This window comes from Tetrao urogallus (assembly GCF_951394365.1).
Source record: "Tetrao urogallus genome assembly, chromosome: 5".
NCBI classification, from domain to species: Eukaryota; Metazoa; Chordata; class Aves; order Galliformes; family Phasianidae; genus Tetrao; species Tetrao urogallus.
In genome coordinates this window covers 46788496-46860028 of record NC_136818.1, presented here as the reverse complement: position 1 = coordinate 46860028, position 71533 = coordinate 46788496, and the positions used below count along the sequence as shown (strand labels likewise).

At 44.1% G+C, this 71533-nt stretch overlaps 4 protein-coding genes and 1 pseudogene across 5 annotated transcripts in view; all 5 read left to right on the top strand.

Annotated features, from left to right (window-relative positions):
* LOC306946878 (cytochrome P450 2H1-like) overlaps positions 1-2885 on the top strand; it is a gene marked incomplete at both ends in the record, with an annotated part of 5559 nt that extends 2674 nt beyond the window's left edge. Inside the window, 6 exons of the mRNA XM_079535986.1 lie at positions 1-57; positions 346-522; positions 955-1090; positions 1345-1532; positions 2059-2200; positions 2704-2885. The exon at positions 1-57 is cut by the window's left edge and continues 104 nt beyond it. Coding sequence (XP_079392112.1) covers positions 1-57; positions 346-522; positions 955-1090; positions 1345-1532; positions 2059-2200; positions 2704-2885 — 882 coding nt within the window. The remainder of the gene's footprint in view (positions 58-345; positions 523-954; positions 1091-1344; positions 1533-2058; positions 2201-2703) is intronic.
* A 5322-nt stretch (positions 2886-8207) lies between these two features.
* Positions 8208-13910, top strand: LOC306946879 (cytochrome P450 2H1-like; the record flags this gene model as incomplete). The annotated part of the gene is made up of 9 exons (XM_079535987.1): positions 8208-8384; positions 9041-9203; positions 9994-10143; positions 10933-11093; positions 11382-11558; positions 11991-12126; positions 12381-12568; positions 13087-13228; positions 13729-13910. The coding sequence occupies 9 exons, from the start codon at positions 8208-8210 to the stop codon at positions 13908-13910; spliced, it is 1476 nt and encodes a 491-aa protein (XP_079392113.1).
* Positions 13911-25952: 12042 nt separating this feature from the next.
* LOC306947048 (cytochrome P450 2H1) lies at positions 25953-31682 on the top strand (the record flags this gene model as incomplete). Its single annotated transcript, XM_079536228.1, has 9 exons — positions 25953-26129; positions 26791-26953; positions 27744-27893; positions 28703-28863; positions 29152-29328; positions 29761-29896; positions 30151-30338; positions 30857-30998; positions 31501-31682. 9 exons carry the CDS (start codon positions 25953-25955, stop codon positions 31680-31682), a joined length of 1476 nt encoding a protein of 491 aa, XP_079392354.1.
* Positions 31683-37051: 5369 nt separating this feature from the next.
* On the top strand, positions 37052-42770 carry LOC306947049 (cytochrome P450 2H1-like; annotated as a pseudogene). Its single transcript has 9 exons — positions 37052-37228; positions 37890-38052; positions 38854-39003; positions 39793-39953; positions 40240-40416; positions 40849-40984; positions 41239-41426; positions 41946-42087; positions 42589-42770. The product of its transcript is annotated as a cytochrome P450 2H1-like (transcript).
* A 5377-nt stretch (positions 42771-48147) lies between these two features.
* On the top strand, positions 48148-66608 carry LOC306946799 (cytochrome P450 2H1-like; the record flags this gene model as incomplete). The annotated part of the gene is made up of 18 exons (XM_079535900.1): positions 48148-48324; positions 49466-49628; positions 50428-50577; positions 51222-51382; positions 51798-51974; positions 52408-52543; positions 52798-52985; positions 54507-54648; positions 55142-55302; positions 60873-61055; positions 61717-61879; positions 62670-62819; positions 63629-63789; positions 64078-64254; positions 64687-64822; positions 65077-65264; positions 65783-65924; positions 66427-66608. 18 exons carry the CDS (start codon positions 48148-48150, stop codon positions 66606-66608), a joined length of 2937 nt encoding a protein of 978 aa, XP_079392026.1.
* Between the last annotated feature and the right edge of the window lie 4925 nt (positions 66609-71533).

Below are 71533 nucleotides of genomic sequence, written 5' to 3'. Positions count from 1 at the left end.
AATTTAATTGAATTGCTGGATGAAAACAACAAGTATCAGAACAAAATACAAACACAGGTTTGTGCAATTTCATTTCATTAATAAATGAATTAATCGTTTAGGTTATTAGCGTTATATTAATTTGCTTTACTCATTTATCATTGGCATGCTACTTCATTTTATGGAAATCTCATTGTACTTCCAGAGCAGAACAGAACTGCTAAAGCAGTTCAAGTGAAGTCGCTCCTTGAGTATGGTGAAACCATGATGCAGAAGAGTCTACTGCTTCTCATAGTAACAGTCAGGGGAAAAAATGACTGCAAGCACGTCAACCAAAATAGGCATTTCCTACTTTTATCATTGCAGCTCTACAACTTCTTCCCAACCATCTTGGATTCTTTACCTGGACCTCATCAAAAACTAATAATAAACTTTGATAACATTGATGACTTCATTTCTGAAATCGTAAGAGCACACCAGGAATCTTTTGATCCCAGCTGCCCTCGAGACTTTATTGATGCTTTTATCAACAAAATGCAACAGGTAATGTAAGAGTGAGTGAGTGAGAGCTCTTTGGATGATGGGAATATCAGCATTTGAATCCTTGCTTTGCCTCCCAGTTGTAGCAGCACACTGGGCTTTGGCAAATACTGAGGGAATTTTGCTTTTCTTGGCACCTTCATTCTCCCCCCTCCATTTCCCTTTGAAAGACTTGTAAGCACAGTGCTAACAGTGGCATACAGCACTAGCCAAAGCTGGGAAAGCTGTTGACCAACCTCACCGAGGGAATTCCATACACTTCCCATATTACCTCAAGTGTCATACAAGAACTGTTATCCTGATGTCCTGGGGAGGGTTGTATTTTTGAAAAGACATCAGGTGAGTCTAAAAGCATACGGCATAGGCACAAGGCGTCCTTTGTAGAAAAGCTTCTTACTGTTTTCACTCAAAGAATCCTGCCAAATTTCCCTCCAGGAGAAAGGCAACTCTATTTTCACTGTCGAGTCCTTGACCAGAACCACACTTGACTTGTTCCTTGCGGGAACAGAGACAACCAGCAACACGCTGAGATACGGACTCCTGATTCTCCAGAAATACCCAGAGATTGAGGGTAAGAGGAAAGGGAATATTTACTTGAAGATATATCATAGGCCACAGGTTCAAAGCAGACAGTTTGTGTCACTACCACTGGTGGCAACAGTCCCTAATAGCAGAGATGTCCATCAGTCTTAGCCTTACTTCCAGCAGAGAGCCATCAGTACCAAGTATGTTCCTGTGTTCTTGGGAGGGTGAAAAGCAAGCCTTGCTGCAACTGTGAGGAAAGGCTTTGGGAAACATCCATTCAATTTACTTATTCCCCAACAGAGAGAATTCACAAGGAGATTGACCGTGTGGTGGGCCGAGACCGAAGCCCCTGCATGGCAGACAGGAGCCAGATGCCATACACAGATGCTGTGATCCATGAAATCCAGAGATTCATTGATTTCCTTCCCCTCAACGTTCCACGTGCTGTGACCAAGGACACCAAGCTCAGAGACTATTTCATACCCAAGGTCTGTTGCTCTGAACATCCATAATCCCCTGCTGTGCTACATTAATTATGCTTTACTTAAATTACATACACACTGGAGAGCAGTACAGAATCAGCATTATCTGATTTCTGAGAGGGAGTGGTCCTTCTCTGGTGATGCTATGCACTGAGTTGTACAATGTTGTAGCCTTCCTTTCATGAACCAGTCTGTTCCTACTTTTTGTTTCCAATACAAACAGTTATACTGTTGTTACTCTATGAACTGCAACTATGAGGAAAGGTAGCTAGCTGGCTCCTAGATATGAATGGCTGCTGTGAAAAAAAGCTTCCTAGATATCCACCGAGACTCCCCCGCTGGCACTTTTTGCATTTACACCAGCTTTTCTCATGGGATTTCAACACTTAATTCTGGCAGACAGTGAAGCTTACTGGGATCACGCAGCAGCCACCAAAGCAGAGCTTTTCATGTATTCAGCCCTGGGAACTGATTGATGGGGCTTTACTTTGGCATGTCTCCACTTAACTTTCTCCTCTCTATGCTTATTCAGGACACCATGATATTCCCTTTGCTGACTCCCATCCTGCACGACTCCAAGGAATTTCCTAATCCAGAAAAATTCAACCCGGAACATTTCCTGAATGCAAATGGTACCTTCAGAAAGAGTGACTACTTCTTGCCATTTTCCACAGGTAAAGAGCTCTTTCTACGTCAGGACCTAGACTATCCTCTCCCAGAACCTCTTCAGAGATTTCAGTGGCTCAGTCATCACTGTCTGAACAGTGATGTCTGCAGATCTGCTGGTCACTTCTGGGCAGCTAAGCTCTCTACCCCATATACTACAGTTTCACTTTACCTCCTTTTCTTAACAAGTTCCAGAGCTCCTCTCATGCATCCTCCAAGAAAAGATGCATGAAGTGGGACTTGTAGCCATGCCACTTCTCTCTCCTAGCTAGCCAGAAAGCAGCAACACAACATGAGAAACTGAAACATTCAAATTGCATTGGCCCACCCAGTACTCTCACACTGCTCTGAACACTGAGACCTCAGTTTAATTCAATTCACTTCCCCAGAAGGATGCAGTGCTGCATGCCCACTCTGAGATGTCGGAACTCTCACGGCAGAGGGGTTAAAATAAGTTACCAGCAAAAGTACTCTACCATCATCTCCTGTTCTCCTCATTCTTTCCTTGCAGGAAAACGCATCTGTGCAGGAGAAGGTCTGGCCCGGATGGAGATATTCTTATTTTTTACATCCATCCTGCAGAACTTTACTCTGAAGCCCGTTGTAGATCGCAAGGATATTGACACTACTCCCATACTCACCATACTGACAAACATACCCCGACCTTATGAGATCTCATTTATTCCACGTTAGACAAGTGAAGACAGTTGCCATCTCCAACATCAGAACTCTTCTTGAACAACAATCATTGCCCACCCTGATGTGACTGAGACACTCAGATAACTTCCTACATTCTTTACAGACACAAGATTCATGCTTTTCTATGTGATCCAAGAAGGACACACTCCAGCAGAAAACAATCCGCCACAAAGCTTAGACTCCCACACGCTGCCCAAAATAGGGACACACCTTGACTATTTCTTTTCACTCATTTAGAAGAAATGCAGTCTGGCTTTAAGACACCATCTAGAAAACCTCCGGTCTCACTAACCATGTGGGAACTGGCTGGACTGCACTTACTGGGCCTGTCAGAATTAAAAGTGCAATTAAGCATTGCTCATTGAGAGAAAAGAGCATGAAATGATGCTGGGATCTCCATGAATGCAGCTTGAATCTTCCCATTACTTTTTTGAAGTATGTAAGAATCACTGAGGACACTTGACGAGCTTCAGGTAAAGGGTTTCTATGAGCTAACAAAGAAATGTAGGACTGGCATTTCCCAGATCGATCACGTTCTCTGCAGTGTATAGCTTACTGTAATTGCAGTGACAGAGCTGAGTCTGAGCTATGTGGAATAATACAGCACTTGAAATGTCACCACAGGGGCATTAAATAATGTGTAGGTAAGCAGGCAAATGTTCATTTCTTTCGCTGTGTTAATAGCCTTGAAATACCACGAGTTACTTGTTTGTTGTTACACAAATTTCAAAGCAAAATATATCACAGACTGACGGACAAACAAATAAAGAAAATACATGAAAAATATCATCTATCTTATTAATATTTCTAACCTGGACCAAGTGTTAGAATTCTACTCATCAAAAACAACAAAAAAAAAAAAAGGGAAAGCTCATTGTGCTTCCTTCAACTTTGCCATGGCTAAGTGGCTTGGGAGGCAACCTGCCTGTTCCAGACACTTTCCACCGTGCTGAACAGACAAGAAGGCAGCCTGTGCCAAGCAGCAAAAGGGAGGAGAAAAATAAGTAAATAAATAAAAAGAAGCTGTAGCTCCCAAACACTCCACCATCATACAGAGAAGCACCAAAGCCGTGCCCTACCAGTCTCTCCTGGCGTCTCACTGTGCCGTGGTACAAGCAGCAGTGCAAGTGCAACCAATGGCTGCTTGCATTTCCACTGAATTCACCTGATGGAACACAAAGCAGTATTAGCACTTCCTGAGAGATTAAGGGTCAGATGTTTTGTCCCCTGCTAAACTGGAAAACATTACTTAGAAAGTAACAGGCAATAAAAGTCTATCTCTCCGTGCAGCCATACTGCTCTTTCTCTGTGCCTGCTCACGCTCAGTGCTGTCAAGGCTCTTACTTCTGGTGGGACAGTACACAGAAAATTGTACCTTATTTGCAGAACTGAGGCCGGCCTACTTGACTTCCCATGGCAGATTTGACACAAAGTCTTGTCGCGTAGCAACATAAAGAGAGGCTTTAACCTTGATTAATTCATTCTTTGCCCTGTTGCTATTAATTCCCAGATACATCTCACAGAACTTAAGAACATCTGGAAGTATAAAGAGCTTCTAGGGAGCTGGAAAGCACCTTTGGAAGCGTCAGCCAGTTGGCCAAGTGGTAACAAAGGACAGAACCGGCAGGTTTCAGGCCCACTAAAGAGGTCCCTGAGTTTCTTTCGCTGTTTCTATGAAACAGCCGAGGAAACAATAAAAAAGCCACCTGAGCTGTTTCCCCTAGCAGGGCAGCAGCACTTGCCTGAGCCACCATTCTAAGTTAATATGACATTAATCAGTAAACGGCAGATGTGTTCCAGCATGACTGAGACACTCCCAAGTTGGGCACTTGAGCATAATGAATGCAGAGGCAGAAGCAAAAAACAAAACTGTAGGCTCTGCTACAACAAAAGAGGCCTTCAGGAAAACAAAGGCACTATACAGTCACTGCTGTAGACACTTCCTTCTAAGGCAAGGAAGAGGAGAGTCTGAATCTGAAAGAGACACAATTTAACTCCTCCCAGAAAAAGATAGGAACAACACCCTTGCCTTAAAGCCACCATTCCCATCCAAGTGTAAAGTGTACAATCAACAAACATACAAGTAGCAGAGCAGCATGAAGAGGCCGGTACTTCACAGGTTGTATAACTAGAGGGATCACCATGGTGGAAACAGAAAACAAAAAAAAAAAAAGGAAAAGCTCAGCCATATCCTTGGCTTACAGGAAAAAGAAACGCCAAAGGGAGCAATCTCCAGAAAGAGATCCCTCCCCAGGGGCAGTCGGCCTTAAATGGGGTCTAGGTGAGGTGCAGCCAGGCTCCAACCCTTCTGGTCACACACCTGAACTGCCTTCACCTGTGCTCCCAGGGCTGACTCAGTGCTCGCCTCAGGTGGTCAATCAGAGGTTCAGGCTGTGATTCAGCAGTTCCCATACACCAAGAAATGGATTGAGCTGGAGCTGGAGCTGGAGCTGGAGCTGGATTTGTCTCAGTGCAGGGAATACAGACAGCAGCATCCTAAGTAGTAAACACTGAGAATGGGTATCCAAGTAGCTGAAATCAAGTGGTCAAAACCTAGGCATGAAACATGAAGTCTGCATTGGACTTACCTGATTTCTTCAAACGTAACTTGTTCACTGCAGGAACCTCGGTTCCCGACTGCCGTTTGGCCTTCACTTCTCCATGACAGTGCATACTCAGATACCTGAGATTAACAAACACAAAGACCCTGCATTAGAGGGTGGAGGCTTCCACCTTTTTCAGTGTTGGGCCTATCCAATAACTTTGCATGAGACAGCTTTCCTAAATTCCCTATGGATCATCTCAAAGCTCAGGTGATTTCAGCCTTAATAAAGGCTCTGCGTATTAAGACAGAAATCACTGACTGTCAGCAAATGCTTATCACCAGATTTGGTATCCGTTGCTTTGTTTCCTGGACGTGATACCAATATCTGCACCTCCCATGTTAGTTAAGCACAGACATTCATCTTGTATTCACTATTAAAAAATAATGGCTGCATGCACAGCTTTGAGCCAAGCCGAAGTAGTTTCCATCAGAAGGCTTCTCAAGCTCTAATCTTTTGGGACTCTAATTTAAACTCACTGATTTCCTGCAAATTCTGAAAGACGAAAAGAGAGAGTTGCTTCTGAGCCTCTTCCAGCAGGCCTGAACTTCAAGGCCTGAACACAAAATCACTTACAGAAAATTTGGAACCGATTTAATGGAGGAGGTACAGTCTGAGCGGGACATCTGTGGTTGTAGCACGGGAGACATTCAGTGGCACAAATGAGTAGAACTGATGGACCTCCTGTGTGACAGAATTTGTGTCGTGCACCTGGTTCCAATCAGCTGCACAGGGCCTTTCTGAGGTTTTATATTGTCAGTTGCACATCATCATTTCTCTTGAACGTATGCACTGTTGGCAAAGCACGCACACTTGTCAACTTAGTGTCCCAGTTCCTGACTTGCTGCCTGGCTGGGGAAGGGCCTCTTCTCATTTCATGGTGATTATACTTTGAAGCTAAGCTCTATTCACGGATGATCACCAACAGGAACAACACCACAGTGGCTTACTGCAAGAGTCACTGCACAAGCCACACCAAGGCTGATACTACATTAACTGCCTTGCACTTTCCAAGATCAAGGCGGGGTGTAACAGTGTGTGGCACATTCCAATTGACTGAAGAGCAGAACTCACGTCACTGGCTTGGTCCTGAGTCAGCTGAGTTGTGTTTTGGGCCCTGTGAGTTCAAACACAAATATTTAACCAAATCTTTTGTGCTGACTGGTCAAATGGCATTTCTGCAATCACCTGAATCACAACAAGATCTTTATCTTATCTTGAGCCCTACCAGCATAGCATGTTACAAGTATGCATGTTTTGTAAATCACTGAATGCTGAATTTTTCATGGATCTTAATACACCTGGTCATAGCAAAGTCTTTGTCATGTAAGGCAGACACTGACACTGTGCATTTTGGAGTGAGACCTTGTGTTGCTCCTGGCTGTCAGTCGGCAGCAAGTTGTATTCTTGCTGTACCTTGGTCAGCAAGAGGAGAGTAATTACACTGCGCCTGTACATACAGTTATCACTGCACTTTTGTTTCCATTTTCCTCTTCTGTCTCAGGGAATAGTTTTGATCTTCCCCCCACCCGGGGGAAGAAGCAAATGTTTGTGTGGTGTTCAGCTGCCTGATGGGTTAAACCACAACAGGTTATTTTTGGTTTTTGGTACTCTTGGACCACTTAGGTGGTGTAGTGGCCCACTTAATATCCAGTTTCCTCTCCTATGTGCTTGATCTGACAGAAGGCAGAAGAATGCCTTCCAGAGGTGCTGGCGAACTTGCAGGTTTGCCTCCGGTACAGTCTCTTGCTTTTCTGTGTCCTTACATAGAGGCTGACTCAAAAGTAGTTGGAGCAGGGGCTGCTGCTGCAGCACACTCCTGGCGCACGTCTCTTTCCTCACTAAAGCATATCAAACACACAGTCTTGTCTCAGAATTTCGATCTCATATATTGGATCTGTATACCATGTTATGTGTGAGGAAGAGTAGTTGGAAGTGTAATACATCACCTATGCTTTTCTGTAATATTAAATAACTACTACTAATAAAACCACTCACTCTGTTACTCCCTGATCAGAATGCCATTAACTTTCACGGATTTTCACATCTCCTCTGGATATTCAGAAAGTTTCTTGAAACATCACACGTCGAAGGAGAGCACAGGCTGCCACAGGGCTCTGTGCTTTGTGGATAACTTTTCAAATCTTCCAGCAAATGCTATGGATACTGTGCACTGTGTAAAAGAGATTGGGAAAAATGCAGTTTTTTCCCTGGAAATCTGCATGCGTGACCTCAGACCAATGTTCTTACTCCGTTTGAGAAGTGAAGGTGAAATACCTATAAAACACTTGTGAAGATGCCCCTATTTCATCCACAGCTCCCTCTATTCTGCACACAAGTTGGAGAAGCAGCCAGAAATCACCCTAGGCATGAGGACAACAGCAAGCATACATTTGGCAGATGGGCTCTAGTATTTCTGCATTTTGAGATCATTTGGCAGCATTAGATTATTATTGGTACCACATGGATGATTAACAAAAGGAACACAAGCTCTGTGTGTTCAAAAAGTCAGAGTTAACGATGAGTTCATCCCTAGTTTGTTCATTCTAATCTTGAGCAGATTAATAAGTAATCTGCTGCCTCAGCAGGAACAGGGAGGTGATATTGGCTGACTTAATCCACGTGCTTGTCTTCTACAGCTTATAAATATCCTCAGGTTTGCAGGTCCCAGTTCAAACTCATCTGACAATTTGCATCCCTTCCTCAGCCCACCATGGAGTTCTTGGGATGGCCAACAATCCTCTTGCTGGCCTGCATCTCATGCCTTCTCATTGCTGCATGGAGAAGTTCATCACAAAGAGGGAAGGAGCCTCCTGGTCCCACACCAATCCCCATAATTGGAAATGTTTTTCAGCTGAACCCATGGAACTTGATGGAAAGCTTCAAGGAGGTAAGAATGTCTCTTTCTTTCCTGCATTGCCTCTTGGACAAAGCCCAAACAGTCTCAGCTTAATTCACAGCTTCTGTATGGTTGCTTTTGATGTATTATGCTGCCAATTGCAGTAACCATACTCATGTTGAGACTGCATTGGCCTCACACCAGTACTGCAGTATACCGTAGATTTCTAGACAAGGTCCTGATGCATTCACCATATCCACCACAACCCCTTCGTGCAAATCTCTTCACTGCTCTGGCAAAAGAGCACAGCCCTGATTTATGGAGGACCTGGCTCTATTTCCTTTCCTCAGCTCCCTGGCAGGTAGGTATAATCTCTTGGGAGGGGAATTTGTGAGTGCAAGGGCCAAACAAAGGAGTTTGAAGGCGAACGGCGCCGTCTGTTCCCTCCCATGGATACTGTCATGCATCTGTCAAAAAAAAAAGAAAAGCCTGTGCTGCAGTACCTGTAAGAAAATAGGTGGAGTGAGTTTGGCTGTGGAGCTGATCCTGAGGGTACTGTGATGGGATGGTGGTAGATGGATGGGAAAGGGCTGAGGAATGAATTGCTTTCCAGAGATCTTATTCACCAGGTGAAGACCTGCAAACTTAATTTCCCATGATTAACATGCACAAGTAGACTGTGTTCCTTGTGTTCTTCCTTCCTACAGCTCAGCAAAAAGTATGGCCCTATCTTCACAATACATCTAGGCCCCAAAAAGGTTGTGGTGCTCTACGGCTACGATGTTGTGAAAGAAGCCCTAATTGATAATGGAGACGCCTTCAGTGGGAGAGGAGCACTGCCTCTGATTCAGAAAGTCTTGAAAGGCCTAGGTACTTCCCTGGTACTATTGCCATACAGAACTGATCATGTCATTGGTACAGGAATGCACCTGTAAGGGCAGTGGAGGAGCGACTGGTGGACTTCAAGTACTACGTTTACACACAAAAATGAGGAATAAAGTATTAAAAGCCCAACTCAGTCCTTGGACCTAGCAGTAGGTGGAGAACTGTTTAAGGTCCTAGGCTGGCTCCAGGGAGTTCCTTTCAATTTTCAGCACCTTCAAATTCTGGCTAAAATTTGGTTGACAAAAGGGGCCGCTAAGATATTGCTGTTATTCTTCCATTTCTGAAAATACTGCCAAAAGCCCTACAGCACAGGTGCCATCAAATGGAAATTCCAGAGTACAACACTGACAAGCAAATAAAGGCTGTCCTGGTTAAGGGTCATACTCAATGAGGCCCTGGGCTCATTCACCACAACAGTTCCCAGTAGACTGTTTCTCCAGGTAAATGGTTATTCCATGGTATTATTTTTTATTTCCTCAATGTATTCGGTGATGATACAATGCATAAAGCATTTGGGAATTCATCTTAGCCATCTGCTTGTGGCCAAGTTGACTTTAGTACCAGTGGTCCCTTTTTATTGAGGGCTCAGTGTCATTTCTCTTATTCTGGAAATAAACAATGGTGCCTTGGTCAGATTGATCAATTTGTCACCTCCAGAACAGCAGAAGAGTTGGGCTTGGGCATACAGCAATTGCTGTAGATATTTATTCCAGAACTGGGGTGGGGGCAGAAAACTTACTTCCTCATGGAGGTTTGTTGTTTTATCTTGTAACAGGCATTGTGACCAGCAATGGGGAGACCTGGAGACAACTGCGGAGATTCGCCCTCACCACCCTGCGTGATTTTGGAATGGGGAAGAAGGGCATTGAGGAGCGAATCCAGGAGGAAGCTCACTTTCTGGTGGAGAGGATCAGGAACACACATGGTAGGACACTGATGTGCATCTGCTGGGAAACCTTGCAGACCTGCAATGAGACTGTAACAAAATTCAGTCTGGATTCACAGATAAAAATCCCTGCTGTGAATCTGAGAAAACATGCTCTTTTCATCTCACTGATTCTGCACTGTATGTGCCTCACAGTACAGCCAACAAGGAGTCATGGGCAAGGCACAGAAGGGCTGGCTCCAGAGCTGCATGGGAGAGGCTGATCCATAACATTACCATTAACTGTTCTCTCTTTTTTTCCCTTCAGGATTTCATACCTTCCCATCTTGATGATTCTTATCTTCCGTACTTGAGATATACATTACTGCAGTCTCCGAGCTCAACTTTCCTGTCTGTCATGGATCTGATCTCACTTTTCCTCACGCTTCCATCATAGTTATTTCCTTAGAATATTCTGTAGCCATGCTGTCAAAACTCTACTTTTGATCACAGGTATCTGAAGATTCTTTGGGTTTTGGTGGTATTCTTCAGGCAGTCTCTAATAAATAGTCTGTCCTGCTGCAAGATGTATGTCAGATGAAGGGGAAACAAGTCACTCAGACTTGCTGTAGAAAGAACGGGGCAAAACAGGGTCTTAAAGAATTCAGACAGGAAAATCAGTTATGTACAAGTAGAGAATATCCAATTGGATAAACCTCTCACTATCTTCTTAAAGGACCGCACAAATCTGGGTCTCAAGTGAATGCAAAACTTCCTTGGAGCTATAAGGGGAGGAGATGATGACTAAAGTACTGAAAGCAAGTTACCTTTCTGTTGTTGCTGTTGCAGAGAAACCTTTCAACCCTGGTAAATTCTTAACCCATGCTGTTTCCAACATCATCTGCTCCATTGTATTTGGGGATCGGTTTGACTATGAGGACAAGAAGTTTCTCAATTTAATTGAATTGCTGGACGAAAACAACAAGTACCAGAACAAAATACAAATGCAGGTTTGTGCAATTTCATTTCATTAATAAATGAATTAATCGTTTAGGTTATTAGCGTTATATTAATTTGCTTTACTCATTTATCATTGGCATGCTACTTCATTTTATGGAAATCTCATTGTACTTCCAGAGCAGAACAGAACTGCTAAAGCAGTTCAAGTAACGTCGCTCCTTGAGTATGGTGAAACCATGATGCAGAAGAGTCTACTGCTTCTCATAGTAACAGTCAGGGGAAAAAATGACTGCAAGCACATCAACCAAAATAGGCATTTCCTCCTTTTATCATTGCAGCTCTACAACTTCTTCCCAACCATCTTAGATTCTTTACCTGGGCCTCACCAAAAACTAATAAAAAACTTTGATAACATTGATGACTTCATTACTGAAATTGTAAAAGCACACCAGGAATCTTTTGATCCCAGCTGCCCTCGAGACTTTATTGATGCTTTTATCAACAAAATGCAACAGGTAATGTAAGAGTGAGTGAGTGAGAGCTCTTTGGATGATGGGAATATCAGCATTTGAATCCTTGCATTGCCTCCCAGTTGTAGCAGCACACTGGGCTTTGGCAAATACTGAGGGAATTTTGCTTTTCTTGGCACCTTCATTCTCCCCCCTCCATTTCCCTTTGAAAGACTTGTAAGCACAGTGCTAACAGTGGCATACAGCACTAGCCAAAGCTGGGAAAGCTGTTGACCAACCTCACCGAGGGAATTCCATACACTTCCCATATTACCTCAAGTGTCATACAAGAACTGTTATCCTGATGTCCCGGGGAGGGTTGTATTTTTGAAAAGACATCAGGTGAGTCTAAAAGCATACGGCATAGGCACAAGGCATCCTTTGCAGAAAAGCTTCTTACTGTTTTCACTCAAAGAATCCTGCCAAATTTCCCTCCAGGAGAAAGGCAACTCTATTTTCACTGTTGAGTCCTTGGCCAGATCCACACTTGACTTGTTCCTTGCGGGAACTGGGACAACCAGCACCACACTGAGATACGGACTCCTGATTCTCCAGAAATACCCAGAGATTGAAGGTAAGAGGAAAGGGAATATTTACTTGAAGATATATCATAGGCCATGGGTTCAAAGCGGACAGTTTGTGTCACTACCACTGGTGGCAACAGTCCCTAATAGCAGAGATGTCCATCAGTCTTAGCTTTACTTCCAGCAGAGAGCCATCAGTACCAAGTATGTTCCTGTGTTCTTGGGAGGGTGAAAAGCAAGCCTTGCTGCAACTGTGAGGAAAGGCTTTGGGAAACATCCATTCAATTTACTTATTCCCCAACAGAGAGAATTCACAAGGAGATTGACCGTGTGGTGGGCCGAGACCGAAGCCCCTGCATGGCAGACAGGAGCCAGATGCCATACACAGATGCTGTGATCCATGAAATCCAGAGATTCATTGATTTCCTTCCAGTTAACCTACCACATGCTGTGACCAAGGACACCAAGCTCAGAGACTATTTCATACCCAAGGTCTGTGGCTGGGAACATCCATAATCCCCTGCTGTGCTACATTAATTATGCTTTACTTAAATTACATACACACTGGAGAGCAGTACAGAATCAGCATTATCTGATTTCTGAGAGGGAGTGGTCCTTCTCTGGTGATGCTATGCACTAAGTTGTACAATGTTGTCGCCTTCCTTTTATGAACCAGCCTATCCCTACTTTTTGTTTCCAATACACACAGTTATTACTCTATGAACTGCAACTATGAGGAAAGGTAGCTAGCTGGCTCCTAGATATGAATGGCTGCTGTGAAAAAAAGCCGCCTAGATGTCCCCCGAGACTCCACCGCTGGCACTTCTTGCATTTACACCAGCTTTTCTCATGAGATTTCAACACTTAATTCTGGCAGACAGTGAAGCTTACTGGGATCACGCAGCAGCCACCAAAGCAGAGCTTTTCATGTATTCAGCCCTGGGAACTGATTGATGGGGCTTTACTTTGGCATGTCTCCACTTAACTTTCTCCTCTCTATGCTTATTCAGGACACCATGATATTCCCTTTGCTGTCTCCCATCCTGCACGACTCCAAGGAATTTCCTAATCCAGAAAAATTCAACCCGGAACATTTCCTGAATGCAAATGGTACCTTCAGAAAGAGTGACTACTTCTTGCCATTTTCCACAGGTAAAGAGCTCTTTCTACGTCAGAACCTAGACTATCCTCTCCCAGAACCTCTTCAGAGATTTCAGTGGCTCAGTCATCACTGTCTGAACAGTGATGTCTGCAGATCTGCTGGTCACTTCTGGGCAGCTAAGCTCTACCCCATATACTACAGTTTCACTTTACCTCCTTTTCTTAACAAGTTCCAGAGCTCCTCTCATGCATCCTCCAAGAAAAGATGCATGAAGTGGGACTTGTAGCCATGCCACTTCTCTCTCCTAGCTAGCCAGAAAGCAGCAACACAACACGAGAAACTGAAACATTCAAATTGCATTGGCCCACCCAGTACTCTCACACTGCTCTGAACACTGAGACCTCAGTTTAATTCAAGTCATTCCCCAGAAGGATGCAGTGCTGCATGCCCACTCTGAGACGTCGGAACTCTCACGGCAGAGGGGTTAAAATAAGTTACCAGCAAAAGTACTCTACCATCATCTCCTGTTCTCCTCATTCTTTCCTTGCAGGAAAACGCATCTGTGCAGGAGAAGGTCTGGCCCGGATGGAGATATTCTTATTTTTAACATCCATCCTGCAGAACTTTACTCTGAAGCCTGTTGTAGAACGCACGGATGTTGACATTTCTCCCATAATCACCACATTGACAAACACGCCCCGACCTTATGAGATCTCATTTATTCCACGTTAGACAAGTGAAGACAGTTGCCATCTCCAACATCAGAACTCTTCTTGGACAACAGTCATTGCCCACCCTGATGTGACTGAGACACTCAGATAACTTCCTACATTCTTTACAGACAAAGATTCATGCTTTTCTATGTGATCCAAGAAGGACACACTCCAGCAGAAAACAATCCGTCACAAAGCTTAGACTCCCACACGCTGTCCAAAATAGGGACACACCTTGACTATTTCTTTTCACTCATTTAGAAGAAATGCATTCTGGCTTTAAAACACCATCTAGAAAACCTCCGGTCTCACTAACCATGTGGGAACTGGCTGGACTGCACTTACTGGGCCTGTCAGAATTAAAAGTGCAATTAAGCACTGCTGATTGAGAGAAAAGAGCATGAAATAATGCTGGGATCTCCATGAATGCAGCTTGAACCTTCCCATTACTTTTTTGAAGAATGTAAGAATCACTGAGGACACTTGACGAGCTTCAGGTAAAGGGTTTCTATGAGCTAACAAAGAAATGTAGGACTGGCATTTCCCAGATCGATCACGTTCTCTGCAGTGTATAGTTTACTGTAATTGCAGTGACAGAGCTGAATCTGAGCTATGTGGAATAATACAGCACTTGAAATGTCACCACAGGGGCATTTATTAATTAATGTGTAGGTAAGCAGCCATATTTTCATTTCTTTCGCTGTGTTAATAGCCTTGAAATACCACAAGTTACTTGTTTGTTGTTACACAAATTTCAAAGCAAAATATATCACAGACTGACAGACAAACAAATAAAGAAAATACATGAAAAATATAATCTATTGTCATGGTTCTATGTTTTTTTTGTTTTTGTTTTTTGTTTTTGGGTTTCAGTATTCCACATCAAAACATCATGTAGTGTACGGGGCATTAAAGTGTCACTGCCCCAATTCCAAATACCTATCCCTGTACATTACAGCAGTCACGGGATCTGGCCCTTCCGGGTGGGGGGGGCGCTCTCTTGCTGCCTTGCAGTGGGTGCTGGAGGGTGCTTTCCTAGCCGTTCCAAGCTTTTCAGGTTTGACTCGGTTCCGGGAACTCTCTCTCTCTCTCTCTCATCTTGTCTGATTTATTAATCTCAATTTCAATTAAATTGTATATATTGTGTTATCTTGTATTCCAATATTATAGTAAAACACGTTTTCCTCCATAGATTGTTGCCGCTGCTCTTTTCCTCCCTTCCTTCCTGCCCATTTTTGTGGGACTGGGGTGGGGGGGGGGAGGGCAGAGGCCTGTCGCCCCTGTCACGGACATAGATTGATCTGGTCAACTCCATGACAGATTTTTGGCGCCCAACGTGGGGCACGAGCTGCTTTTTAGCTGTTAAAACGGATCTTTTTTTCTCTCTGCTCTTAGAGAGCTTCGTTAGGGAACATTATCAGTAGTTCAAGCTTCTGTGCTAGAAAACCTGACCTTGAAAGATTAGGCGTACTGCCAGTGTTCTGGGATATTTGTAAACTTTGAGCACTACTTAGTCTGGGTAGTGCCTTTTTTTTTCCCCTGCTCTTGTTAGCTTCAATTCATTAACCCCTTTTTAGCAGGCACCTCTGATGAACCCACTCGTTATCGTGGGGGCACTGTGTAAAGGATTTAAAGCAGTGGTGTTACTCACAACCTACTGGCCAATAATCCATCTTGCACTTACGTGTGTTGGAATTGCATCCGTATATAGGTACCTAATGGCACTGATGGAGACACCTATGTTTTACCTACTTGCAATGTGGTATGATTTGAATTTTGACATTTACATCCCGGAAGGAATGGCTAATTTCACAAACAGCTACATCCCAAATGGAATAGCTAATTTTACAAACAACACGATGTTCAGACCAGTCTCCGGGTTTTCTTTTCGGTTTGTCAAACGTTTTTTGAATCCTGAATTAATAGTCATGGTGGTGTGCGTGTCATCAATTCTCCTGAATGTATTCCAATTCATTTGTAATAAGTCTTCTCCAAAACTAGAGAATGATGACTGGCAGGGGATATGGAGAGGTTTAGGAAAGGTCTTAGAAGCATGGGGACCCGCAGTGTCATGGGATTTTACTCTTGAACACCTGTGGGATCCTGAGAAACTAAGCCAGTATTTGAATCAGGGACTATGCGGCTTACATAAATCTAAGGAGGTACAACTTATTTGGGGTTTGGCTTGTGCTTACCGTGCCCTATATAATACCATTCTGGAGAGAGAGAGTTTCCGAGCTGAGGTTCAAGCCAAAGGGGAAAATCCCCAAGTCAAATCTAATCAATCACAGGGGACACCAGTAACAATACCAGTTGCTCCTGTGGAGGGCAAGAAATGGAAACGAGTGTCTTCGCGTCTTGAATGAAAAAGAGAAGAAGAGGAGGAGGAGGAGGAAGATCCAGGCGACGGGCCTTCCTCAGAACCACCACCATCGCGAAAGGCAAAAGGGAAAACTAAGAGACATGCAGAAGAGAGTGATGAAGAGGAAGTCTCTATTACTACTCGCTGGCCTCTAAAGATGACTGAAATCCAAGGTTCAAGAAAGGAGTTTACACGGCGCCCGAATGAAACTCTTGTTTCCTGGTTGATTCGCTGTTGGGACAGTGGGGCCCATAGCTTGTCTCTGGATGGTAATGAAGCTCGCCAACTAGGTGCCATTGCCAGAGATCCAGCTATTGATAGAGGAATTAGTCGATGTTCGGATGAGGCTGCCTCCCTCTGGGAACGAGTGTTAATAGCCGTGAAGGAAAAGTATCCCTTCAAAAATGGCTTGAAGATTGCGATGAAAAAATGGGATACAGTTGAAAAGGGGATACAGTATTTGAGGGAAATAGGCGTGGTGGAAATGCTGTATGACCCTAACTTTGTTCCTAACCACCCACAACAAAACCGCGACCCTGAAAGAGTGAGGACAACGCCTGAGATATGGCAGAAAATCGTGACAACAGCGCCGGACAAATATGCCTCTACACTAATGTCAGCGCGTGACAGATTCAACGAACAACAGAGAACGCCCTTAGTTTATGAATTAATTGTTACGCTCCAAAACTAAGAACAATTGCTGTCCCCAATTCATGCTGCTGTTGCTGCTATATCAAAAATGACGGAGCAAGTGTCTCAACTGATTAACTGTGACAAACCTGTAGCAGTATCAGAGACACTGGATGAAGATCAGGATAATCAAATGAGTCTAATGAAGGAGATCAAGGAGATGAAGGAGATGATGCGAGCCCACCTAACTAAAGACGATGAACCTTCCTTCTCGCGTGCACCATCAAAAATCTCAGCTGTTAGAGGCAAACGCTCTCCGGCTCAAGTAAGGGGTAATACACCACAAATTGCCTTATGGTATTACCTACGTGACCATGGAGAAGACATGAGAAAGTGGCACGGCCAACCTACTCCTGTACTACGAGCCCGGGTGAAAGAATTACAAGGCAGATCAACCACCAGTGCAGTTGCTCCAGTTACCACAGGTAATGAATAGAGGGGCCCTGCCCTCAGTCAGGAGGGGGAAAGGGATAATAGAGTATATTGGACTGTGTGGATTCGATGGCCTGGCACATCAGAACCACTGAAATATAAGGCACTGGTGGACACTGGTGCACAGTGCACTCTGATGCCCTCGAGTCATGAAGGGACAGAATCAATCCATATTTCTGGAGTGACTGGGGGCTCTCAAGAATTGACTGTGTTGGAGGCTGAGATAAGCCTCACTGGTAAAGACTGGCAAAAACATCCTATTGTGACGGGCCCAGGGGCTCCATGTATACTAGGTATTGATTACCTCAGAAGGGGGCATTTCAAGGATCCTAAGGGGTATCAATGGGCCTTTGGAATAGCTGCTGTGGACACAGACAACATTAAGCAGCTGTCTGTTTTGCCTGGCCTGTCAGAAGATCCGTCTGTTGTGGGGCTGCTGCGAGTAAAAGAGCAACAGGTACCGATTGCTACAAAAACGGTGCACAGGCGGCAGTACCGCACCAACAGGGATTCCTTGCTCCCCATTCATAAGTTGATTCGTCAACTAGAGAGCCAGGGAGTGATCAGCAAAACTCACTCGCCTTTTAACAGCCCCATATGGCCAGTGCGTAAAGCCAGTGGAGAATGGAGGCTGACGGTGGACTACCGTGGCCTGAATGAAGTCACTCCCCCACTGAGTGCTGCTGTGCCGGACATGTTAGAACTCCAGTATGAACTGGAGTCAAAAGCAGCCAAATGGTATGCCACCATTGACATTGCTAATGCCTTCTTTTCCATCCCTTTGGCCAAAGAATGTAAGCCACAGTTTGCTTTCACACGGAGGGGCGTTCAGTATACCTGGAACCGTTTGCCCCAGGGGTGGAAACACAGCCCGACCATTTGCCATGGGTTGATCCAAACTGTACTGGAACAGGGCAGTGCTCCTGAGCACCTGCAGTACATTGATGACATCACTGTGTGGGGCGATACAGCAGAAGAAGTCTTCACGAAAGGAGAGCGAATAATCCAAATTCTTCTGAGTGCTGGTTTTGCTATTAAGCGAAGCAAAGTGAAAGGACCTGCCCAGGAGATTCAATTCCTAGGTATAAAGTGGCAAGATGGCCGTCGTCACATCCCGACAGATGTGATCGACAAAATCTCTGCTATGTCTCCACCCACTAGCAAAAGAGAGACACAATCTTTTCTGGGTGCAGTGGGCTTTTGGAGAATGCACGTTCCAAACTACAGCCTCATTGTAAGCCCCCTTTATTATGTGACGCGAATGAGAAATGAGTTTACATGGGGCCCTGAGCAGCAGCAGGCTTTTGAACAGATTAAACAGGAGATAGCCCGTGCCGTGGCCCTAGGGCCAGTACGGACGGGACAGGGTATAAAGAACATCCTCTATACTGCTGCTGGAGAGAATGGTCCCACTTGGAGTTTGTGGCAAAGAGCCTCAGGAGAGACCCGAGGCCGACCCCTGGGATTCTGGAGTCGAGCCTACAGGGGGTCGGAAGAGGGCTACACTCCAACTGAGAAGGAAATCTTAGCCGTGTATGAGGGGGTTCGGGCTGCTTCTGAAGTAGTCGGTACTGACACACAGCTCCTTCTGGCACCTCGACTGCCAGTGCTGAACTGGATGTTTAAAGGAAAGGTTCCCTCCACCCATCATGCTACTGATGCCACTTGGAGCAAGTGGATTGCACTGATTACACAACGAGCACGGATGGGGAACCTCAGCCGTCCAGGAATCCTAGAGGTCATCATGGACTGGCCTGAAGGTAAAAAGTTTGGAACACCACCAGGAGAAGAAGTATCGCGTGCTAAAGAGGTCCCACCATACAATGAACTACCAGAGAATGAAAAGAAATATGCCCTGTTCACAGATGGATCGTGTCGTATTGTGGGAAAGCATCGCAGATGGAAATCTGCTGTGTGGAGCCCCACACGACAAGTTGCAGAGGCCACTGAAGGGAAAGGAGAATCAAGCCAATTTGCAGAGGTAAAGGCCGTCCAACTGGCCTTAGATGTCGCTGAACGGGAGAGGTGGCCAGTGGTCTATCTCTACACTGACTCATGGATGGTAGCAAATGCCTTATGGGGGTGGTTACAGCAGTGGGAGCAAAATAACTGGCAAAGAAGGGGTAAACCTATTTGGGCTGCTGAACTGTGGAAAGACATTGCTGCCCGAACAAAGACTATAGTTGTAAAGGTACGCCATGTAGATGCTCATGTGCCCAAGAGTCGGGCTACTGAAGAACAGCAAAACAACCATCAGGTAGACCGAGCTGCCAAAATTGAGGTGGCTCAAATAGACCTGGACTGGCAGAACAAGGGTGAATTATTTCCAGCTCGATGGGCCCATGAGACCTCAGGTCATCAAGGGAGAGATGCAACATACAAATGGGCTAGAGACCGAAGGGTGGACTTAACTATGGATGCCATTGCACAGGTTATTCATAACTGTGAAACATGTGCCATCATCAAACAAGCCAAGAGGATGAAACCTCTCTGGGAGGAAGGGCGATGGCAAAAGTATAAATATGGGGAGGCATAGCAGGTTGATTATATCACCTTGCCACGATCTCGCAATGGTAAGCATTATGTGCTTACTATGGTGGTGGCAACCACTGGGTGGCTCGAAACATATGCAGTACTCCATGCTACTGCCCGAAGCACCATACTGGGTCTCGAGAAACAAGTCCTGTGGCGACACGGCACCCCAGAAAGAATTGAGTCAGATAATGGGACTCATTTCAAAAATTCTCTTGTAAATACTTGGGCCAAAGATCATGGCATTGAGTGGATTTACCATATTCCCTATCATGCACCAGCCTCTGGTAAAATAGAACGATACAATGGGTTGTTAAAAACGATGCTAAAAGCACTGGGTGGTGGAACATTTAAGCACTGGGAGAAGCATTTGGCAGAAGCCACTTGGTTAGTCAATACCAGAGGATCTATCAATTGTGATGGTCCTAACCAATCCAGTTCCCTACATACCGTAGAGGCAGATAAAGTCCCTGTTGTACATGTAAAGAACATGTTAGGAAAGGCAGTTTGGGTTCTTCCAGCTTCTGGAAAGGGCAAACCTCTCCGTGGTACAGTTTTTGCCCAGGGACCAGGATCCACTTGGTGGATAATGCAGAAGAATGGGGATGTCCAGTGTGTACCACAAGGAAACTTGATGCCGGGGGAGTGCAGTTACTAATTCTATGTATATATATATATATATATATATAGCCATGTATGAGTAATGCATTTTAATCATTTTTTGTTTGTTTGTATATATGTATATATATTTTAAGCATGATGTAACGATGTAGAATAAGGGGTGAAATGTCATGGTTCTATGTTTTTTTTGTTTTTGTTTTTTGTTTTTGGGTTTCAGTATTCCACATCAAAACATCATGTAGTGTACGGGGCATTAAAGTGTCACTGCCCCAATTCCAAGTACCTATCCCTGTACATTACAGCAGTCACGGGATCTGGCCCTTCCGGGTGGGGGGGGCGCTCTCTTGCTGCCTTGCAGTGGGTGCTGGAGGGTGCTTTCCTAGCCGTTCCAAGCTTTTCAGGTTTGACTCGGTTCCGGGAACTCTCTCTCTCTCTCTCTCTCATCTTGTCTGATTTATTAATCTCAATTTCAATTAAATTGTATATATTGTGTTATCTTGTATTCCAATATTATAGTAAAACACGTTTTCCTCCATAGATTGTTGCCGTTGCTCTTTTCCTCCCTTCCTTCCTTCCCATTTTTGTGGGACTGGGGTGGGGGGGGGAGGGCAGAGGCCTGTCGCCCCTGTCACGGACATAGATTGATCTGGTCAACTCCGTGACATCTATCTTATTAATATTTCTAACCTGGACCAAGTGTTAGAATTCTACTCATCAAAAACAACAACAACAACAAAAAAAACGGAAAGCTCACTGAACTTCCTTCAACTTTGCCACGGCTAAGTGGCTTGGGAGGCAACCTGCCTGTTCCAGACACTTTCCTCCATGCTGAACAGACAAGAAGGCAGCCTGTGCCAAGCAGCAAAAGGGAGGAGAAAAAAAAAAAAAAGAAAAAAAAAAAAAAAGAAGCTGTAGCTCCCAAAGACTCCACCATCATATGGAGCAGAAATCAGAGACCAGAAAAGCACCAAAGCCGTGCCCTACCAGTCTCTCCTGGCGTCTCACTGTGCCGTGGTACAAGCAGCAGTGCAAGTGCAACCAGTGGCTGCTTGCATTTCCACTGAATTCACCTGATGGAACACAAAGCAGTATTAGCACTTCCTGAGAGATTAAGGGTCAGATGTTTTGTCACCTGCCAAACTGGAAAACATTACTTAGAAAGTAACAGGCAATAAAAGTCTATCTCTCCGTGCAGCCATACTGCTCTTTCTCTGTGCCTGCTCACGCTCAGTGCTGTCAAGGCTCTTACTTCTGGTGGGACAGTACACAGAAAATTGTACCTTATTTGCAGAACTGAGGCCGGCCTACTTGACTTCCCATGGCAGATTTGACACAAAGTCTTGTCACTTAGCAACACAAAGAGTGGCTTTAACCTTGATTAATTCATTCTTTGCCCTGTTGCTATTAATTCCCAGATACATCTCACAGAACTTAAGAACGTCTGGAAGTATAAAGAGCTTCTAGGGAGCTGGAAAGCACCTTTGGAAGCGTCAGCCAGTTGGCCAAGTGGTAACAAAGGACAGAACCGGCAGGTTTCAGGCCCACTAAAGAGGTCCCTGAGTTTCTTTCGCTGTTTCCATGAAACACCCCAGGAAATAAATAACAAAGCCACTTGAGCTGTTTCCCCTAGCAGGGCAGCAGCACTTGCCTGAGCCACCATTCTAAGTTAATATGACATAAATCAGTAAACGGCAGATGTGTTCCAGCATGACTGAGACACTCCCAAGTTGGGCACTTGAGCATAATGAATGCAGAGGCAGAAGCAAAAAACAAAACTGTAGGCTCTGCTACAACAAAAGAGGCCTTCAGGAAAGCAAAGGCACTATACAGTCACTGCTGTAGACACTTCCTTCTAAGGCAAGGAAGAGGAAGAGAGTCTGAGATCTGACAGAAACACAATTTAACTCCTCCCAGAAAAAGATAGGAACAACACCCTTGTGGTAAAGCCACCATTCCCATCCAAGTGTAAAGTGTACAATCAACAAACATACAAGTAGCAGAGCAGCATGGAGAGGCCGGTACTTCACAGGTTGTATAACTAGAGGGATCACCATGGTGGAAACAGATAATAAAAAATAAATGGAAAAGCTCAGCCACATCCATGGCTTACAGAAAAAAACGCCAAAGGGAGCAATCTCCAGAAAGAGATCCCTCCCCAGGGGCAGTCGGCCTTAAATGGGGTCTAGGTGAGGTGCAGCCAGGCTCCAACCCTTCTGGTCACACACCTGAACTGCCTTCACCTGTGCTCCCAGGGCTGACTCAGTGCTCGCCTCAGGTGGTCAATCAGAGGTTCAGGCTGTGATTCAGCAGTTCCCATACACCAAGAAATGGATTGAGCTGGAGCTGGAGCTGGAGCTGGAGCTGGATTTGTCTCAGTGCAGGGAATACAGACAGCAGCATCCTAAGTAGTAAACACTGAGAATGGGTATCCAAGTAGCTGAAATCAAGTGGTCAAAACCTAGGCATGAAACATGAAGTCTGCATTGGACTTACCTGATTTCTTCAAACGTAACTTGTTCACTGCAGGAACCTCGGTTCCCGACTGCCGTTTGGCCTTCACTTCTCCATGACAGTGCATACTCAGATACCTGAGATTAACAAACACAAAGACCCTGCATTAGAGGGTGGAGGCTTCCACCTTTTTCAGTGTTGGGCCTATCCAATAACTTTGCATGAGACAGCTTTCCTAAATTCCCTATGGATCATCTCAAAGCTCAGGTGATTTCAGCCTTAATAAAGGCTCTGCGTATTAAGACAGAAATCACTGACTGTCAGCAAATGCTTATCACCAGATTTGGTATCCGTTGCTTTGTTTCCTGGACGTGATACCAATATCTGCACCTCCCATGTTAGTTAAGCACAGACATTCATCTTGTATTCACTATTAAAAAATAATGGCTGCATGCACAGCTTTGAGCCAAGCCGAAGTAGTTTCCATCAGAAGGCTTCTCAAGCTCTAATCTTTTGGGACTCTAATTTAAACTCACTGATTTCCTGCAAATTCTGAAAGACGAAAAGAGAGAGTTGCTTCTGAGCCTCTTCCAGCAGGCCTGAACTTCAAGGCCTGAACACAAAATCACTTACAGAAAATTTGGAACCGATTTAATGGAGGAGGTACAGTCTGAGCGGGACATCTGTGGTTGTAGCACGGGAGACATTCAGTGGCACAAATGAGTAGAACTGATGGACCTCCTGTGTGACAGAATTTGTGTCGTGCACCTGGTTCCAATCAGCTGCACAGGGCCTTTCTGAGGTTTTATATTGTCAGTTGCACATCATCATTTCTCTTGAACGTATGCACTGTTGGCAAAGCACGCACACTTGTCAACTTAGTGTCCCAGTTCCTGACTTGCTGCCTGGCTGGGGAAGGGCCTCTTCTCATTTCATGGTGATTATACTTTGAAGCTAAGCTCTATTCAAGGATGATCACCAACAGGAACAACACCACAGTGGCTTACTGCAAGAGTCACTGCACAAGCCACACCAAGGCTGATACTACATTAACTTCCTTGCACTTTCCAAGATCAAGGCGGGGTGTAACAGTGTGTGGCACATTCCAATTGACTGAAGAGCAGAACTCACGTCACTGGCTTGGTCCTGAGTCAGCTGAGTTGTGTTTTGGGCCCTGTGAGTTCAAACACAAATATTTAACCAAATCTTTTGTGCTGACTGGTCAAATGGCATTTCTGCAATCACCTGAATCACAACAAGATCTTTATCTTATCTTGAGCCCTACCAGCATAGCATGTTACAAGTATGCATGTTTTGTAAATCACTGAATGCTGAATTTTTCATGGATCTTAATACACCTGGTCATAGCAAAGTCTTTGTCATGTAAGGCAGACACTGACACTGTGCATTTTGGAGTGAGACCTTGTGTTGCTCCTGGCTGTCAGTCGGCAGCAAGTTGTATTCTTGCTGTACCTTGGTCAGCAAGAGGAGAGTAATTACACTGCGCCTGTACATACAGTTATCACTGCACTTTTGTTTCCATTTTCCTCTTCCGTCTCAGGGAATAGTTTTGATCTCAACCCACAACTCCTATTCTTTCCAGATCCCTCCCTCATCCCATCCAGGGGGAAGAAGCAAGCGTTTGTGTGGTGTTCAGCTGCCTGATGGGTTAAACCACAACAGGTTATTTTTGTTTTTTGGTACTCTTGGGCCTCTTAGGTGGTGTAGTAGCCCGCTTAATATCCAGTTTTCTCTTCCATGTGCTTGATCTGACAGAAGGCAGAAGAATGCCTTCCAGAAGTGCTGGCGAACTTGCAGGTTTGCCTCCGGTACAGTCTCTTGCTTTTCTTGAAGTTAACTGAATGGGCTGGGGCTGTCGCCAGGGTCGACAGGGGCCCCTGGGCCCCTGGGAAACCATGGCAACAAATGACCTGAAGATAAGAGAGAAGAACAGGATAGACCAAATAAGAAGGAAATAAGACATGCCACATGTCCATTGGTCAGAGACAATGGTAGTAGCCCTAAGGCATGGGGAAAGTTTTAAGAAGGGTGTGCTCCTTGCAATTAACGCCATTTTGCCGCTCACCATATTGGTGTCATGAAAAGCGTGCGAAACTGACCGGGGCTGTCGGAACACTTTCACAAGGAGACTTCAATCAGGGTCGCCGAAACAAAGGCGACATTTTCTGTGTCCTTACATAGAGGCTGACTCAAAAGTAGTCGGAGCAGGGGCTGCTGCTGCAGCACACTCCTGGCGCACGTCACTTTCCTCACTAAAGCATATCAAACACACAGTCTTGTCTCAGAATTTGTATACCAGAAGCTAGATCTGGATACTACGTTACGTGTGAGGAGAGCACAGGCTGCCAAAGGGCTCTGTGCTTTGTAGATAACTTTTCAAATCTTCCAGCAAATGCTATGGATACTGTGCACTGCAAAAAAGAGATCGGGGAAAATGCAGTTTTTTTTCCTGGAAATCTGCATGCGTGACCTCACACCAATGTTCTTACTCCGTTTGAGAAGTGAAGGTGAAATACCTATAAAACACTTGTGAAGATGCCCCTATTTCATCCACAGCTCCCTCTATTCTGCACACAAGTTGGAGAAGCAGCCAGAAATCACCCTAGGCATGAGGACAACAGCAAGCATACATTCAGCAGATGGGCTCTAGTATTTCTGCATTTTGAGATCATTTGGCAGCATTAGATTATTATTGGTACCACATGGATGATTAACAAAAGGAACACAAGCTCTATGTGTTCAGAAAGTCAGAGTAAACAACGAGTTCATCCCTAGTTTGCTCATTCTAATCTTGAGCAGATTAATAAGTAATCTGCTGCCTCAGCAGGAACAGGGAAGTGATATTGGCTGACTTAATCCACGTGCTTGTCTTCTACAGCTTATAAATATCCTCAGGTTTGCAGGTCCCAGTTCAAACTCATCTGACAATTTGCATCCCTTCCTCAGCCCACCATGGAGTTCTTGGGATGGCCAACAATCCTCTTGCTGGCCTGCATCTCATGCCTTCTCATTGCTGCATGGAGAAGTTCATCACAAAGAGGGAAGGAGCCTCCTGGTCCCACACCAATCCCCATAATTGGAAATGTTTTTCAGCTGAACCCATGGAACTTGATGGAAAGCTTCAAGGAGGTAAGAATGTCTCTTTCTTTCCTGCATTGCCTCTTGGACAAAGCCCAGTCCAGACAGTCTCAGCTTAATTCACAGCTCCTGCATGTTTGCTTTTGATGTAGTACGCTGCCAATTGCAATAACCATACTGGTGTTGAGACTGCATTGGCCTCACACCAGTACTGCAGTATACCGTAGATTTCTAGACAAGGTCCTGATGCATTCACCATATCCACCACAACCCTTTTGTGCAAATCTCTTCACTGCCTTGGCAAAAGGGCACAGTCCTGATTTATGGAGGACCTGGCTCTATTTCCTTTCCTCAGCTCCCTGGCAGGTAGGTATAATCTCTTGGGAGGGGAATTTGTGAGTGCAAGGGCCAAACAAAGGAGTTTGAAGGCGAACGGCGCCGTCTGTTCCCTCCCATGGATACTGTCATGCATCTGTCAAAAAAAAAAGAAAAGCCTGTGCTGCAGTACCTGTAAGAAAATAGGTGGAGTGAGTTTGGCTGTGGAGCTGATCCTGAGGGTACTGTGATGGGATGGTGGTAGATGGATGGGAAAGGGCTGAGGAATGAATTGCTTTCCAGAGATCTTATTCACCAGGTGAAGACCTGCAAACTTAATTTCCCATGATTAACATGCACAAGTAGACTGTGTTCCTTGTGTTCTTCCTTCCTACAGCTCAGCAAAAAGTATGGCCCTATCTTCACAATACATCTAGGCCCCAAAAAGGTTGTGGTGCTCTACGGCTACGATGTTGTGAAAGAAGCCCTAATTGATAATGGAGACGCCTTCAGTGGGAGAGGAGCACTGCCTCTGATTCAGAAAGTCTTGAAAGGCCTAGGTACTTCCCTGGTACTATTGCCATACAGAACTGATCATGTCATTGGTACAGGAATGCACCTGTAAGGGCAGTGGAGGAGCGACTGGTGGACTTCAAGTACTACGTTTACACACAAAAATGAGGAATAAAGTATTAAAAGCCCAACTCAGTCCTTGGACCTAGCAGTAGGTGGAGAACTGTTTAAGGTCCTAGGCTGGCTCCAGGGAGTTCCTTTCAATTTTCAGCACCTTCAAATTCTGGCTAAAATTTGGTTGACAAAAGGGGCCGCTAAGATATTGCTGTTATTCTTCCATTTCTGAAAATACTGCCAAAAGCCCTACAGCACAGGTGCCATCAAATGGAAATTCCAGAGTACAACACTGACAAGCAAATAAAGGCTGTCCTGGTTAAGGGTCATACTCAATGAGGCCCTGGGCTCATTCACCACAACAGTTCCCAGTAGACTGTTTCTCCAGGTAAATGGTTATTCCATGGTATTATTTTTTATTTCCTCAATGTATTCGGTGATGATACAATGCATAAAGCATTTGGGAATTCATCTTAGCCATCTGCTTGTGGCCAAGTTGACTTTAGTACCAGTGGTCCCTTTTTATTGAGGGCTCAGTGTCATTTCTCTTATTCTGGAAATAAACAATGGTGCCTTGGTCAGATTGATCAATTTGTCACCTCCAGAACAGCAGAAGAGTTGGGCTTGGGCATACAGCAATTGCTGTAGATATTTATTCCAGAACTGGGGTGGGGGCAGAAAACTTACTTCCTCATGGAGGTTTGTTGTTTTATCTTGTAACAGGCATTGTGACCAGCAATGGGGAGACCTGGAGACAACTGCGGAGATTCGCCCTCACCACCCTGCGTGATTTTGGAATGGGGAAGAAGGGCATTGAGGAGCGAATCCAGGAGGAAGCTCACTTTCTGGTGGAGAGGATCAGGAACACACATGGTAGGACACTGATGTGCATCTGCTGGGAAACCTTGCAGACCTGCAATGAGACTGTAACAAAATTCAGTCTGGATTCACAGATAAAAATCCCTGCTGTGAATCTGAGAAAACATGCTCTTTTCATCTCATTGATTCTGCATTGCATGTGCCTCACCGTACAGCCAACAAGGAGTCATGGGCAAGGCACAGAAGGGCTGGCTCCAGAGCTGCATGGAAGAGGCTGATCCATAACATTACCATTAACTGCTCTCTCTTTTTTCCCTTTTTTCTTCTCTTTTTTTTTCCCAGGGTTTCATACCTTCCCATCTTGATGATTCTTATCTTCCATACTTGAGATATACCTTACTGCGGTCTCCGGGTTCAACTTTCCTGTCTGTCATGGATCTGATCTCACTTTTCCTCACGCTTCCATCATAGTTATTTCCTTAGAATATTCTGTAGCCATGCTGCCAAAAATCTACTTTTGATCACAGGTATCTGAAGATTCTTTAGGTTCTGGTGGTATTCTTCAGGCAGTCTCTAATAAACAGTCTGTCCTGCTGCAAGATGTATGTCAGATGAAGGGGAAACAAGTCACTCAGACTTGCTGTAGAAAGAACGGGGCAAAACAGGGTCTTAAAGAATTCAGACAGGAAAATCAGTTATGTACAAGTAGAGAATATCCAATTGGATAAATCTCTCACTATCTTCTTAAAGGACCGCACAAATCTGGGTCTCAAGTGAATGCAAAACTTCCTTGGAGCTATAAGGGGAGGAGATGATGACTAAAGTACTGAAAGCAAGTTACCTTTCTGTTGTTGCTGTTGCAGAGAAACCTTTCAACCCTGGTAAATTCTTAACCCATGCTGTTTCCAACATCATCTGCTCCATTGTATTTGGGGATCGGTTTGACTATGAGGACAAGAAGTTTCTCAATTTAATTGAATTGCTGGACGAAAACAGCAAGTACCAGAACAAAATACAAACGCAGGTTTGTGCAATTTCATTTCATTAATAAATGAATTAATCGTTTAGGTTATTAGCGTTATATTAATTTGCTTTACTCATTTATCATTGGCATGCTACTTCATTTTATGGAAATCTCATTGTACTTCCAGAGCAGAACAGAATTGCTAAAGCAGTTCAAGTGAAGTCACTCCTTGAGTATGGTGAAACCATGATGCAGAAGAGTCTACTGCTTCTCATAGTAACAGTCAGGGGAAAAAATGACTGCAAGCACATCAACCAAAATAGGCAATTCCTCCTTTTATCATTGCAGCTCTACAACTTCTTCCCAACCATCTTAGATTCTTTACCTGGACCTCATCAAAAACTAATAAAAAACATTGATAACATTGATGACTTCATTACTGAAATTGTAAAAGCACACCAGGAATCTTTTGATCCCAGCTGCCCTCGAGACTTTATTGATGCTTTTATCAACAAAATGCAACAGGTAATGTAAGAGTGAGTGAGTGAGAGCTCTTTGGATGATGGGAATATCAGCATTTGAATCCTTGCTTTGCCTCCCAGTTGTAGCAGCACACTGGGCTTTGGCAAATACTGAGGGAATTTTGCTTTTCTTGGCACCTTCATTCTCCCCCCTCCATTTCCCTTTGAAAGACTTGTAAGCACAGTGCTAACAGTGGCATACAGCACTAGCCAAAGCTGGGAAAGCTGTTGACCAACCTCACCGAGGGAATTCCATACACTTCCCATATTACCTCAAGTGTCATACAAGAACTGTTATCCTGATGTCCTGGGGAGGGTTGTATTTTTGAAAAGACATCAGGTGAGTCTAAAAGCATACGGCATAGGCACAAGGCATCCTTTGCAGAAAAGCTTCTTACTGTTTTCACTCAAAGAATCCTGCCAAATTTCCCTCCAGGAGAAAGGCAACTCTATTTTCACTGTTGAGTCCTTGACCAGAACCACACTTGACTTATTCCTTGCGGGAACTGGGACAACCAGCACCACACTGAGATACGGACTCCTGACTCTCCAGAAATACCCAGAGATTGAAGGTAAGAGGAAAGGGAATATTTACTTGAAGATATATCATAGGCCATGGGTTCAAAGCGGACAGTCTGTGTCACTACCACTGGTGGCAACAGTCCCTAATAGCAGAGATGTCCATCAGTCTTAGCTTTACTTCCAGCAGAGAGCCATCAGTGCCAAGTATGTTCCTGTGTTCTTGGGAGGGTGAAAAGCAAGCCTTGCTGCAACTGTGAGGAAAGGCTTTGGGAAACATCCATTCAATTTACTTATTCCCCAACAGAGAGAATTCACAAGGAGATTGACCGTGTGGTGGGCCGAGACCGAAGCCCCTGCATGGCAGACAGGAGCCAGATGCCATACACAGATGCTGTGGTCCATGAAATCCAGAGATTCATTGATTTCCTTCCCCTCAGCGTTCCACGTGCTGCGACCAAGGACACCAAGCTCAGAGATTATTTCATACCCAAGGTCTGTGGCTGGGAACATCCATAATCCCCTGCTGTGCTACATTAATTATGCTTTACTTAAATTACATACACACTGGAGAGCAGTACAGAATCAGCATTATCTGATTTCTGAGAGGGAGTGGTCCTTCTCTGGTGATGCTATGCACTGAGTTGTACAATGTTGTCGCCTTCCTTTTATGAACCAGCCTATCCCTACTTTTTGTTTCCAATACACACAGTTATTACTCTATGAACTGCAACTATGAGGAAAGGTAGCTAGCTGGCTCCTAGATATGAATGGCTGCTGTGAAAAAAAGCCTCCTAGATATCCACCGAGACTCCCCCGCTGGCACTTTTTGCATTTACACCAGCTTTTCTCATGAGATTTCAACACTTAATTCTGGCAGACAGTGAAGCTTACTGGGATCACGCAGCAGCCACCAAAGCAGAGCTTTTCATGTATTCAGCCCTGGGAACTGATTGATGGGGCTTTACTTTGGCATGTCTCCACTTAACTTTCTCCTCTCTATGCTTATTCAGGACACCATGATATTCCCTTTGCTGTCTCCCATCCTGCACGACTCCAAGGAATTTCCTAATCCAGAAAAATTCAACCCGGAACATTTCCTGAATGCAAATGGTACCTTCAGAAAGAGTGACTACTTCTTGCCATTTTCCACAGGTAAAGAGCTCTTTCTACGTCAGGACCTAGACTATCCTCTCCCAGAACCTCTTCAGAGATTTCAGTGGCTCAGTCATCACTGTCTGAACAGTGATGTCTGCAGATCTGCTGGTCACTTCTGGGCAGCTAAGCTCTCTACCCCATATACTACAGTTTCACTTTACCTCCTTTTCTTAACAAGTTCCAGAGCTCCTCTCATGCATCCTCCAAGAAAAGATGCATGAAGTGGGACTTGTAGCCATGCCACTTCTCTCTCCTAGCTAGCCATAAAGCAGCAACACAACACGAGAAACTGAAACCTTCAAATTGCCTTGGCCCACCCAGTACTCTCACACTGCTCTGAACACTGAGACCTCAGTTTAATTCAATTCATTCCCCAGAAGGATGCAGTGCTGCATGCCTACTCTGAGACGTCGGAACTCTCACGGCAGAGGGGTCAAAATAAGTTACCAGCAAAAGTACTCTACCATCATCTCCTGTTCTCCTCATTCTTTCCTTGCAGGAAAACGCATCTGTGCAGGAGAAGGTCTGGCCCGGATGGAGATATTCTTATTTTTAACATCCATCCTGCAGAACTTTACTCTGAAGCCTGTTGTAGAACGCAAGGATGTTGACATTTCTCCCATAATCACCAGTTTGACAAACATACCCCGACCTTATGAGATCTCATTTATTCCACGTTAGACAAGTGAAGACAGTTCTGTAACCACCTCTGACGTTAGAACTCTTCTTGAACAACAGTCATTGCCCACCCTGATGTGACTGAGACACTCAGATAACTTCCCACAATATTTACAGATAGAAGATTTATGCTTTTCTTTGTGATCCAAGAAGGACACGCTCCAGCAGAAAACAATCCGCCACAAAGCTTAGACTCCCACACGCAGTGAAAAACAGGTACATACATTGACTATTTCTTTTCACTCATTAAGAAGAAAGGCATTCTGGCTTTAAGACACCATCTAGAAAACCTCCGGTCTCACTAACCATGTGGGAACTGGCTGGACTGCACTTACTGGGCCTGTCAGAATTAAAAGTGCAATTAAGCACTGCTGATTGAGAGAAAAGAGCATGAAATAATGCTGGGATCTCCATGAATGCAGCTTGAACCTTCCCATTACTTTTTTGAAGAATGTAAGAATCACTGAGGACACTTGACGAGCTTCAGGTAAAGGGTTTCTATGAGCTAACAAAGAAATGTAGGACGGGCATTTCCCAGATTGATCACGTTCTCTGCAGTGTATAGCTTACTGTAATTGCAGTGACAGAGCTGAGTCTGAGCTATGTGGAATAATACAGCGCTTGAAATGTCTCCACAGGGGCATTTATTAATTAATGTGTAGGTAAGCAGCCATATTTTCATTTCTTTCGCTGTGTTAATAGCCTTGAAATACCACAAGTTACTTGTTTGTTGTTACACAAATTTCAAAGCAAAATATATCACAGACTGACAGACAAACAAATAAAGAAAATACATGAAAAATATCATCTATCTTATTAATATTTCTAACCTGGACCAAGTGTTAGAATTCTACTCATCAAAAACAACAAAAAAAAAAAAAAGGGGAAAGCTCATTGTGCTTCCTTCAACTTTGCCATGGCTAAGTGGCTTGGGAGGCAACCTGCCTGTTCCAGACACTTTCCACTGTGCTGAACAGACAAGAAGGCAGCCTGTGCCAAGCAGCAAAAGGGAGGAGAAAAATAAGTAAATAAATAAAAAGAAGCTGTAGCTCCCAAACACTCCACCATCATACAGAGAAGCACCAAAGCCGTGCCCTACCAGTCTCTCCTGGCGTCTCACTGTGCTGTGGTACAAGCAGCAGTGCAAGTGCAACCAGTGGCTGCTTGCATTTCCACTGAATTCACCTGATGGAACACAAAGCAGTATTAGCACTTCCTGAGAGATTAAGGGTCAGATGTTTTGTCCCCTGCTAAACTGGAAAACATTACTTAGAAAGTAACAGGCAATAAAAGTCTATCTCTCCGTGCAGCCATACTGCTCTTTCTCTGTGCCTGCTCACGCTCAGTGCTGTCAAGGCTCTTACTTCTGGTGGGACAGTACACAGAAAATTGTACCTTATTTGCAGAACTGAGGCCGGCCTACTTGACTTCCCATGGCAGATTTGACACAAAGTCTTGTCGCTTAGCAACACAAAGAGTGGCTTTAACCTTGATTAATTCATTCTTTGCCCTGTTGCTATTAATTCCCAGATACATCTCACAGAACTTAAGAACGTCTGGAAGTATAAAGAGCTTCTAGGGAGCTGGAAAGCACCTTTGGAAGCGTCAGCCAGTTGGCCAAGTGGTAACAAAGGACAGAACCGGCAGGTTTCAGGCCCACTAAAGAGGTCCCTGAGTTTCTTTCTCTGTTTCCATGAAACAGCCCAGGAAACAATAAAAAAGCCACCTGAGCTGTTTCCCCTAGCAGGGCAGCAGCACTTGCCTGAGCCACCATTCTAAGTTAATATGACATAAATCAGTAAACGGCAGATGTGTTCCAGCATGACTGAGACACTCCCAAGTTGGGCACTTGAGCATAATGAATGCAGAGGCAGAAGCAAAAAACAAAACTGTAGGCTCTGCTACAACAAAAGAGGCCTTCAGGAAAGCAAAGGCACTATACAGTCACTGCTGTAGACACTTCCTTCTAAGGCAAGGAAGAGGAAGAGAGTCTGAGATCTGACAGAAACACAATTTAACTCCTCCCAGAAAAAGATAGGAACAACACCCTTGTGGTAAAGCCACCATTCCCATCCAAGTGTAAAGTGTACAATCAACAAACATACAAGTAGCAGAGCAGCATGGAGAGGCTGGTACTTCACAGGTTGTATAACTAGAGGGATTACCATGGTGGAAACAGATAATAAAAAATAAATGGAAAAGCTCAGCCATGTCCTTGGCTTGCAGGAAAAAACGCCAAAGGGAGCAATCTCCAGAAAGAGATCCCTCCCCAGGGGCAGTCGGCCTTAAATGGGGTCTAGGTGAGGTGCAGCCAGGCTCCAACCCTTCTGGTCACACACCTGAACTGCCTTCACCTGTGCTCCCAGGGCTGACTCAGTGCTCGCCTCAGGTGGTCAATCAGAGGTTCAGGCTGTGATTCAGCAGTTCCCATACACCAAGAAATGGATTGAGCTGGAGCTGGAGCTGGAGCTGGAGCTGGATTTGTCTCAGTGCAGGGAATACAGACAGCAGCATCCTAAGTAGTAAACACTGAGAATGGGTATCCAAGTAGCTGAAATCAAGTGGTCAAAACCTAGGCATGAAACATGAAGTCTGCATTGGACTTACCTGATTTCTTCAAACGTAACTTGTTCACTGCAGGAACCTCGGTTCCCGACTGCCGTTTGGCCTTCACTTCTCCATGACAGTGCATACTCAGATACCTGAGATTAACAAACACAAAGACCCTGCATTAGAGGGTGGAGGCTTCCACCTTTTTCAGTGTTGGGCCTATCCAATAACTTTGCATGAGACAGCTTTCCTAAATTCCCTATGGATCATCTCAAAGCTCAGGTGATTTCAGCCTTAATAAAGGCTCTGCGTATTAAGACAGAAATCACTGACTGTCAGCAAATGCTTATCACCAGATTTGGTATCCGTTGCTTTGTTTCCTGGACGTGATACCAATATCTGCACCTCCCATGTTAGTTAAGCACAGACATTCATCTTGTATTCACTATTAAAAAATAATGGCTGCATGCACAGCTTTGAGCCAAGCCGAAGTAGTTTCCATCAGAAGGCTTCTCAAGCTCTAATCTTTTGGGTCTCTAATTTAAACTCATTGATTTCTTGCAAATTCTGAAAGACGAAAAGAGAGAGTTGCTTCTGAGCCTCTTCCAGCAGGCCTGAACTTCAAGGCCTGAACACAATCACTTACAGAAAATTTGGAACCGATTTAATGGAGGAGGTACAGTCTGAGCGGGACATCTGTGGTTGTAGCACGGGAGACATTCAGTGGCACAAATGAGTAGAACTGATGGACCTCCTGTGTGACAGAATTTGTGTCGTGCACCTGGTTCCAATCAGCTGCACAGGGCCTTTCTGAGGTTTTATATTGTCAGTTGCACATCATCATTTCTCTTGAACGTATGCACTGTTGGCAAAGCACGCACACTTGTCAACTTAGTGTCCCAGTTCCTGACTTGCTGCCTGGCTGGGGAAGGGCCTCTTCTCATTTCATGGTGATTATACTTTGAAGCTAAGCTCCATTCAAGGATGATCATCAACAGGAACAACAACACAGTGGCTTACTGCTAGAGTCACTGCACAAGCCACACCAAGGCTGATACTACATTAACTTCCTTGCACTTTCCAAGATCAAGCCAGGGTGTAACAGTGTGTGGCACATTCCAATTGACTGAAGAGCAGAACTCACGTCACTGGCTTGGTCCTGAGTCAACTGAGTTGTGTTTTGGGTCCTGTGAGTTCAAACACAAATATTTAACCAAATCTTTTGTGCTGACTGGTCAAATGGCATTTCTGCAATCACCTGAAAGATAACAACAAGATCTTTATCTTATCTTGAGCCCTACCAGCATAGCATGTTACAAGTATGCATGTTTTGTAAATCACTGAATGCTGAATTTTTCATGGATCTTAATACACCTGGTCATAGCAAAGTCTTTGTCATGTAAGGCAGACACTGACACTGTGCATTTTGGAGTGAGACCTTGTGTTGCTCCTGGCTGTCAGTCGGCAGCAAGTTGTATTCTTGCTGTACATTGGTCAGCAAGAGGAGAGTAATTACACTGCACCTGTACATACAGTTATCACTGCACTTTTGTTTCCATTTTCCTCTTCTGTCTCAGGGAATAGTTTTGATCTCAACCCACAAGAATCCTATTCTTTCCAGTTCCCTCCCCCATCCCACCCGGGGGGAAGAAGCAAACGTTTGTGTGGTGTTCAGCTGCCTGATGGGTTAAACCACAACAGGTTATTTTCGTTTTTTGGTACTCTTGGACCACTTAGGTGGTGTAGTGGCCCACTTAATATCCAGTTTCCTCTCCTATGTGCACGATCTGACAGAGGCAGAAGAATGCCTTCCAGAGGTGCTGGCGAACTTGCAGGTTTGCCTCCGGTACAGCCTCTTGCTTTTGTGCATCCTTACATAGAGGCTGACTCAAAAGTAGTCGGAGCAGGGGCTGCTGCTGCAGCACACTCCTGGCGCACGTCTCTTTCCTCACTAAAGCATATCAAACACACAGTCTTGTCTCAGAATTTCGATCTCATATATTGGATCTAGATACTACGTACATGTGAGAAAGAGTAGTCAGAAGTGTAATACATCACCTATGCTTTTCTGATCTATTAAATAATTACTACTAATAAAACCATTCATTCTGTTACTCCCTGATCAGAATGCCATTAACTTTCACGGATTTTCACATCTCCTCTGGATATTCAGAAAGTTTCTTGAAACATCACATGTCGAAGGAGAGCACAGGCTGCCACAGGGCTCTGTGCTTTGTGGATAACTTTTCAAATCTTCCAGCAAATGCTATGGATACTGTGCACTGCAAAAAAGAGATCGGGGAAAATGCAGTTTTTTCCCTGGAAATCTGCATGCGTGACCTCACACCAATGTTCTTACTCCGTTTGAGAAGTGAAGGTGAAATACCTATAAAACACTTGTGAAGATGCCCCTATTTCATCCACAGCTCCCTCCACTCCGCACACGTGTTGGAGAAGCAGCCAGAAATCACCCTAGGCATAAGGACAACAGCAAGCATGCATTCAGCAGATGGGCTCTAGTATTTCTGCATTTTGAGATCATTTGGCAGCATTAGATTATTATTGGTACCACATGGATGATTAACAAAAGGAACACAAGCTCTATGTGTTCAGAAAGTCAGAGTAAACAACGAGTTCATCCCTAGTTTGCTCATTCTAATCTTGAGCAGATTAATAAGTAATCTGCTGCCTCAGCAGGAACAGGGAGGTGGCATTGGCTGATTTAATCCACGTGCTTTTCTTCTACAGCTTATAAATAACCTCAGGTTTGCAGGTCCCAGTTCAAACTCATCTGACAATTTGCATCCCTTCCTCAGCCCACCATGGAGTTCTTGGGATGGCCAACAATCCTCTTGCTGGCCTGCATCTCATGCCTTCTCATTGCTGCATGGAGAAGTTCATCACAAAGAGGGAAGGAGCCTCCTGGTCATACACCAATCCCCATAATTGGAAATGTTTTTCAGCTGAACCCAAGGGACTTGATGGAAAGCTTCAAGGAGGTAAGAATGTCTCTTTCTTTCCTGCATTGCCTCTTGGACAAAGCCCAGTCCAGACAGTCTCAGCTTAATTCACAGCTTCTGCATGTTTGCTTTTGATGTAGTACGCTGCCAATTGCAATAACCATACTGGTGTTGAGACTGCATTGGCCTCACATCAGTACTGCAGTATACCGTAGATTTCTAGACAAGGTCCTGATGCATTCACCATATCCACCACAACCCTTTTGTGCAAATCTCTTCACTGCCTTGGCAAAAGGGCACAGTCCTGATTTATGGAGGACATGGCTCTATTTGCTCGCCTCAGCCCCCTGGCAGGTAGGTATAATCTCTTGGGAGGGGAATTTGTGAGTGCAAGGGCCAAACAAAGGAGTTTGAAGGTGAATGGCATCGTCTGTTCCCTCCCATGGATACTGTCATGCATCTGTCAAAAAAAAAAGAAAAGCCTGTGCTGCAGTGCCTGTAAGAGAATAGGTGCAGTGAGTTTGGCTGTGGAGCTGATCCTGAGGGTACTGTGATGGGATGGTGGTAGATGGATGGGAAAGGGCTGAGGAATGAATTGCTTTCCAGAGATCTTATTCACCAGGTGAAGACCTGCAAACTTAATTTCCCATGATTAACATGCACAAGTAGACTGTGTTCCTTGTGTTCTTCCTTCCTACAGCTCAGCAAAATGTATGGCCCCATCTTCACAGTACATCTAGGCCCCTAAAAGGTTGTGATGCTCTACGGCTACGATGTTGTGAAAGAAGCCCTAATTGATAATGGAGAAGCCTTCAGTGGGAGAGGAATACTGCCTATGATTGAAAAACTCTTCAAGGGCATAGGTACTTCCCTGGTACTATTGCCATACAGAACTGATCATGTCATTGGTACAGGAATGCACCTGTAAGGGCAGTGGAGGAGCGACTGGTGGACTTCAAGTACTACGTTTACACACAAAAATGAGGAATAAAGTATTAAAAGCCCAACTCAGTCCTTGGACCTAGCAGTAGGTGGAGAACTGTTTAAGGTCCTAGGCTGGCTCCAGGGAGTTCCTTTCAATTTTCAGCACCTTCAAATTCTGGCTAAAATTTGGTTGACAAAAGGGGCCGCTAAGATATTGCTGTTATTCTTCCATTTCTGAAAATACTGCCAAAAGCCCTACAGCACAGGTGCCATCAAATGGAAATTCCAGAGTACAACACTGACAAGCAAATAAAGGCTGTCCTGGTTAAGGGTCATACTCAATGAGGCCCTGGGCTCATTCACCACAACAGTTCCCAGTAGACTGTTTCTCCAGGTAAATGGTTATTCCATGGTATTATTTTCTATTTCCTCAATGTATTCGGTGATGATACAATGCGTAAAGCATTTGGGATTTTTGGGATTTATCTTAGCCATCTGCTTGTGGCCAAGTTGACTTAGTACCAGTGGTCCCTTTTTATTGACGGCTCAGTGTCATTTCTCTTATTCTGGAAATAAACAATGGCGCCTTGGTCAGATTGATCAATTTGTCACCTCCAGAACTGCAGGAAAGTTAGGGACTGGAGCACACAGCAATTGCTGTAGATACTTATTCCAGAAGGGCGGGTGGGGGGCAGAAAACTTGCTTCCTCATGGAGATTTGTTGTTTTTTCTTGTAACAGGCATTGTGACCAGCAATGGGGAGACCTGGAGACAACTGCGGAGATTCGCCCTCACCACCCTGCGTGATTTTGGAATGGGGAAGAAGGGCATTGAGGAGCGAATCCAGGAGGAAGCTCACTTTCTGGTGGAGAGGATCAGGAACACACATGGTAGGACACTGATGTGCATCTGCTGGGAAACCTTGCAGACCTGCAATGAGACTGTAACAAAATTCAGTCTGGATTCACAGATAAAAATCCCTGCTGTGAATCTGAGAAAACATGCTCTTTTCATCTCACTGATTCTGCATTGCATGCGCCTCACTGTACAGCCAACAAGGAGTCATGGGCAAGGCACAGAAGGGCTGGCTCCAGAGCTGCATGGAAGAGGCTGATCCATAACATTACCATTAACTGCTCTCTCTTTTTTCCCCTCAGGATTTCATACCTTCCAATCTTGATGATTCTTATCTTCTGTACTTGAGATATACCTTACTGCAGTCTCCGGGTTCAACTTTCCTGTCTTTCATGGATCTGATCTCACTTTTTCCTCACGCTTCCATCATAGTTATTTCCTTAGAATATTCTGTAGCCATGCTGTCAAAACTCTACTTTTGATCACAGGTATCTGAAGATTCTTTGGGTTCTGGTGGTATTCTTCAGGCAGCCTCAAATAAGCAGACTGTCCTGCTGGAAGATGTATGTCAGATGAAGGGGAAACAAGTCACTCAGACTTGCTGTAGAAAGAACAGGGTAAAACAGGGTCTTCAAAAATTCAGACAGGAAAATCAGTTATGTACAAGTAGAGAATATCCAATTGGATAAACCTCTCACTATCTTCTTAAAGGACCGCACAAATCTGGGTCTCAAGTGAATGCAAAACTTCCTTGGAGCTATAAGGGGAGGAGATGATGACTAAAGTACTGAAAGCAAGTTACCTTTCTGTTGTTGCTGTTGCAGAGAAACCTTTCAACCCTGGTAAATTCTTAACCCATGCTGTTTCCAACATCATCTGCTCCATTGTATTTGGGGATCGGTTTGACTATGAGGATAAGAAGTTTCTCAATTTAATTGAGATGCTGGAAGAAAACAACAAGTACCAGAACAAAACACAAACACAGGTTTGTGCAATTTCATTTCATTAATACATGACTTAATGGTTTAGGTTATTATTGTTATATTCATTTGTGTTACTCATTTATCATTGGCATACTTCATTTTATGGAAATCACAATGTACTTCCAGAGCAGAACAGAATTGCTAAAGCAGTTCAAGTGAAGCCGCTCCTTGAGTATGGTGAAACCATGATGCAGAAGAGTCTACTGCTTCTCATAGTAACAGACAGGGGAAAAAAATGACTGCAAGCACATCAACCAAAATAGGCATTTCCTCCTTTTATCATTGCAGCTCTACAACTTCTTCCCAACCATCTTAGATTCTTTACCTGGGCCTCACCAAAAACTAATTAAAATCTTTGATAACATTGATGACTTCATTACTGAAATCGTAAAAGCACACCAGGAATCTTTTGATCCCAGCTGCCCTCGAGACTTTATTGATGCTTTTATCAACAAAATGCAACAGGTAATGTAAGAGTGAGTGAGTGAGAGCTCTTTGGATGATGGGAATATCAGCATTTGAATCCTTGCATTGCCTCCCAGTTGTAGCAGCACACTGGCCTTTGGCAAATACAGAGGGAAATTTGCTTTTCTTGGCACCTTCATTCTCCCCCCTCCATTTCCCTTTGAAAGACTTGTAAGCACAGTGCTAACAGTGGCATACAGCACTAGCCAAAGCTGGGAAAGCTGTTGACCAACCTCACCGAGGGAATTCCATACGCTTCCCATATTACCTCAAGTGTCATACAAGAACTGTTATCCTGATGTCCTGGGGAGGGTTGTATTTTTGAAAAGACATCAGGTGAGTCTAAAAGCATACGGCATAGGCACAAGGCGTCCTTTGTAGAAAAGCTTCTTACTGTTTTCACTCAAAGAATCCTGCCAAATTTCCCTCCAGGAGAAAGGCAACTCTGTTTTCACTGTTGAGTCCTTGACCAGATCCACACTTGACTTGTTCCTTGCGGGAACTGGGACAACCAGCACCACACTGAGATACGGACTCCTGACTCTCCAGAAATACCCAGAGATTGAAGGTAAGAGGAAAGGGAATATTTACTTGAAGATATATCATAGGCCATGGGTTCAAAGTGGACAGTTTGTGTCACTACCACTGGTGGCAACAGTCCCTAATAGCAGAGATGTCCATCAGTCTTAGCTTTACTTCCAGCAGAGAGCCATCAGTGCCAAGTATGTTCCTGTGTTCTTGGGAGGGTGAAAAGCAAGCCTTGCTGCAACTGTGAGGAAAGGCTTTGGGAAACATCCATTCAATTTACTTATTCCCCAACAGAGAGAATTCACAAGGAGATTGACCGTGTGGTGGGCCGAGACCGAAGCCCCTGCATGGCAGACAGGAGCCAGATGCCATACACAGATGCTGTGATCCATGAAATCCAGAGATTCATTGATTTCCTTCCCCTCAACGTTCCACGTGCTGTGACCAAGGACACCAAGCTCAGAGACTATTTCATACCCAAGGTCTGTTGCTGGGAACATCCATAATCCCCTGCTGTGCTACATTAATTATGCTTTACTTAAATTACATACACACTGGAGAGCAGTACAGAATCAGCATTATCTGATTTCTGAGAGGGAGTGGTCCTTCTCTGGTGATGCTATGCACTGAGTTGTACAATGTTGTCGCCTTCCTTTTATGAACCAGCCTATCCCTACTTTTTGTTTCCAATACACACAGTTATTACTCTATGAACTGCAACTATGAGGAAAGGTAGCTAGCTGGCTCCTAGATATGAATGGCTGCTGTGAAAAAAAGCTTCCTAGATATCCACCGAGACTCCCCCGCTGGCACTTTTTGCATTTACACCAGCTTTTCTCATGGGATTTCAACACTTAATTCTGGCAGACAGTGAAGCTTACTGGGATCACGCAGCAGCCACCAAAGCAGAGCTTTTCATGTATTCAGCCCTGGGAACTGATCGATGGGGCTTTACTTTGGCATGTCTCCACTTAACTTTCCTCCTCTCTATGCTTATTCAGGACACCATGATATTCCCTTTGCTGTCTCCCATCCTGCAAGACTCCAAGGAATTTCCTAATCCAGAAAAATTCAACCCGGAACATTTCCTGAATGCAAATGGTGCCTTCAGAAAGAGTGACTACTTCTTACCACTTTCCACAGGTAAAGAGCTCTTTCTACGTCAGGACCTAGACTATCCTCTCCCAGAACCTCTTCAGAGATTTCAGTGGCTCAGTCATCACTGTCTGAACAGTGATGTCTGCAGATCTGCTGGTCACTTCTGGGCAGCTAAGCTCTACCCCATATACTACAGTTTCACTTTACCTCCTTTTCTTAACAAGTTCCAGAGCTCCTCTCATGCATCCTCCAAGAAAAGATGCATGAAGTGGGACTTGTAGCCATGCCACTTCTCCCTCCTAGCTAGCCATAAAGCAGCAACACAACACGAGAAACTGAAACATTCAAATTGCTTTGGCCCACCCAGTACTCTCACACTGCTCTGAACACTGAGACCTCAGTTTAATTCAATTCCCTCCACCAGCAGGATGCAGTGCTGCATGCCCACTCTGAGACGTCGGAACTCTCACGGCAGAGGAGTTAAAATAAGTTACCAGCAAAAGTACTCTACCATCATCTCCTGTTCTCCTCATTCTTTCCTTGCAGGAAAACGCATCTGTGCAGGAGAAGGTCTGGCCCGGATGGAGATATTCTTATTTTTAACATACATCCTGCAGAACTTTACTCTGAAGCCCGCTGTAGATCACAAGGATGTTGACATTTCTCCCATAGTCACCTCTGCAGGAAAAATTCCCCAATATTACAAAGTGTCATTTATTCCACGTTAGACAAGTGAAGACAGTTGCCATCTCCAACATCAGAACTCTTCTTGAACAACAGTCATTGCCCACCCTGATGTGACTGAGACACTCAGATAACTTCCCACAATATTTACAGATAGAAGATTTATGCTTTTCTTTGTGATCCAAGAAGGACACGCTCCAGCAGAAAACAATCCGCCACAAAGCTTAGACTCCCACACGCTGCCCAAAATAGGGACACACCTTGACTATTTCTTTTCACTCATTAAGAAGAAATGCATTCTGGCTTTAAAACACCATCTAGAAAACCTCTGGTCTCACTAACCATGTGGGAACTGGCTGGACTGCACTTACTGGGCCTGTCAGAATTAAAAGTGCAATTAAGCACTGCTGATTGAGAGAAAAGAGCATGAAATAATGCTGGGATCTCCATGAATGCAGCTTGAACCTTCCCATTACTTTTTTGAAGAATGTAAGAATCACTGAGGACACTTGACGAGCTTCAGGTAAAGGGTTTCTATGAGCTAACAAAGAAATGTAGGACTGGCATTTCCCAGATCGATCACGTTCTCTGCAGTGTATAGCTTACTGTAATTGCAGTGACAGAGCTGAATCTGAGCTATGTGGAATAATACAGCACTTGAAATGTCTCCACAGGGGCATTTATTAATTAATGTGTAGGTAAGCAGCCATATTTTCATTTCTTTCGCTGTGTTAATAGCCTTGAAATACCACGAGTTACTTGTTTGTTGTTACACAAATTTCAAAGCAAAATATATCACAGACTGACAGACAAACAAATAAAGAAAATACATGAAAAATATCATCTATCTTATTAATATTTCTAACCTGGACCAAGTGTTAGAATTCTACTCATCAAAAACATTAAAAAAAATAAAAAGGGAAAGCTCATTGTGCTTCCTTCAACTTTGCCATGGCTAAATGGCTTGGGAGGCAACCTGCCTGTTCCAGACACTTTCCTCCATGCTGAACAGACAAGAAGGCAGCCTGTGCCAAGCAGCAAAAGGGAGGAGGAAAAAAAAAAAAAAACAGAAAAAAAAAGAAGCTGTAGCTCCCAAAGACTCCACCATCATATGGAGCAGGAATCTGAGACCAGAAAAGCACCAAAGCCGTGCCCTACCAGTCTCTCCTGGCGTCTCACTGTGCTGTGGTACAAGCAGCAGTGCAAGTGCATCCAATGGCTGCTTGCATTTCCACTGAATTCACCTGATGGAACACAAAGCAGTATTAGCACTTCCTAAGAGATTAAGGGTCAGATGTTTTGTCACCTGCCAAACTGGAAAACATTACTTAGAAAGTAACAGGCAATAAAAGTCTATCTCTCCATGCAGCCATACTGCTCTTTCTCTGTGCCTGCTCACGCTCAGTGCTGTCAAGGCTCTTACTTCTGGTGGGACAGTACACAGAAAATTGTACCTTATTTGCAGAACTGAGGCCGGCCTACTTGACTTCCCATGGCAGATTTGACACAAAGTCTTGTCGCGTAGCAACATAAAGAGAGGCTTTAACCTTGATTAATTCATTCTTTGCCCTGTTGCTATTAATTCCCAGATACATCTCACAGAACTTAAGAACGTCTGGAAGTATAAAGAGCTTCTAGGGAGCTGGAAAGCACCTTTGGAAGCGTCAGCCAGTTGGCCAAGTGGTAACAAAGGACAGAACCGGCAGGTTTCAGGCCCACTAAAGAGGTCCCTGAGTTTCTTTCGCTGTTTCTATGAAACAGCCGAGGAAACAATAAAAAAGCCACCTGAGCTGTTTCCCCTAGCAGGGCAGCAGCACTTGCCTGAGCCACCATTCTAAGTTAATATGACATAAATCAGTAAACGGCAGATGTGTTCCAGCATGACTGAGACACTCCCAAGTTGGGCACTTGAGCATAATGAATGCAGAGGCAGAAGCAAAAAACAAAACTGTAGGCTCTGCTACAACAAAAGAGGCCTTCAGGAAAACAAAGGCACTATACAGTCACTGCTGTAGACACTTCCTTCTAAGGCAAGGAAGAGGAGAGTCTGAATCTGAAAGAGACACAATTTAACTCCTCCCAGAAAAAGATAGGAACAACACCCTTGCCTTAAAGCCACCATTCCCATCCAAGTGTAAAGTGTACAATCAACAAACATACAAGTAGCAGAGCAGCATGAAGAGGCCGGTACTTCACAGGTTGTATAACTAGAGGGATCACCATGGTGGAAACAGAAAACAAAAAAAAAAAAAGGAAAAGCTCAGCCATATCCTTGGCTTACAGGAAAAAGAAACGCCAAAGGGAGCAATCTCCAGAAAGAGATCCCTCCCCAGGGGCAGTCGGCCTTAAATGGGGTCTAGGTGAGGTGCAGCCAGGCTCCAACCCTTCTGGTCACACACCTGAACTGCCTTCACCTGTGCTCCCAGGGCTGACTCAGTGCTCGCCTCAGGTGGTCAATCAGAGGTTCAGGCTGTGATTCAGCAGTTCCCATACACCAAGAAATGGATTGAGCTGGAGCTGGAGCTGGAGCTGGAGCTGGATTTGTCTCAGTGCAGGGAATACAGACAGCAGCATCCTAAGTAGTAAACACTGAGAATGGGTATCCAAGTAGCTGAAATCAAGTGGTCAAAACCTAGGCATGAAACATGAAGTCTGCATTGGACTTACCTGATTTCTTCAAACGTAACTTGTTCACTGCAGGAACCTCGGTTCCCGACTGCCGTTTGGCCTTCACTTCTCCATGACTGTGACATGTGCATACTCAGATACCTGAGATTAACAAACACAAAGACCCTGCATTAGAGGGTGGAGGCTTCCACCTTTTTCAGTGTTGGGCCTATCCAATAACTTTGCATGAGACAGCTTTCCTAAATTCCCTATGGATCATCTCAAAGCTCAGGTGATTTCAGCCTTAATAAAGGCTCTGCGTATTAAGACAGAAATCACTGACTATCAGCAAATGCTTATCACCAGATTTGGTATCCGTTGCTTTGTTTCCTGGACGTGATACCAATATCTGCACCTCCCATGTTAGTTAAGCACAGACATTCATCTTGTATTCACTATTAAAAAATAATGGCTGCATGCACAGCTTTGAGCCAAGCCGAAGTAGTTTCCATCAGAAGGCTTCTCAAGCTCTAATCTTTTGGGACTCTAATTTAAACTCACTGATTTCCTGCAAATTCTGAAAGACGAAAAGAGAGAGTTGCTTCTGAGCCTCTTCCAGCAGGCCTGAACTTCAAGGCCTGAACACAATCACTTACAGAAAATTTGGAACCGATTTAATGGAGGAGGTACAGTCTGAGCGGGACATCTGTGGTTGTAGCACGGGAGACATTCAGTGGCACAAATGAGTAGAACTGATGGACCTCCTGTGTGACAGAATTTGTGTCGTGCACCTGGTTCCAATCAGCTGCACAGGGCCTTTCTGAGGTTTTATATTGTCAGTTGCACATCATCATTTCTCTTGAACGTATGCACTGTTGGCAAAGCACGCACACTTGTCAACTTAGTGTCCCAGTTCCTGACTTGCTGCCTGGCTGGGGAAGGGCCTCTTCTCATTTAATGCCGACTATACTTTGAAGCTAAGCTCTATTCAAGGATGATCATCAACAGGAACAACACCACAGTGGCTTACTGCTAGAGTCACTGCACAAGCCACACCAAGGCTGATACTACATTAACTTCCTTGCACTTTCCAAGATCAAGCCAGGGTGTGGCACATTCCAATTGACTGAAGAGCAGAACTCACGTCACTGGCTTGGTCCTGAGTCAACTGAGTTGTGTTTTGGGTCCTGTGAGTTCAAACACAAATATTTAACCAAATCTTTTGTGCTGACTGGTCAAATGGCATTTCTGCAATCACCTGAAAGATAACGACAAGGTCTTTTTCTTATCTTGAGCCCTACCAGCATAGCATGTTACAAGTATGCATGTTTTGTAAATCATTGAATGCTGAATTTTTCATGGATCTTAAAACACCTGGTCATGGCAAAGTCTTTGTCTTGTAAGGCAGACACTGACACTGTGCATTTTGGAGTGAGACCTTGTGTTGCTCCTGGCTGTCAGTCGGCAGCAAGTTGTATTCTTGCTGTACATTGGTCAGCAAGAGGAGAGTAATTACACTGCGCCTGTACATACAGTTATCACTGCACTTTTGTTTCCATTTTCCTCTTCTGTCTCAGGGAATAGTTTTGATCTCAACCCACAAGAATCCTATTCTTTCCAGTTCCCTCCCCCATCCCACCCGGGGGGAAGAAGCAAACATTTGTGTGGTGTTCAGCTGCCTGATGGGTTAAACCACAACAGGTTATTTTCGTTTTTTGGTACTCTTGGACCACTTAGGTGGTGTAGAGGCCCACTTCATTTCCAGTTTCCTCTTCTATTCGCTTGATCTGCCAGAAGGCAGAAGAATGCCTTCCAGAGGTGCTGGTGAGCTTGCAGGTTTGCCTCCGGTACAGTCTCTTGCTTTTCTGTGTCCTTACATAGAGGCTGACTCAAAAGTAGTTGGAGCAGGGGCTGCTGCTGCAGCACACTCCTGACGCATGTCCCTTTCCTCACTAAAGCATATCAAACACACAGTCTTGTCTCAGAATTTCGATCTCATATATTGGATCTAGATACTACGTACATGTGAGGAAGAGTAGTCAGAAGTGTAATACATCACCTATGCTTTTCTGATCTATTAAATAATTACTACTAATAAAACCATTCATTCTGTTACTCCCTGATCAGAATGCCATTAACTTTCACGGATTTTCACATCTCCTCTGGATATTCAGAAAGTTTCTTGAAACATCACATGTCGAAGGAGAGCACAGGCTGCCACAGGGCTCTGTGCTTTGTGGATAACTTTTCAAATCTTCCAGCAAATGCTATGGATACTGTGCACTGTATAAAAGAGATCAGGAAAAATGCAGATTTTTTCCCTGGAAATCTGCATGCGTGACCTCACACCAATGTTCTTACTCCGTTTGAGAAGTGAAGGTGAAATACCTATAAAACACTTGTGAAGATGCCCCTATTTCATCCACAGCTCCCTCTATTCTGCACACGTGTTGGAGAAGCAGCCAGAAATCATCCTAGGCATGAGGACAACAGCAAGCATACATTTGGCAGATGGGCTCTAGTATTTCTGCATTTTGAGATCATTTGGCAGCATTAGATTATTATTGGTGCCACATGGATGATTAACAAAAGGAACACAAGCTGTATGTGTTAAAAAAGTCAGAGTTAACAATGAGTTCATCCCTAGTTTGCTCATTCTAATCTTGAGCAGATTAATAAGTAATCAGCAGGAACAGGGAAGTGATACTGGCTGATTTAATCCATGTGCTTTTCTTCTACAGCTTATAAATAACCTCAGGTTTGCAGGTCCCAGTTCAAACTCTTCGGCACTTGACATCCGTTCCTCAGCACACCATGGAGTTCTTGGGATGGCCAACAATCCTCTTGCTGGCCTGCATCTCATGCCTTCTCATTGCTGCATGGAGAAGTACCTCACAAAGAGGGAAGGAGCCTCCTGGTCCCACACCAATCCCCATAATTGGAAATATTTTTCAGCTGAACCCAATGGACTTGATGGAAAGCTTCAAGGAGGTAAGAATGTCTCTTTCTTTCCTGTGTTATCTCCACTCATCTTAATTCACAAGACAATGCCAATATTGTTTGACCAGCTGTCAGAATCACAGAATCACAGAATGGCCCAGGTTGGAAGGGACCTCCAGGATCATGAATCTCCAAACCCTCTGCCGCATGCAGGGCCACCAGCTCCCTGGCAAGTCAGTACAATCTATTGGGAGGAGAATTTGTGAGTACAAGGGCCAAACAAACGAGTTTGAAGGTGAATGGTGCCGACTGTTCCCTCACATGGATACTGCCATGCATCTGTCAAAAAAAAAAAAAAAAAAAAAAAAAGCCTGTGCTGCAGTGCCTGTAAGAAAATAGGTGGAGTGAGTTTGGCTGTGGAGCCTGATGCTGAGGGTACTGTGATGGGATGGTGGTAATGGATGCGAAAGGATGAGGAATTACATGGTTTCCAGACACTCTGAGCAGGGCTCTTATTCTCCACCTGAGGACCTTCTGTAGGCAATTCCCAGTCACACTGAGAAAGCAGACCTGTTGGGAAGTTCTGAGCACACACCCAGTCCCAGCAAATGCACACGTTTTAACAATAGAATAAAACACCGTCGCTGTGTAGCATTTTCCTGATTGTGAGACATCAGGCCACTGGTTCATGCAATAGTAGATTTTTCAGTGTCATTGCCAACAACCTCCTTCTCTTTCTTCTTTTCAGCCTCTGTTTACCTGCCCCATGTTGCAAAGTATTAACAGCAAAATAGTTCCTCAAATCATAGTACATGTGGAAGGCTCTGAGGTGTGTGCCTGGCACATTTAATCCTTGTGGACTAATTGTGCTTGAGTCAGTGTGTTTCCCAGTTCTTGTATCACACACCATTAGCACTTACTAAGGTGAAGTTCTGCTGAACCAAAGCGTGCTCCAGTCTTCTGCAGTGTGAGTGACGGTGTGCCTCCCACCAGGATGAAGTTACAATGCTCTAGGGATTGGTGCATAAGGGAAGAGACCTTTTGTCTGCCACTGTGGTGCACAATCTGCAAATACTTTCTGAAGAAAAACAAAAAAAAAAAAAAAGAAAAGAACCTTCATATGAAGCTGCACATTTCTTTTTCCATGATTAACATCCAGATGTCTTGTTCCTTGTGTTCTTCCTTCCTACAGCTCAGCAAAAAATACGGCCCTATCTTCACAGTACATGTAGGCCCCAAAAAGGTTGTGGTGCTCTATGGCTACGACGTTGTGAAAGAAGCCCTAATTGATAATGGAGAAGCCTTCAGTGGGAGAGGAGTACTGCCACTTTTAGAGAAAGTCTTCAAAGGCCTAGGTACTTCCCTGGTAATGTTGCCATACAGAACTGATCGTGTCATTGGTACAGGAATGCACCTGTAAGGGCAGTGGAGGAGCGACTGGTGGACTTCAAGTACTACGTTTACACACAAAAATGAGGAATAAAGTATTAAAAGCCCAACTCAGTCCTTGGACCTAGCAGTAGGTGGAGAACTGTTTAAGGTCCTAGGCTGGCTCCAGGGAGTTCCTTTCAATTTTCAGCACCTTCAAATTCTGGCTAAAATTTGGTTGACAAAAGGGGCCGCTAAGATATTGCTGTTATTCTTCCATTTCTGAAAATACTGCCAAAAGCCCTACAGCACAGGTGCCATCAAGTGGAAATTCCAGAGTACAACACTGACAAGCAGACAAAGGCTGTCCTGGTTAAGGGTCATACTCAATATCAGGCCCCGATCTCATTCACCACAACAGTTCCCAGTAGACTGTTTCTCCAGGCAAATGGTTATTCCATGGTATTATTTTTTATTTCCTCAATGTATTCGGTGATGATACAATGCATAAAGCATTTGAGATTTTTGGGATTTATCTTAGCCATCTGCTTGTGGCCAAGTTGACTTAGTACCAGTGGTCCCTTTTTATTGACGGCTCAGTGTCATTTCTCTTATTCTGGAAATAAACAATGGTGCCTTGGTCAGATTGATCAATTTGTCACCTCCAGAACTGCAGGAATGTTAGGGTGTGGGGCATACAGCAATAGTGTTAGACACCTATGTGGGGGACTAGCAGGAGGGTGAAAATCTGTTTCCTCATGGAGTCTGTTTTTCCTTTTTTGACAGGCATTTTGACCAGCAATGGGGAGACCTGGAGGCAGATACGACGATTTACCCTCACCACCCTGCGTGATTTTGGAATGGGGAAGAAGGGCATTGAGAAGCGAATCCAGGAGGAAGCTCGTTTTCTGGTGGAGAGGATCAGGAACACACATGGTAGGACACTGACATGCATTTGCTGGGAAACGTTGCATACCTGCAATGAGATAGTGAGTGTTGTGCCACCGCTTCATCAAAACTTTGACCCAGGAAGTGAGCATACAGCTCCATTTCTGCTTTTTTAACCTATACATGCATTTCTGGTAGGATGTAAACTACTATTTCTTTTAAGAACCTCCCCTGAGAGTGGTAATACCCTGGACACTAAGCTTCCTTTCAATAGACAGCCTTCATGTGTGATGTTCCACAAGGAGGAAAAAATGCTGACAGACCCAATAAGATGCCAAAGTACCACTGCTCTCCATGAGCCACTAGAAAATTCAGTCTGGATTCACACATAAATATCCCTGCTATCAATGTGAGAGAAAAATGCTCACCTGCATTGCTCTTTTCCTGTCAATAATACTGCATTGCTGATGCACCACTGAAAACCTCCATCTCTGGGACAGGGACTTAAACAATTCAGACAGGATATCAGTTATTTACAAGTAGAGAAGAACCAATTGGCTAAGACTCTCACTACCTTCTTAAAGGACTGCACAAATCTGGGCATCAAGTGAATGCAAAACTTCCCCGTAGGTGTCAGGGAAGGAGATCATGACTGAAATACTGAAAGCAAGTGACTTTTTCTTATGTTGCAGAGAAACCTTTCGATCCTACTGTGTTTTTAATGCATGCTGTTTCCAACATCATCTGTTCCATTGTATTTGGGGATCGATTTCACTATGAGGACAAGAAATTTCTGGATTTAATTGAGATGCTGAAAGAAAATGAAAAGTACCAGAGCAGAATACAAACACAGGTTTGTGCAGTTTCGTTGCATTAATAAATGTATGAATTATTGTGGTTTTAAAATGATTATTCATTCATGTTATTAATTTTTCACTGGTACGAATTCCCCTAAACATGGAAAAGAATTTTGAAGGCCAAAAAGTCAGTTACATAGCCAACTCCTTTGTGCTTTTCTTTCTTTTCTTTTTTTTTAAACTTTCTGCACTTCCAATTGCACGTCCAAGCATGTAATTGCAAAAGTACCTTAAATTATGTCTTTCCCTGAGTCTAGTTAAGCCGTGATGTAAAAGGCATTAAAAACCAATTGATTAATATAGACCTACATTTCCGAAACAGTTTATTTCTTCTCATACTAACAGTTAGGGGAACAATTCATTGTAAGCAGTTCAACCAAAATATGCTTTTCCTTCCTTTTACTATCACAGCTCTACAATTTCTTCCCAACCATCCTGGATTATTTGCCTGGGCCTCATAAAACACTACTAAAAAGAATTGAAAAAATTGATGACTTCATTTCTGAAATCATAAAAGCACACCAGGAATCTTTCGATCCCAGCTGCCCTCGAGACTTTATTGATGCTTTTATCAACAAAATGCAACAGGTAATGTAAGAGTGAGTGAGTGAGAGCTCTTTGGATGATGGGAATATCAGCATTTGAATCCTTGCATTGCCTCCCAGTTGTAGCAGCACACTGGCCTTTGGCAAATACTGAGGGAATTTTGCTTTTCTTGGCACCTTCATTCTCTCCCCCTCCATTTCCCTTTGAAAGATTTGTAAGCACAGTGCTAACAGTGGCATACAGCACTAGCCAAAGCTGGGAAAGCTGTTGACCAACCTCACCGAGGGAATTCCATACGCTTCCCATATTACCTCAAGTGTCATACAAGAACTGTTATCCTGATGTCCTGGGGAGGGTTGTATTTTTGAAAAGACATCAGGTGAGTCTAAAAGCATACGGCATAGGCACAAGGCGTCCTTTGTAGAAAAGCTTCTTACTGTTTTCACTCAAAGAATCCTGCCAAATTTCCCTCCAGGAGAAAGGCAACTCTATTTTCACTGTTGAGTCCTTGGCCAGATCCACACTTGACTTGTTCCTTGCGGGAACTGGGACAACCAGCACCACACTGAGATACGGACTCCTGATTCTCCAGAAATACCCAGAGATTGAAGGTAAGAGGAAAGGGAATATTTACTTGAAGATATATCATAGGCCATGGGTTCAAAGCGGACAGTTTGTGTCACTACCACTGGTGGCAACAGTCCCTAATAGCAGAGATGTCCATCAGTCTTAGCTTTACTTCCAGCAGAGAGCCATTAGTACCAAGTATGTTCCTGTGTTCTTGGGAGGGTGAAAAGCAAGCCTTGCTGCAACTGTGAGGAAAGGCTTTGGGAAACATCCATTCAATTTACTTATTCCCCAACAGAGAGAATTCACAAGGAGATTGACCGTGTGGTGGGCCGAGACCGAAGCCCCTGCATGGCAGACAGGAGCCAGATGCCATACACAGATGCTGTGATCCATGAAATCCAGAGATTCATTGATTTCCTTCCAGTTAACCTACCACATGCTGTGACCAAGGACACCAAGCTCAGAGACTATTTCATTCCCAAGGTGAATTACTGGGAGAAATTATTTTCTCTTGAAAGCAGTGATGTGATAAATAAATCACATTTTACTTAAGTTTCAAACACACTGAAATGCAATACAAATCAGAATAATTTGGTTTGGCAGGATATTCTATGATTTCTTCACAGAAACACAGAATGGCCTGGGTTGGAAGGGACCTCAAGCTCATGAATCTCCAACCCTCCCACGGGCAGGGCCACCAATCTCCACATTTAATTCTAATTCTTACATCCCTCCCATTGTATTTGAAAAAAGCTTTTCCATTCTCTGTATGAAGAGGGAAATCAAGCTTCCACTTTTTTTCACACAAATGTAAACAATCAAAGCTCTAGTTTATTTGAAAACCATATGAAATTATCTAGCCAACCTTACTGTTAAAAGATGTTAAAATACTGTTAAAACAGAACATCTTTGCCATACTTATGGAATACATTTTTTTATTTAAAAACTGCTAGCTTAAATGTGGCTAAACTTTCCCTACTCATATAAAACATGCTGTTTTCTCTTTTTACAGGAGTAGAGAAAGACTATTTCTCTGCCTGTGGCATGGGGGTTGGAACTTGATGAACCTTGGGGTCCCTTCCAACCAGAGCCATTCTATGATTCTATGATCATAGAGTCATAGAATCACAGAATCACCAAGGTTGGAAAAGACCCACAAGATCATCCAGTCCAATCATGAACCTATCACCAATATTTGTCACTGAATCACGTCCCTCAACATAACGTCTAAACATTCTGTGAACATCTCCATGATTGGTGACTCCACCACTTCCCTGGCAGTACAGTCTATGGCCATGAATCAGTTATTAGTAACGATGTCTTTCCAGCTGTTCTCCTTTGTGTAGGCAAAGAGTGCTTATAACTTTATTCTAGTATATGTGAATTTAATAAGGATTTAATCTGAGAAGTTTTATACATCACCAAGTTTTTCACAACACATCTACATGTGCAGAGTTAGGTGTTCAGAGCTCCAGAGCTCTAATAAGTTTTGTGATGATCCTTTCTCAGCAATCTGTGTGATACTGATGGAATCCGAGGAAGCTGAAATGATAATTTATTCTCGATCATTCCTCTAATCATTCAAAAGAACCAAAACAGTCTTTCTGAGGTGTTATTATACACTAAGATGCAAATACCATTTCTTTTTGTGTATCATTCTTCCAACTTTTCACTTGCAGTACAAATAATTATTACTCAGTGAACTGCAACTATGAAAAAAAGCTATCTAATTTTAGATATGAATAGGTGCTGTTGGTCTCAGAAAATACAGTTTCTCTAAGCCTTCTAAATGTGCCCCAAGTCTGCACCACTCACCATTTTTGCAGTTCTATCAGCTTTTCTCATGAGATTTCAACACTTCATTCTGGCAGACAGTGAAGCTTACTGGGATCACGCAGCAGCCACCAAAGCAGAGCTTTTCATGTATTCAGCCCTGGGAACTGATCGATGGGGCTTTACTTTGGCATGTCTCCACTTAACTTTCTCCTCTCTATGCTTATTCAGGACACCATGATATTCCCTTTGCTGTCTCCCATCCTGCAAGACTCCAAGGAATTTCCTAATCCAGAAAAATTCAACCCGGAACATTTCCTGAATGCAAATGGTGCCTTCAGAAAGAGTGACTACTTCTTGCCATTTTCTGCAGGTAAAGAGCTCTTTCTATGTCATCTATCCTCTCCCAGAACCTCTTCAGAGATTTCAGTGGCTCAGTCATCACTGTCTGAACAGTGATGTCTGCAGATCTGCTGGTCACTTCTGGGCAGCTAAGCTCTACCCCATATACTACAGTTTCACTTTACCTCCTTTTCTTAACAAGTTCCAGAGCTCCTCTCATGCATCCTCCAAGAAAAGATGCATGAAGTGGGACTTGCAGCCATGCCACCTCTCCCTCCTAGCTAGCCATAAAGCAGCAACACAACACGAGAAACTGAAACATTCAAATTGCTTTGGCCCACCCAGTACTCTCACACTGCTCTGAACACTGAGACCTCAGTTTAATTCAATTCCCTCCACCAGCAGGATGCAGTGCTGCATGCCCACTCTGAGACGTCGGAACTCTCATGGCAGAGGAGTTAAAATAAGTTACCAGCAAAAGTACTCTACCATCATCTCCTGTTCTCCTCATTCTTTCCTTGCAGGAAAACGCATCTGTGCAGGAGAAGGTCTGGCCCGGATGGAGATATTCTTATTTTTAACATACATCCTGCAGAACTTTACTCTGAAGCCCGCTGTAGATCACAAGGATGTTGACATTTCTCCCATAGTCACCTCTGCAGGAAAAATTCCCCAATATTACAAAGTGTCATTTATTCCACGTTAGACAAGTGAAGACAGTTGCCATCTCCAACATCAGAACTCTTCTTGAACAACAGTCATTGCCCACCCTGATGTGACTGAGACACTCAGATAACTTCCCACAATATTTACAGATAGAAGATTTATGCTTTTCTTTGTGATCCAAGAAGGACACGCTCCAGCAGAAAACAATCCGCCACAAAGCTTAGACTCCCACACGCTGCCCAAAATAGGGACACACCTTGACTATTTCTTTTCACTCATTAAGAAGAAATGCATTCTGGCTTTAAAACACCATCTAGAAAACCTCTGGTCTCACTAACCATGTGGGAACTGGCTGGACTGCACTTACTGGGCCTGTCAGAATTAAAAGTGCAATTAAGCACTGCTGATTGAGAGAAAAGAGCATGAAATAATGCTGGGATCTCCATGAATGCAGCTTGAACCTTCCCATTACTTTTTTGAAGAATGTAAGAATCACTGAGGACACTTGACGAGCTTCAGGTAAAGGGTTTCTATGAGCTAACAAAGAAATGTAGGACTGGCATTTCCCAGATTGATCACGTTCTCTGCAGTGTATAGCTTACTGTAATTGCAGTGACAGAGCTGAATCTGAGCTATGTGGAATAATACAGCACTTGAAATGTCTCCACAGGGGCATTTATTAATTAATGTGTAGGTAAGCAGCCATATTTTCATTTCTTTCGCTGTGTTAATAGCCTTGAAATACCACGAGTTACTTGTTTGTTGTTACACAAATTTCAAAGCAAAATATATCACAGACTGACAGACAAACAAATAAAGAAAATACATGAAAAATATCATCTATCTTATTAATATTTCTAACCTGGACCAAGTGTTAGAATTCTACTCATCAAAAACATTAAAAAAAATAAAAAGGGAAAGCTCATTGTGCTTCCTTCAACTTTGCCATGGCTAAGTGGCTTGGGAGGCAACCTGCCTGTTCCAGACACTTTCCTCCATGCTGAACAGACAAGAAGGCAGCCTGTGCCAAGCAGCAAAAGGGAGGAGGAAAAAAAAAAAGAAAAAAAAAAAAAAAGAAGCTGTAGCTCCCAAAGACTCCACCATCATATGGAGCAGAAATCAGAGACCAGAAAAGCACCAAAGCCGTGCCCTACCAGTCTCTCCTGGCGTCTCACTGTGCTGTGGTACAAGCAGCAGTGCAAGTGCATCCAATGGCTGCTTGCATTTCCACTGAATTCACCTGATGGAACACAAAGCAGTATTAGCACTTCCTAAGAGATTAAGGGTCAGATGTTTTGTCACCTGCCAAACTGGAAAACATTACTTAGAAAGTAACAGGCAATAAAAGTCTATCTCTCCATGCAGCCATACTGCTCTTTCTCTGTGCCTGCTCACGCTCAGTGCTGTCAAGGCTCTTACTTCTGGTGGGACAGTACACAGAAAATTGTACCTTACTTGCAGAACTGAGGCCGGCCTACTTGACTTCCCATGGCAGATTTGACACAAAGTCTTGTCGCTTAGCAACACAAAGAGTGGCTTTAACCTTGATTAATTCATTCTTTGCCCTGTTGCTATTAATTCCCAGATACATCTCACAGAACTTACGAACGTCTGGAAGTATAAAGAGCTTCTAGGGAGCTGGAAAGCACCTTTGGAAGCGTCAGCCAGTTGGCCAAGTGGTAACAAAGGACAGAACCGGCAGGTTTCAGGCCCACTAAAGAGGTCCCTGAGTTTCTTTCGCTGTTTCTATGAAACAGCCGAGGAAACAATAAAAAAGCCACCTGAGCTGTTTCCCCTAGCAGGGCAGCAGCACTTGCCTGAGCCACCATTCTAAGTTAATATGACATAAATCAGTAAACGGCAGATGTATTCCAGCATGACTGAGACACTCCCAAGTTGGGCACTTGAGCATAATGAATGCAGAGGCAGAAGCAAAAAACAAAACTGTAGGCTCTGCTACAACAAAAGAGGCCTTCAGGAAAACAAAGGCACTATACAGTCACTGCTGTAGACACTTCCTTCTAAGGCAAGGAAGAGGAGAGTCTGAATCTGAAAGAGACACAATTTAACTCCTCCCAGAAAAAGATAGGAACAACACCCTTGCCTTAAAGCCACCATTCCCATCCAAGTGTAAAGTGTACAATCAACAAACATACAAGTAGCAGAGCAGCATGAAGAGGCCAGTACTTCACAAGTTGTATAACTAGAGGGATTACCATGGTGGAAACAGAAAACAAAAAAAAAAAAAAGGAAAAGCTCAGCCATATCCTTGGCTTGCAGGAAAAAGAAACGCCAAAGGGAGCAATCTCCAGAAAGAGATCCCTCCCCAGGGGCAGTCGGCCTTAAATGGGGTCTAGGTGAGGTGCAGCCAGGCTCCAACCCTTCTGGTCACACACCTGAACTGCCTTCACCTGTGCTCCCAGGGCTGACTCAGTGCTCGCCTCAGGTGGTCAATCAGAGGTTCAGGCTGTGATTCAGCAGTTCCCATACACCAAGAAATGGATTGAGCTGGAGCTGGAGCTGGAGCTGGAGCTGGATTTGTCTCAGTGCAGGGAATACAGACAGCAGCATCCTAAGTAGTAAACACTGAGAATGGGTATCCAAGTAGCTGAAATCAAGTGGTCAAAACCTAGGCATGAAACATGAAGTCTGCATTGGACTTACCTGATTTCTTCAAACGTAACTTGTTCACTGCAGGAACCTCGGTTCCCGACTGCCGTTTGGCCTTCACTTCTCCATGACAGTGCATACTCAGATACCTGAGATTAACAAACACAAAGACCCTGCATTAGAGGGTGGAGGCTTCCACCTTTTTCAGTGTTGGGCCTATCCAATAACTTTGCATGAGACAGCTTTCCTAAATTCCCTATGGATCATCTCAAAGCTCAGGTGATTTCAGCCTTAATAAAGGCTCTGCGTATTAAGACAGAAATCACTGACTGTCAGCAAATGCTTATCACCAGATTTGGTATCCGTTGCTTTGTTTCCTGGACGTGATACCAATATCTGCACCTCCCATGTTAGTTAAGCACAGACATTCATCTTGTATTCACTATTAAAAAATAATGGCTGCATGCACAGCTTTGAGCCAAGCCGAAGTAGTTTCCATCAGAAGGCTTCTCAAGCTCTAATCTTTTGGGACTCTAATTTAAACTCACTGATTTCCTGCAAATTCTGAAAGACGAAAAGAGAGAGTTGCTTCTGAGCCTCTTCCAGCAGGCCTGAACTTCAAGGCCTGAACACAAAATCACTTACAGAAAATTTGGAACCGATTTAATGGAGGAGGTACAGTCTGAGCGGGACATCTGTGGTTGTAGCACGGGAGACATTCAGTGGCACAAATGAGTAGAACTGATGGACCTCCTGTGTGACAGAATTTGTGTCGTGCACCTGGTTCCAATCAGCTGCACAGGGCCTTTCTGAGGTTTTATATTGTCAGTTGCACATCATCATTTCTCTTGAACGTATGCACTGTTGGCAAAGCACGCACACTTGTCAACTTAGTGTCCCAGTTCCTGACTTGCTGCCTGGCTGGGGAAGGGCCTCTTCTCATTTCATGGTGATTATACTTTGAAGCTAAGCTCTATTCAAGGATGATCACCAACAGGAACAACACCACAGTGGCTTACTGCAAGAGTCACTGCACAAGCCACACCAAGGCTGATACTACATTAACTTCCTTGCACTTTCCAAGATCAAGGCGGGGTGTAACAGTGTGTGGCACATTCCAATTGACTGAAGAGCAGAACTCACGTCACTGGCTTGGTCCTGAGTCAGCTGAGTTGTGTTTTGGGCCCTGTGAGTTCAAACACAAATATTTAACCAAATCTTTTGTGCTGACTGGTCAAATGGCATTTCTGCAATCACCTGAATCACAACAAGATCTTTATCTTATCTTGAGCCCTACCAGCATAGCATGTTACAAGTATGCATGTTTTGTAAATCACTGAATGCTGAATTTTTCATGGATCTTAATACACCTGGTCATAGCAAAGTCTTTGTCATGTAAGGCAGACACTGACACTGTGCATTTTGGAGTGAGACCTTGTGTTGCTCCTGGCTGTCAGTCGGCAGCAAGTTGTATTCTTGCTGTACCTTGGTCAGCAAGAGGAGAGTAATTACACTGCGCCTGTACATACAGTTATCACTGCACTTTTGTTTCCATTTTCCTCTTCCGTCTCAGGGAATAGTTTTGATCTCAACCCACAACTCCTATTCTTTCCAGATCCCTCCCTCATCCCATCCAGGGGGAAGAAGCAAGCGTTTGTGTGGTGTTCAGCTGCCTGATGGGTTAAACCACAACAGGTTATTTTTGTTTTTTGGTACTCTTGGGCCTCTTAGGTGGTGTAGTAGCCCGCTTAATATCCAGTTTTCTCTTCCATGTGCTTGATCTGACAGAAGGCAGAAGAATGCCTTCCAGAAGTGCTGGCGAACTTGCAGGTTTGCCTCCGGTACAGTCTCTTGCTTTTCTTGAAGTTAACTGAATGGGCTGGGGCTGTCGCCAGGGTCGACAGGGGCCCCTGGGCCCCTGGGAAACCATGGCAACAAATGACCTGAAGATAAGAGAGAAGAACAGGATAGACCAAATAAGAAGGAAATAAGACATGCCACATGTCCATTGGTCAGAGACAATGGTAGTAGCCCTAAGGCATGGGGAAAGTTTTAAGAAGGGTGTGCTCCTTGCAATTAACGCCATTTTGCCGCTCACCATATTGGTGTCATGAAAAGCGTGCGAAACTGACCGGGGCTGTCGGAACACTTTCACAAGGAGACTTCAATCAGGGTCGCCGAAACAAAGGCGACATTTTCTGTGTCCTTACATAGAGGCTGACTCAAAAGTAGTCGGAGCAGGGGCTGCTGCTGCAGCACACTCCTGGCGCACGTCACTTTCCTCACTAAAGCATATCAAACACACAGTCTTGTCTCAGAATTTGTATACCAGAAGCTAGATCTGGATACTACGTTACGTGTGAGGAGAGCACAGGCTGCCAAAGGGCTCTGTGCTTTGTAGATAACTTTTCAAATCTTCCAGCAAATGCTATGGATACTGTGCACTGCAAAAAAGAGATCGGGGAAAATGCAGTTTTTTTTCCTGGAAATCTGCATGCGTGACCTCACACCAATGTTCTTACTCCGTTTGAGAAGTGAAGGTGAAATACCTATAAAACACTTGTGAAGATGCCCCTATTTCATCCACAGCTCCCTCTATTCTGCACACAAGTTGGAGAAGCAGCCAGAAATCACCCTAGGCATGAGGACAACAGCAAGCATACATTCAGCAGATGGGCTCTAGTATTTCTGCATTTTGAGATCATTTGGCAGCATTAGATTATTATTGGTACCACATGGATGATTAACAAAAGGAACACAAGCTCTATGTGTTCAGAAAGTCAGAGTAAACAACGAGTTCATCCCTAGTTTGCTCATTCTAATCTTGAGCAGATTAATAAGTAATCTGCTGCCTCAGCAGGAACAGGGAAGTGATATTGGCTGACTTAATCCACGTGCTTGTCTTCTACAGCTTATAAATATCCTCAGGTTTGCAGGTCCCAGTTCAAACTCATCTGACAATTTGCATCCCTTCCTCAGCCCACCATGGAGTTCTTGGGATGGCCAACAATCCTCTTGCTGGCCTGCATCTCATGCCTTCTCATTGCTGCATGGAGAAGTTCATCACAAAGAGGGAAGGAGCCTCCTGGTCCCACACCAATCCCCATAATTGGAAATGTTTTTCAGCTGAACCCATGGAACTTGATGGAAAGCTTCAAGGAGGTAAGAATGTCTCTTTCTTTCCTGCATTGCCTCTTGGACAAAGCCCAGTCCAGACAGTCTCAGCTTAATTCACAGCTCCTGCATGTTTGCTTTTGATGTAGTACGCTGCCAATTGCAATAACCATACTGGTGTTGAGACTGCATTGGCCTCACACCAGTACTGCAGTATACCGTAGATTTCTAGACAAGGTCCTGATGCATTCACCATATCCACCACAACCCTTTTGTGCAAATCTCTTCACTGCCTTGGCAAAAGGGCACAGTCCTGATTTATGGAGGACCTGGCTCTATTTCCTTTCCTCAGCTCCCTGGCAGGTAGGTATAATCTCTTGGGAGGGGAATTTGTGAGTGCAAGGGCCAAACAAAGGAGTTTGAAGGCGAACGGCGCCGTCTGTTCCCTCCCATGGATACTGTCATGCATCTGTCAAAAAAAAAAGAAAAGCCTGTGCTGCAGTACCTGTAAGAAAATAGGTGGAGTGAGTTTGGCTGTGGAGCTGATCCTGAGGGTACTGTGATGGGATGGTGGTAGATGGATGGGAAAGGGCTGAGGAATGAATTGCTTTCCAGAGATCTTATTCACCAGGTGAAGACCTGCAAACTTAATTTCCCATGATTAACATGCACAAGTAGACTGTGTTCCTTGTGTTCTTCCTTCCTACAGCTCAGCAAAAAGTATGGCCCTATCTTCACAATACATCTAGGCCCCAAAAAGGTTGTGGTGCTCTACGGCTACGATGTTGTGAAAGAAGCCCTAATTGATAATGGAGACGCCTTCAGTGGGAGAGGAGCACTGCCTCTGATTCAGAAAGTCTTGAAAGGCCTAGGTACTTCCCTGGTACTATTGCCATACAGAACTGATCATGTCATTGGTACAGGAATGCACCTGTAAGGGCAGTGGAGGAGCGACTGGTGGACTTCAAGTACTACGTTTACACACAAAAATGAGGAATAAAGTATTAAAAGCCCAACTCAGTCCTTGGACCTAGCAGTAGGTGGAGAACTGTTTAAGGTCCTAGGCTGGCTCCAGGGAGTTCCTTTCAATTTTCAGCACCTTCAAATTCTGGCTAAAATTTGGTTGACAAAAGGGGCCGCTAAGATATTGCTGTTATTCTTCCATTTCTGAAAATACTGCCAAAAGCCCTACAGCACAGGTGCCATCAAATGGAAATTCCAGAGTACAACACTGACAAGCAAATAAAGGCTGTCCTGGTTAAGGGTCATACTCAATGAGGCCCTGGGCTCATTCACCACAACAGTTCCCAGTAGACTGTTTCTCCAGGTAAATGGTTATTCCATGGTATTATTTTTTATTTCCTCAATGTATTCGGTGATGATACAATGCATAAAGCATTTGGGAATTCATCTTAGCCATCTGCTTGTGGCCAAGTTGACTTTAGTACCAGTGGTCCCTTTTTATTGAGGGCTCAGTGTCATTTCTCTTATTCTGGAAATAAACAATGGTGCCTTGGTCAGATTGATCAATTTGTCACCTCCAGAACAGCAGAAGAGTTGGGCTTGGGCATACAGCAATTGCTGTAGATATTTATTCCAGAACTGGGGTGGGGGCAGAAAACTTACTTCCTCATGGAGGTTTGTTGTTTTATCTTGTAACAGGCATTGTGACCAGCAATGGGGAGACCTGGAGACAACTGCGGAGATTCGCCCTCACCACCCTGCGTGATTTTGGAATGGGGAAGAAGGGCATTGAGGAGCGAATCCAGGAGGAAGCTCACTTTCTGGTGGAGAGGATCAGGAACACACATGGTAGGACACTGATGTGCATCTGCTGGGAAACCTTGCAGACCTGCAATGAGACTGTAACAAAATTCAGTCTGGATTCACAGATAAAAATCCCTGCTGTGAATCTGAGAAAACATGCTCTTTTCATCTCATTGATTCTGCATTGCATGTGCCTCACCGTACAGCCAACAAGGAGTCATGGGCAAGGCACAGAAGGGCTGGCTCCAGAGCTGCATGGAAGAGGCTGATCCATAACATTACCATTAACTGCTCTCTCTTTTTTCCCTTTTTTCTTCTCTTTTTTTTTCCCAGGGTTTCATACCTTCCCATCTTGATGATTCTTATCTTCCATACTTGAGATATACCTTACTGCGGTCTCCGGGTTCAACTTTCCTGTCTGTCATGGATCTGATCTCACTTTTCCTCACGCTTCCATCATAGTTATTTCCTTAGAATATTCTGTAGCCATGCTGCCAAAAATCTACTTTTGATCACAGGTATCTGAAGATTCTTTAGGTTCTGGTGGTATTCTTCAGGCAGTCTCTAATAAACAGTCTGTCCTGCTGCAAGATGTATGTCAGATGAAGGGGAAACAAGTCACTCAGACTTGCTGTAGAAAGAACGGGGCAAAACAGGGTCTTAAAGAATTCAGACAGGAAAATCAGTTATGTACAAGTAGAGAATATCCAATTGGATAAATCTCTCACTATCTTCTTAAAGGACCGCACAAATCTGGGTCTCAAGTGAATGCAAAACTTCCTTGGAGCTATAAGGGGAGGAGATGATGACTAAAGTACTGAAAGCAAGTTACCTTTCTGTTGTTGCTGTTGCAGAGAAACCTTTCAACCCTGGTAAATTCTTAACCCATGCTGTTTCCAACATCATCTGCTCCATTGTATTTGGGGATCGGTTTGACTATGAGGACAAGAAGTTTCTCAATTTAATTGAATTGCTGGACGAAAACAGCAAGTACCAGAACAAAATACAAACGCAGGTTTGTGCAATTTCATTTCATTAATAAATGAATTAATCGTTTAGGTTATTAGCGTTATATTAATTTGCTTTACTCATTTATCATTGGCATGCTACTTCATTTTATGGAAATCTCATTGTACTTCCAGAGCAGAACAGAATTGCTAAAGCAGTTCAAGTGAAGTCACTCCTTGAGTATGGTGAAACCATGATGCAGAAGAGTCTACTGCTTCTCATAGTAACAGTCAGGGGAAAAAATGACTGCAAGCACATCAACCAAAATAGGCAATTCCTCCTTTTATCATTGCAGCTCTACAACTTCTTCCCAACCATCTTAGATTCTTTACCTGGACCTCATCAAAAACTAATAAAAAACATTGATAACATTGATGACTTCATTACTGAAATTGTAAAAGCACACCAGGAATCTTTTGATCCCAGCTGCCCTCGAGACTTTATTGATGCTTTTATCAACAAAATGCAACAGGTAATGTAAGAGTGAGTGAGTGAGAGCTCTTTGGATGATGGGAATATCAGCATTTGAATCCTTGCTTTGCCTCCCAGTTGTAGCAGCACACTGGGCTTTGGCAAATACTGAGGGAATTTTGCTTTTCTTGGCACCTTCATTCTCCCCCCTCCATTTCCCTTTGAAAGACTTGTAAGCACAGTGCTAACAGTGGCATACAGCACTAGCCAAAGCTGGGAAAGCTGTTGACCAACCTCACCGAGGGAATTCCATACACTTCCCATATTACCTCAAGTGTCATACAAGAACTGTTATCCTGATGTCCTGGGGAGGGTTGTATTTTTGAAAAGACATCAGGTGAGTCTAAAAGCATACGGCATAGGCACAAGGCATCCTTTGCAGAAAAGCTTCTTACTGTTTTCACTCAAAGAATCCTGCCAAATTTCCCTCCAGGAGAAAGGCAACTCTATTTTCACTGTTGAGTCCTTGACCAGAACCACACTTGACTTATTCCTTGCGGGAACTGGGACAACCAGCACCACACTGAGATACGGACTCCTGACTCTCCAGAAATACCCAGAGATTGAAGGTAAGAGGAAAGGGAATATTTACTTGAAGATATATCATAGGCCATGGGTTCAAAGCGGACAGTCTGTGTCACTACCACTGGTGGCAACAGTCCCTAATAGCAGAGATGTCCATCAGTCTTAGCTTTACTTCCAGCAGAGAGCCATCAGTGCCAAGTATGTTCCTGTGTTCTTGGGAGGGTGAAAAGCAAGCCTTGCTGCAACTGTGAGGAAAGGCTTTGGGAAACATCCATTCAATTTACTTATTCCCCAACAGAGAGAATTCACAAGGAGATTGACCGTGTGGTGGGCCGAGACCGAAGCCCCTGCATGGCAGACAGGAGCCAGATGCCATACACAGATGCTGTGGTCCATGAAATCCAGAGATTCATTGATTTCCTTCCCCTCAGCGTTCCACGTGCTGCGACCAAGGACACCAAGCTCAGAGATTATTTCATACCCAAGGTCTGTGGCTGGGAACATCCATAATCCCCTGCTGTGCTACATTAATTATGCTTTACTTAAATTACATACACACTGGAGAGCAGTACAGAATCAGCATTATCTGATTTCTGAGAGGGAGTGGTCCTTCTCTGGTGATGCTATGCACTGAGTTGTACAATGTTGTCGCCTTCCTTTTATGAACCAGCCTATCCCTACTTTTTGTTTCCAATACACACAGTTATTACTCTATGAACTGCAACTATGAGGAAAGGTAGCTAGCTGGCTCCTAGATATGAATGGCTGCTGTGAAAAAAAGCCTCCTAGATATCCACCGAGACTCCCCCGCTGGCACTTTTTGCATTTACACCAGCTTTTCTCATGAGATTTCAACACTTAATTCTGGCAGACAGTGAAGCTTACTGGGATCACGCAGCAGCCACCAAAGCAGAGCTTTTCATGTATTCAGCCCTGGGAACTGATTGATGGGGCTTTACTTTGGCATGTCTCCACTTAACTTTCTCCTCTCTATGCTTATTCAGGACACCATGATATTCCCTTTGCTGTCTCCCATCCTGCACGACTCCAAGGAATTTCCTAATCCAGAAAAATTCAACCCGGAACATTTCCTGAATGCAAATGGTACCTTCAGAAAGAGTGACTACTTCTTGCCATTTTCCACAGGTAAAGAGCTCTTTCTACGTCAGGACCTAGACTATCCTCTCCCAGAACCTCTTCAGAGATTTCAGTGGCTCAGTCATCACTGTCTGAACAGTGATGTCTGCAGATCTGCTGGTCACTTCTGGGCAGCTAAGCTCTCTACCCCATATACTACAGTTTCACTTTACCTCCTTTTCTTAACAAGTTCCAGAGCTCCTCTCATGCATCCTCCAAGAAAAGATGCATGAAGTGGGACTTGTAGCCATGCCACTTCTCTCTCCTAGCTAGCCATAAAGCAGCAACACAACACGAGAAACTGAAACCTTCAAATTGCCTTGGCCCACCCAGTACTCTCACACTGCTCTGAACACTGAGACCTCAGTTTAATTCAATTCATTCCCCAGAAGGATGCAGTGCTGCATGCCTACTCTGAGACGTCGGAACTCTCACGGCAGAGGGGTCAAAATAAGTTACCAGCAAAAGTACTCTACCATCATCTCCTGTTCTCCTCATTCTTTCCTTGCAGGAAAACGCATCTGTGCAGGAGAAGGTCTGGCCCGGATGGAGATATTCTTATTTTTAACATCCATCCTGCAGAACTTTACTCTGAAGCCTGTTGTAGAACGCAAGGATGTTGACATTTCTCCCATAATCACCAGTTTGACAAACATACCCCGACCTTATGAGATCTCATTTATTCCACGTTAGACAAGTGAAGACAGTTCTGTAACCACCTCTGACGTTAGAACTCTTCTTGAACAACAGTCATTGCCCACCCTGATGTGACTGAGACACTCAGATAACTTCCCACAATATTTACAGATAGAAGATTTATGCTTTTCTTTGTGATCCAAGAAGGACACGCTCCAGCAGAAAACAATCCGCCACAAAGCTTAGACTCCCACACGCAGTGAAAAACAGGTACATACATTGACTATTTCTTTTCACTCATTAAGAAGAAAGGCATTCTGGCTTTAAGACACCATCTAGAAAACCTCCGGTCTCACTAACCATGTGGGAACTGGCTGGACTGCACTTACTGGGCCTGTCAGAATTAAAAGTGCAATTAAGCACTGCTGATTGAGAGAAAAGAGCATGAAATAATGCTGGGATCTCCATGAATGCAGCTTGAACCTTCCCATTACTTTTTTGAAGAATGTAAGAATCACTGAGGACACTTGACGAGCTTCAGGTAAAGGGTTTCTATGAGCTAACAAAGAAATGTAGGACGGGCATTTCCCAGATTGATCACGTTCTCTGCAGTGTATAGCTTACTGTAATTGCAGTGACAGAGCTGAGTCTGAGCTATGTGGAATAATACAGCGCTTGAAATGTCTCCACAGGGGCATTTATTAATTAATGTGTAGGTAAGCAGCCATATTTTCATTTCTTTCGCTGTGTTAATAGCCTTGAAATACCACAAGTTACTTGTTTGTTGTTACACAAATTTCAAAGCAAAATATATCACAGACTGACAGACAAACAAATAAAGAAAATACATGAAAAATATCATCTATCTTATTAATATTTCTAACCTGGACCAAGTGTTAGAATTCTACTCATCAAAAACAACAAAAAAAAAAAAAAGGGGAAAGCTCATTGTGCTTCCTTCAACTTTGCCATGGCTAAGTGGCTTGGGAGGCAACCTGCCTGTTCCAGACACTTTCCACTGTGCTGAACAGACAAGAAGGCAGCCTGTGCCAAGCAGCAAAAGGGAGGAGAAAAATAAGTAAATAAATAAAAAGAAGCTGTAGCTCCCAAACACTCCACCATCATACAGAGAAGCACCAAAGCCGTGCCCTACCAGTCTCTCCTGGCGTCTCACTGTGCTGTGGTACAAGCAGCAGTGCAAGTGCAACCAGTGGCTGCTTGCATTTCCACTGAATTCACCTGATGGAACACAAAGCAGTATTAGCACTTCCTGAGAGATTAAGGGTCAGATGTTTTGTCCCCTGCTAAACTGGAAAACATTACTTAGAAAGTAACAGGCAATAAAAGTCTATCTCTCCGTGCAGCCATACTGCTCTTTCTCTGTGCCTGCTCACGCTCAGTGCTGTCAAGGCTCTTACTTCTGGTGGGACAGTACACAGAAAATTGTACCTTATTTGCAGAACTGAGGCCGGCCTACTTGACTTCCCATGGCAGATTTGACACAAAGTCTTGTCGCTTAGCAACACAAAGAGTGGCTTTAACCTTGATTAATTCATTCTTTGCCCTGTTGCTATTAATTCCCAGATACATCTCACAGAACTTAAGAACGTCTGGAAGTATAAAGAGCTTCTAGGGAGCTGGAAAGCACCTTTGGAAGCGTCAGCCAGTTGGCCAAGTGGTAACAAAGGACAGAACCGGCAGGTTTCAGGCCCACTAAAGAGGTCCCTGAGTTTCTTTCTCTGTTTCCATGAAACAGCCCAGGAAACAATAAAAAAGCCACCTGAGCTGTTTCCCCTAGCAGGGCAGCAGCACTTGCCTGAGCCACCATTCTAAGTTAATATGACATAAATCAGTAAACGGCAGATGTGTTCCAGCATGACTGAGACACTCCCAAGTTGGGCACTTGAGCATAATGAATGCAGAGGCAGAAGCAAAAAACAAAACTGTAGGCTCTGCTACAACAAAAGAGGCCTTCAGGAAAGCAAAGGCACTATACAGTCACTGCTGTAGACACTTCCTTCTAAGGCAAGGAAGAGGAAGAGAGTCTGAGATCTGACAGAAACACAATTTAACTCCTCCCAGAAAAAGATAGGAACAACACCCTTGTGGTAAAGCGACCATTCCCATCCAAGTGTAAAGTGTACAATCAACAAACATACAAGTAGCAGAGCAGCATGGAGAGGCTGGTACTTCACAGGTTGTATAACTAGAGGGATTACCATGGTGGAAACAGACAATAAAAAATAAATGGAAAAGCTCAGCCATGTCCTTGGCTTGCAGGAAAAAACGCCAAAGGGAGCAATCTCCAGAAAGAGATCCCTCCCCAGGGGCAGTCGGCCTTAAATGGGGTCTAGGTGAGGTGCAGCCAGGCTCCAACCCTTCTGGTCACACACCTGAACTGCCTTCACCTGTGCTCCCAGGGCTGACTCAGTGCTCGCCTCAGGTGGTCAATCAGAGGTTCAGGCTGTGATTCAGCAGTTCCCATACACCAAGAAATGGATTGAGCTGGAGCTGGAGCTGGAGCTGGAGCTGGATTTGTCTCAGTGCAGGGAATACAGACAGCAGCATCCTAAGTAGTAAACACTGAGAATGGGTATCCAAGTAGCTGAAATCAAGTGGTCAAAACCTAGGCATGAAACATGAAGTCTGCATTGGACTTACCTGATTTCTTCAAACGTAACTTGTTCACTGCAGGAACCTCGGTTCCCGACTGCCGTTTGGCCTTCACTTCTCCATGACAGTGCATACTCAGATACCTGAGATTAACAAACACAAAGACCCTGCATTAGAGGGTGGAGGCTTCCACCTTTTTCAGTGTTGGGCCTATCCAATAACTTTGCATGAGACAGCTTTCCTAAATTCCCTATGGATCATCTCAAAGCTCAGGTGATTTCAGCCTTAATAAAGGCTCTGCGTATTAAGACAGAAATCACTGACTGTCAGCAAATGCTTATCACCAGATTTGGTATCCGTTGCTTTGTTTCCTGGACGTGATACCAATATCTGCACCTCCCATGTTAGTTAAGCACAGACATTCATCTTGTATTCACTATTAAAAAATAATGGCTGCATGCACAGCTTTGAGCCAAGCCGAAGTAGTTTCCATCAGAAGGCTTCTCAAGCTCTAATCTTTTGGGTCTCTAATTTAAACTCATTGATTTCTTGCAAATTCTGAAAGACGAAAAGAGAGAGTTGCTTCTGAGCCTCTTCCAGCAGGCCTGAACTTCAAGGCCTGAACACAATCACTTACAGAAAATTTGGAACCGATTTAATGGAGGAGGTACAGTCTGAGCGGGACATCTGTGGTTGTAGCACGGGAGACATTCAGTGGCACAAATGAGTAGAACTGATGGACCTCCTGTGTGACAGAATTTGTGTCGTGCACCTGGTTCCAATCAGCTGCACAGGGCCTTTCTGAGGTTTTATATTGTCAGTTGCACATCATCATTTCTCTTGAACGTATGCACTGTTGGCAAAGCACGCACACTTGTCAACTTAGTGTCCCAGTTCCTGACTTGCTGCCTGGCTGGGGAAGGGCCTCTTCTCATTTCATGGTGATTATACTTTGAAGCTAAGCTCCATTCAAGGATGATCATCAACAGGAACAACAACACAGTGGCTTACTGCTAGAGTCACTGCACAAGCCACACCAAGGCTGATACTACATTAACTTCCTTGCACTTTCCAAGATCAAGCCAGGGTGTAACAGTGTGTGGCACATTCCAATTGACTGAAGAGCAGAACTCACGTCACTGGCTTGGTCCTGAGTCAACTGAGTTGTGTTTTGGGTCCTGTGAGTTCAAACACAAATATTTAACCAAATCTTTTGTGCTGACTGGTCAAATGGCATTTCTGCAATCACCTGAAAGATAACAACAAGATCTTTATCTTATCTTGAGCCCTACCAGCATAGCATGTTACAAGTATGCATGTTTTGTAAATCACTGAATGCTGAATTTTTCATGGATCTTAATACACCTGGTCATAGCAAAGTCTTTGTCATGTAAGGCAGACACTGACACTGTGCATTTTGGAGTGAGACCTTGTGTTGCTCCTGGCTGTCAGTCGGCAGCAAGTTGTATTCTTGCTGTACATTGGTCAGCAAGAGGAGAGTAATTACACTGCACCTGTACATACAGTTATCACTGCACTTTTGTTTCCATTTTCCTCTTCTGTCTCAGGGAATAGTTTTGATCTCAACCCACAAGAATCCTATTCTTTCCAGTTCCCTCCCCCATCCCACCCGGGGGGAAGAAGCAAACGTTTGTGTGGTGTTCAGCTGCCTGATGGGTTAAACCACAACAGGTTATTTTCGTTTTTTGGTACTCTTGGACCACTTAGGTGGTGTAGTGGCCCACTTAATATCCAGTTTCCTCTCCTATGTGCACGATCTGACAGAGGCAGAAGAATGCCTTCCAGAGGTGCTGGCGAACTTGCAGGTTTGCCTCCGGTACAGCCTCTTGCTTTTGTGCATCCTTACATAGAGGCTGACTCAAAAGTAGTCGGAGCAGGGGCTGCTGCTGCAGCACACTCCTGGCGCACGTCTCTTTCCTCACTAAAGCATATCAAACACACAGTCTTGTCTCAGAATTTCGATCTCATATATTGGATCTAGATACTACGTACATGTGAGAAAGAGTAGTCAGAAGTGTAATACATCACCTATGCTTTTCTGATCTATTAAATAATTACTACTAATAAAACCATTCATTCTGTTACTCCCTGATCAGAATGCCATTAACTTTCACGGATTTTCACATCTCCTCTGGATATTCAGAAAGTTTCTTGAAACATCACATGTCGAAGGAGAGCACAGGCTGCCACAGGGCTCTGTGCTTTGTGGATAACTTTTCAAATCTTCCAGCAAATGCTATGGATACTGTGCACTGCAAAAAAGAGATCGGGGAAAATGCAGTTTTTTCCCTGGAAATCTGCATGCGTGACCTCACACCAATGTTCTTACTCCGTTTGAGAAGTGAAGG